General features: G+C 41.4%; 1 protein-coding gene and 1 pseudogene across 1 annotated transcript; both read left to right on the top strand.

Moving 5' to 3' along the window:
* The first annotated feature begins 4,799 nt into the window (after positions 1-4,799).
* Positions 4,800-14,620, top strand: LOC147006188 (ubiquitin carboxyl-terminal hydrolase 48-like). The gene is made up of 2 exons (XM_085842662.1): positions 4,800-7,744; positions 14,190-14,620. The coding sequence occupies exons 1-2, from the start codon at positions 4,800-4,802 to the stop codon at positions 14,431-14,433; spliced, it is 3,189 nt and encodes a 1,062-aa protein (XP_085698788.1). The 3' UTR covers positions 14,434-14,620.
* A 6,848-nt stretch (positions 14,621-21,468) lies between these two features.
* LOC147006187 (flavin-containing monooxygenase 5-like) lies at positions 21,469-49,317 on the top strand (annotated as a pseudogene).
* The last annotated feature ends 22,772 nt before the right edge of the window (positions 49,318-72,089 follow it).

Here is a 72,089-nt window from a genome sequence, read left to right as displayed (position 1 = left end):
AACTTTAATAAAGCTCAAAGCACACATTGCACCTCACACAATAATAGTGGGAGACTTCAACACAACACTTTCATCAATGAACAAATCATGGAAACAGAAACTAAACAGGGACACAGTGAAACTAACAGAGGTTATGAAACATGGATTTAACAGATATCTACAGAACATTTTATCCTGAAACAAAAGAATATACCTTCTTCTCAGCACCTCGTGGTACCTTCTCCAAAACTGCCCATGTAACTGGTCACAAAACAGGTCTCAACAAATACAAAAATATTGAAATTGTCCCATGCATCCTATCAGATCACCATGGACTAAGGCTGATCTTCAATAACAACATAAATAATAGAAAGCCAACATTCACGTGGAAACTGAACAACACTCTTCTCAATGATACCTTGGTCAAGGAAGGAATAAGGAAAGAAATTAAAGACTTTTTAGAGTTTAATGAAAATGAAGCCACAACATACCCAAACTTATGGGACATGATGAAAGCATTTCTAAGAGGGAAACTCATAGCTCTGATTGCCTCCAAGAAGAAACTAGAGAGAGCACACACTAGCAGCTTGACAACATACCTAAAAGCTCTAGAACAAAATGAAGCAAATTCACCCAAGAGGAGTAGAGGGCAGGAAATAATGAAATGCAGGAACGAATTCAAACAATTGAAAACAAGAACTATTCAGAATCAACCATATGAGGAGCTGGTTCTTTGAGAAAAACAACAAGATAGATAAACCATTAGCCAGACTCACTAGAGGGCACAGGGACAGCATCCTTATTAACAAAATCAGAAATGAAAAGGGTGACATAAGAACAGTTCCTGAAGAAATCCAAAACACCATCAGATCCTTCTACAAAAGGATATACTCAACAAAACTGGAGAACCTGGATGAAATGGACAAATTTCATTCAGACAAATACCAGGTACCAAAGTTAAATCAGGATCAAGTTAATGATTTAAACAGTCCTACATCCCCTAAAGAAATAGAAGCAGTCATTAATAGTCTCCCAACCAAAAAAAGCCCAGGACCAGATGGGTTCAGTGCAGAGTTCTATCAGACCTTCAAAGAAGATCTAATTCCAGTCCTTCACAAACTATTACACAAAATAGAAGCAGAAGGTACTCTACCCAATTCATTCTATGAAGCCACAATTACTCTGATACATAATCCACAGAAATACCCAACAAAGATAGAGAACTTCAGACCAATTTCCCTTATGAATATCCATGCAAAAATACTCAATAAAATTCTCACTAAACTAATACAAGAACACATCAAAACAATCATCCATCCTGACCAAGTAGGTTTATTCCAGGGAAGCAGGGATGGTTTAATATATAGAAATCCATCAATGTAGTCCGTTATATAAACAAACTCAAAGACAAAAACCACATGATCTTCTCCTTAGATGCTGAGAAAACATTTGACAAAATCCAACACCCATTCATGATAAAAGTCTTGGAAAGATCAGGAATTCGAGGCCCATACCTAAACATGATAAAAGCAGTAGCCAACATCAAAGTAAATGGTGAGAAGCTGGAAGCAATCCCATTAAAATCAGGGACTAGACAAGGCTGCCCACTGTCTCTATACCTATTCAACATAGTATTAGAAGTCCTAGACAGAGCAATTAGACAACAAAAGGAGATCAAGGGGATACAAATTGGAAAGGAAGAAGTCAAAATATCACTTTTTGCCAATGATATGATAGTATATATAAGTGACCCTAAAAATTCCACCAGAGAACCCCTAACCCTGATAAACAGATTCAGTGAAATAGCTGGATATAAAATTAACTCAAACAAGTCAATGGCCTTTCTGTACATAAAGAATAAACAGGCTGAGAAAGAAATTAGGGAAACAACACCCTTCTCAATAGTCACAAGTAATATAAAATACCTTGGTGTGACTCTAACTAAGGAAGTGAAAGATCTGTATGATAAGAACTTCAAGTCTCTGAAGAAAGAAATTAAAGAAGATCTCAGAAGATGGAAAGATCCCCCATGCTCATGGATTGGAAGGACCAATACAGTAAAAATGGCTATCTTGCCAAAAGCAATCTACAGATTCAAAGGAATCCCCATCGAAATTCCAACTCAATTCTTCAACGAATTAGACAGGGCAATCTACAAATTCATCTGGAATAACAAAAAACCTAGGATAGCAAAAACTCTTCTTAAGGATAAAAGAATCTCTGGTGGAATCACCATGCCTGACCTAAAGCTTTACTACAGAGCAATTGTGATAAAAAAAAATGCATGGTACTGGTATAGGGACAGACAAGTAGACCAATGGAATAGAATTGAAGACCCAGAAATTAACCCACACACCTATGGTCACTTGATCTTCAACAAGGGAGCTAAAACCATCCAGTGGAAGAAAGACAGCATTTTCATCAAATGGTGCTGGCACAACTGGTGGTTAACATGTAGAAGAATGTGAATTGATCCATTCCTATCTCCTTGTACTAAGGTCAAATCTAAGTGGATCAAGGAACTCCAAATAAAACCAGAGACACTGAAACTTATAGAGGAGAAAGTGGGGGAAAGCCTCGAAGATATGGGCACAGGGGGAAAATTCCTGAATAGAACAGTAATGGCTTGTGCTGTAAGATCGAGAATTGACAAATGGGACCTCATGAAACTGCAAAGCTTCTGCAAGGCAAAAGACACCATCAATAAGACAAAAAGGCCACCAACAGATTGGGAAAGGATCTATACCTATCCTAAATCAGATAGGGGACTAATATCCCATATATATAAAGAACTCAAGAAGGTGGACTCCAGAAAATCAAATAACCCCATTAAAAAATGGGGCTCCAGTGGACTTGCAAACTTTATATGCCCCAATATAGGGGAATGCCAGGGCCAAAAGAATGGGAATGGGTGGGTAGGGAAGTGGGGGGCGCTATGCGGGACTTTTGGGATAGCATTGGAAATGTAATTGAGGAAAATATGTAATAAAAATATTAAAAATTTAAAAAAATGGGGCTCAGAGCTAAACAAAGAATTCTCAGCTGAGGAATACCTAGCGGCTGAGAAGCACCTGAAAGAATGTTCTAAGCCTCTAATATTGGCATGGTTCCTGCTGACAAGCCAAATGAATGGTCCCTCAGAACACCGCTACACAAAGGTAAAACCCCTTCCAGGTCCAGCACATATTGCAAAATGTGTGTGTGTGTGTGTGTGTGTGTGTGTGTGTGTGTGTGTGTATGTGTCTGTGTGTGTGTGGTGGGGGATGACACTTTTTAAGATTTTAAGAGCTAGTTAGATGTATTGACTCTGCTTAGCAACCATCTTGATATATAACCACTGAGGTTGCCCCATCACCCTTGAGTAACCTAGTTAGTTGCCCCTGCAATGCTGCCCAGTTGACTCTAAACAGACAAAACCACTGTGGTGGTATGTAGAATTTTATGAGTTGATTGTGCTGTTTTGGAATACACTTCACTCTTTGGCTTTAGCATGACATAAAATGGATACATTCAAGCATGGTAACTTTTGTCTTAACTGCTATATAAATGTCATCTTCTAGCCAAAAACCACAGGGACACACTGGGCTTGCACCTGCCTGAGACTACAATGCTGTCAGTACTTCTCACAACTAAACTCTGTGAAACACAAGGTCAATCTGCAATTTCTCTTTGAACTAACATAATCTGCCTTGGCTCTTTCAAAGTTTCAAAGTAGGAACAGTTTATTCAATAAAATAACTCTGTCTTTATTCCTTTGAATAATGAACACGCTTAGCCCTTGGACACTTTTTTTCTTCCTTTCTTTATTTCATTTTCTTTTTAGAGTGAAGCTTATAGGAATATGGGATGGTTTTAGATATCTGAACACATCCATAACAACTTCATATGGGATTGTGGTGGGAAATTTATTTTTAAATACTTAGGATATTTTATATGGCCAAAATAGAATCCTGATTTTTTTTTTTAAAAAATGTAGTTTTAACTACCAGGAATGATAGAGCATGCCTGTCAGCCCAGCACTTGGAGGCAGATGCAAGAAGATTGTTTCAAGGTCTCTCAATCCATCCATTTATCAAACAATCATACCAGTTTTAAGCATGTAACTAGTTATAGAGATCAATACCTTAATTGTCAAAAACACTTCCTACTTACTTCACTGAGAATATGTTATGGTAGGTGCACTGTAGTATTTTTCTCCTGACTTTTTCTTGGTGTGTCTGAGTGTAATATATTTGTTTCACATTTATTATTCTTTCATCATATGAAAATAGGACCTAACTTATATCAGCATTTAAGCATTATTAACTTCCCATCATAACATTGAGTTTTTCCATATCAAGAGGTAGGGACATATCATCTTGGAATTATACTTCTTCTGTGGAGAGGAAGCCTTTCAACCAAATGCAGGATAACTCTCACATGAGTGGATCTCATTGCTTCATCTGGACATCAAGTGTGGTTTAAGGAGATGTGCGGGCTGACATGTTAACAGAGGAAGATTTGTGATGCTCTGTTGTCCCTTCGCTGATGAAGGGACTCCAGATACTAGGGAAGCACCAATTATACCTAATCTAGTATGCACTGAGCCTACTCCTCTTTGCCTGGGTGAAAACACAGGTGCTCGGTGTTTGGTTAGAATAATTGCCCTGACCCAGGTGTGTAAGAAAGTTTCTAAAGACATAACGCCTCGTGACGTCAGAAAGCACGGGCAAGGAGCTGGAACTCGCCCAGGCTCAAGTGAAATCCTCGATTGGACTGTGGCGTTCCGGCTGCCTCGGTTTCTGCTATTATCAGGTCCCACTCACAGTCCCGGTGGCCCTATGGTGGGCCCGTGCCCGTTCGGGCGGAGACGGAGGCGGCGCCGGAGGCCACCGGGCTCGGCGAGTGCTACCTCGGTCAAGGCCATGGCTCCGTGGTTGCAGCTGGAGAAGGCGGCCTGGCGCTGGGCGGAGATGGTGCGGCCCGAAGAGGTGTCGCAGGAGCACATCGAGACCGCTTACCGCATCTGGCTGGAGCCGTGTATCCGAGGCGTGTGCAGAAGAAACTGCAGAGGAAACCCGAATTGCTTGGTTGGCATTGGCGAGCACATTTGGTTAGGAGAGATAGATGAGAATAGTTTCCATAGCATTGATGATCCCAACTGTGAGAGGAGGAAAAAGAATTCCTTTGTGGGCTTGACTAACCTGGGAGCCACCTGTTACGTCAACACCTTTCTCCAGGTGTGGTTCCTCAATTTGGAGCTTCGGCAGGCGCTGTACTTATGCCCCAGCACCTGCAGTGATTACCCGAAGGGAGACGGGATCCATGGAGGAAAAGATTATGAGCCTCAGACAATTTGTGAGCATCTTCAGTACTTGTTTGCTTTGTTGCAAAACAGTAACAGACGATACATTGATCCTTCAGGATTTGTTAAAGCCTTGGGCTTGGATACTGGGCAGCAGCAGGATGCACAAGAGTTTTCCAAGCTCATTATGTCGCTGTTGGAAGACACTTTGTCTAAACAGAAGAACCCGGATATTCGGAATGTCGTGCAGCAGCAGTTCTGTGGAGAATATGCCTATGTGACTGTGTGCAATCAGTGTGGCCGAGAGTCTAAGCTTGTATCGAAGTTCTATGAACTGGAGTTAAACATCCAAGGCCACAAGCAGTTAACAGACTGCATTTCAGAGTTCCTGAAGGAAGAACGATTAGAAGGAGACAATCGATACTTCTGTGAAAACTGTCAGAGCAAACAGAATGCTACACGGAAAATCCGACTTCTGAGCCTCCCTTGCACTCTGAACTTGCAGCTGATGCGTTTCGTGTTTGACAGGCAAACTGGACACAAGAAGAAGCTCAATGCATACATCGGCTTCTCAGAGAGTCTAGATATGGAGCCTTATGTGGAGCACAAAGGCGGGTCCTTCGTGTACGAGCTCAGTGCCATCCTCATCCACAGAGGAGTCAGCGCCTATTCTGGCCACTACATCGCACATGTGAAAGACCCTCAGTCTGGAGAATGGTACAAGTTCAATGACGAGGACATAGAGAAGATGGAGGGCAAGAAGCTTCAGCTAGGGATTGAGGAAGATCTAGCAGAACCTTCTAAATCCCAGACCCGTAAACCCAAGTGTGGCAAAGGAACTCACTGCTCCCGAAATGCATACATGCTGGTTTATAGGCTGCAAGCCCAGGAAAAGAACCACACAATTGTTCAAGTCCCAGCCTTTCTCCAAGAGCTGGTAGATCGCGATAATTCCAAATTTGAGGAGTGGTGTGTAGAAATGGCCGAGATGCACAAGCAGAGTGTGGACAAAGGCAAAGCGAAGCACGAGGAGGTGAAGGAGCTGTACCAAAGGTTGCCTGCTGGAGCTGAGCCCTATGAGTTTGACTCTCTTGAATGGCTGCAGAAGTGGTTGGATGAGTCAACACCCACCAAACCAATTGATAATAATGCTTGCCTGTGTTCCCACGACAAGCTTCATCCTGATAAAATATCAATTATGAAGAGAATATCGGAATATGCGGCTAATATTTTCTATAGTCGATATGGAGGAGGTCCAAGACTAACTGTGAAAGCCCTTTGTAAGGACTGTGTTGTGGAACGCTGTCGTGTACTGTGCCTGAAGAATCAGCTGAATGAAGATTACAAAGCTGTCAACAATTTGCTGAAAGCGACAATGAAGGGCAGTGATGGATTTTGGGTAGGAAAGTCTTCCTTGCGTAGCTGGCGCCAGCTGGCTCTTGAACAACTAGATGAGCAAGATGGTGAGGCGGAGCAAAGCAACGGGAAGATAAACGGGAGCACCTTCAATAAAGATGACTCAAAGGAAGAAAAGAAAGAGGAGGAATTAAATTTTAATGAAGACATTCTGTGTCCTCATGGAGAGTTAAGCATATCTGAAAATGAAAGAAGGCTGGTTTCTCAGGAGGCTTGGAGCAAGCTGCAGCAGTACTTCCCAAAGGCTCCTGAGTTCCCAAGTTATAGAGAGTGCTGTTCGAAGTGCAAGATACTAGAACGAGAAGGTGAAGAAAATGAAGCCTTGCATAAGATGATAGCAAATGAGCAGAAGACCTCACTTCCAAACTTGTTCCAGGACAAAAACAGACCATGTCTCAGTAACTGGCCAGAGGACACGGATGCTCTCTATATTGTGTCGCACTTCTTTTTAGATGAATGGCGGAAATTTGTTAGAAAGCCTGCAAGGTCTGCTCCTGTGTCGTCAATTGGGAATGCTGCCCTTCTGTGTCCACATGGAGGACTCATGTTTACATTTCCTTCCCTCACCAAAGAAGACTCGAAACTTATAGCTCTCATATGGCCCAGCGAATGGCAAATGATTCAAAAGCTCTTTCTTGTGGATAAAGTAATTAAAATCACAAGAATTGAAGTGAGAGACGTGAATCCTTCTCAAACACAGTATATTTCTGAACCTAGTCTCTGTCCAGATTGCAGAGAAGGTCTGCTGTGCCAGCAGCAGAGGGACCTTCGAGAGTATACCCAAGCCACCATCTATGTCCACAAGGTTGTGGATAACAAAAAGGTGATGAAGGACTCGGCTCCCGAGTTGAATGTGAGTAGTTCTGAGACGGAAGAAGACAAGGAGGAAGCTAAGCCAGATGGGGAGAAAGACCCTGACTTCAATCAAAGCAATGGAAGTACCAAGCGACAGAAGACATCCCAACAGGGCTATGTGGCCTACCAGAAGCAGGTCGTCCAGAGGAGCACGAGACACAGGAAGTTTCGGAGTGAGAAGGCACTGTTGGTGTCTGCCAACCAGACGTTAAAAGAATTGAAGATTCAGCCACAGGATTTTGAGACTGCTGGTGAGTGGAACACAGCTTCTGCTCCAGTCCAATCACGCGGGACCCGAGACTGCTCTGGTTGGGGAGGCAGAAATCCGGCCTACATAGGGCCACAAGCCTCTTCCGGTCAGAAAAGCACCTGGGAAGCTAGGGCGCAGGGTCGGCAGACACTCGCCAGCTACCCACATCACCCGCCACAGGATCTTAAGACTTCTGGTGAGTGGAACACAGCTTCTGCTCCAATCCAATTGCGCGCGGGACCTGAGACTGCATTAGTTAGGGAAGCAGAAACCGGCCTGAATAGGGCCACAGGCCTCATCTGGCCGGATCAGCACCAGGGGAGCTAGAGCGCAGGGTCGGCTGACACTCGCCAGCTACCCACAACACCCGCCACAGGATCTTAAGACTTCTGGAGAGTGGAACACAGCTTCTGCTCCAATCCAATTGCGCGCGGGACCTGAGACTGCATTAATCAGGGAAGCAGAAAACCGGCCTGAGTAGGACCACAGGCCTCTTCCGGCTGGACCAGCACCGGGGTACCGCCAGCTACCCACAACCCCAGCCACAGGATTTTGAGACTGCTGGTGAGTGGAACACAGCTTCTGCTCCAATCTTTAAACAGTGACAACGACAACAACTAACCCCAGAGATTACCAGATGGCGAAAGGTAAACGTAATAATCTTACTAACAGAAACCAAGACCACTCACCATCATCAGAACCCAGCACTCCCACTTCGCCCAGTCCAGGGCACCCCAACACACCGGAAAAGCTAGACACGGATCTAAAAGCATATCTCCTGATGATGATAGAGGACTTCAAGAAGGACTTTAATAACACACTTAAAGAAATACAAAGGAACACTGGTAAACAGGTAGAAGACAGTAAAGAGGAAGCACAAAAATCCCTTAAAGAATTGCAGGAGAACACTGCTAAAGAGTTACAAATCCTTAAAGAAAAACAGGATAACATAATCAAACAGGTAGAAGTCCTTAATGAAAACAGGAAAACACATCCAAACAGATGATGGAAATGAACAAAACCATACTAGACCTAAAAAGGGAAGTAGACACAATAAAGAAAACCCAAAATGAGGCAACACTGGAGATAGAAACCCTAGGAAAGAAATCTGGAACCATAGATACCAGCATCAGCAACAGAATACAAGAGATGGAAGAGAGAATCTCAGGTGCAGAAGATTCCATAGAGAACATCAGCACAACAATCAAGGAAAATGTAAAATGCAAAAAGATCCTAACTCAAAACATCCAAGAAATACAGGACACAATGAGAAGACCAAACCTACGGATAATAGGAGTGGATGAGAATGAAGATTTTCAACTCAAAGGACCAGCAAACATCTTCAACAAAATTATAGAAGAAAACATCCCAAATCTAAAGAAAGAGATGCCCATGAACATACAAGAAGCCTACAGAACTCCAAATAGACTGGACCAGAAAAGAAATACCTCCCGACACATAATAATCAGAACAACAAATGCTCTAAATAAAGATAGAATACTAAAAGCAGTAAGAGAAAAAGGCCAAGTAACATATAAAGGCAAGCCTATCAGAATTACACCAGATTTTTCACCAGAGACTATGAGAGCCAGAAGATCCTGGACGGATGTTATACAGACACTAAAAGAACACAAATTCCAGCCCAGGCTACTATACCCAGCCAAACTCTCAATTAACATAGATGGAGAAACCAAAGTATTCCACGACAAAACCAAATTCACGAATTATCTCTCCACGAATCCAGCCCTTCAAAGGATAATAACAGAAAAAAACCAATACAAGGACAGGAACCACGCCCTAGAAACAACAAGAAGGTAATCCCTCAACAAACCTAAAAGAAGACAGCCACAAGAACAGAATGCCAACTTTAACAACAAAAATAACAGGAAACAACAATTACTTTTCCTTAATATCTCTTAATATCAATGGACTCAACTCCCCGATAAAAAGACATAGACTAACAAACTGGATACAAAAACAAGACCCAACATTTTGCTGCTTACAGGAAACTCATCTCAGAGAAAAAGATAGACACTACCTCAGAATGAAAGGCTGGAAAACAATTTTCCAAGCAAATGGTATGAAGAAACAAGCTGGAGTAGCCATTCTAATATCTGATAAGATTGACTTCCAACCCAAAGTCATCAAAAAAGACAGGGAGGGACACTTCATACTCATCAAAGGTAAAATCCTCCAAGAGGAACTATCAATCCTGAATATCTATTCTCCAAATACAAAGGCAGCCACATTCATTAAAGAAACTTTAGTAAATCTCAAAGCACACATTGCACCTCATACAATAATAGTGGGAGACTTCAACACACCACTTTCACCAATGGACAGATCATGGAAACAGAAACTAAACAGGGACACAGTGAAACTAACAGAAATTATGAATCAAATGGATCTGGCAGATATCTACAGAACATTCTATCCTAAAACAAAAGGATATACCTTCTTCTCAGCACCTCATGGTACCTTCTCCAAAATTGACCACATAATTGGTCACAAAACAGGCCTCAACAGATACAAAAATATTGAAATTGTCTCATGCATCCTATCAGATCACCATGGACTAAGGCTGATCTTCAATAACAAAATAAATAATAGAAAGCCAACCTTCACATGGAAACTGAACAACACTCTTCTCAATGATACCTTGGTCAAGGAAGGAATAAAGAAAGAAATTAAGGACTTTTTAGAGTTCAATGAAAATGAAGCCACAACATACCCAAACTTATGGGACGCAATGAAAGCATTTCTAAGAGGAAAACTCATAGCTCTGAGTGCCTCCAAAAGGAAACTAGAGAGAGCACACATTAACAGCTTGACAACATACCTAAAAGCACTAGAACAAAAGGAAGCAAATTCGCCCAAGAGGAGTAGACTGCAGGAAATAATCAAACTCAGGGGCGAAATCAACCAAGTGGAAACAAGAAAAACTATTCAAAGAATCAACCAATCAAGGAGCTGGTTCTTTGAGAAAATCAACAAGATAGATAAACCCTTAGCCAGACTCACTAGAGGGCACAGGGAAAGCATCCTAATTAACAAAATCAGAAATGAAAAAGGAGACATAACAACAGATCCTGAAGACATCCAAAACACCATCAGATCCTTCTACCAAAGGCTATACTCAACAAAACTGGAGAACCTGGATGAAATGGAGAAGTTCCTAGACAGATACCAGGTACCAAAGTTGAATCAAGATCAGGTTAATGATCTAAACAGCCCTATATCCCCCAAAGAAATAGAAGCAGTCATTAATAGTCTCCCAACTAAAAAAAGCCCAGGAACAGATGGGTTTAGTGCAGAGTTCTATCAGACCTTCAAAGAAGATCTAATCCCAGTTCTTCACAAACTATTCCACAAAATAGAAACAGAAGGTACTTTACCCAACTCATTCTATGAAGCCACAATTACTCTGATACCTAAACCACAAAAAGACCCAACAAAGATAGAAAACTTCAGACCAATATCCCTTATGAATATTGATGCAAAAATCCTCAATAAAGTTCTTGCTAACCGAATCCAAGAACACATCAAAACAATCATCCATCCTGACCAAGTAGGTTTCATCCCAGGGATGCAGGGATGGTTCAATATACGGAAATCCATCAACGTAATCCAGTATATAAACAAACTCAAAGACAAAAACCACATGGTCATCTCGTTAGATGCGGAAAAAGCATTTGACAAGATCCAACACCCATTCATGATAAAAGTCTTGGAAAGATCAGGAATTCAAGGCCCATACCTAAACATGGTAAAAGCAATCTACAGCAAACCAGTAGCCAACATCAAAGTAAATGGTGAGAAGCTTGAAGCAATCCCTCTAAAATCAGGGACTAGACAAGGCTGTCCACTTTCTCCATACCTATTCAACATTGTACTTGAAGTCCTAGCCAGAGCAATTCGACAACAAAAGGAGATCAAAGGGATACAAATTGGAAAAGATGAAGTTAAAATATCACTCTTTGCAGATGATATGATAGTATATATAAGTGACCCTAAAAATTCCACCAGAGAACTCCTAAGCCTGATAAACAGCTTCGGTGAAGTAGCTGGATATAAAATTAACTCAAACAAATCAATGGCCTTTCTCTACACAAAGAATAAACAGGCTGAGAAAGAAATTAGAGAAACAACACCCTTCTCAATAGTCACAAATAATGTAAAATATCTTGGCGTGACTCTAACTAAGGAAGTGAAAGATCTGTATAATAAAAACTTCAAGTCTCTGAAGAAAGAAATTATAGAAGATCTCAGAAGATGGAAAGATCTCCCATGCTCATGGATTGGCAGGATCAACATTGTAAAAATGGCTATCTTGCCAAAAGCAATCTACAGATTCAATGCAATCCCCATCAAAATCCAAATCAATTCTTCAACGAATTAGAAAGTGCAATCTGCAAATTCATCTGGAATAACAAAAAACCTAGGATAGCAAAAACTCTTCTCAAGGATAAAAGAACCTCTGGTGGAATCACCATGCCGGACCTAAAGCTCTACTACAGAGCAATTGTGATAAAAACTGCATGGTACTGGTATAGTGACAGACAAATAGACCAATGGAATAGAATTGAAGACCCAGAAATGAACCCACACACCTACGGTCACTTGATCTTCGACAAGGGAGCTAAAAACATCCAGTGGAAGAAAGACAGCATTTTCAACAAATGGTGCTGGCACAACTGGTTGTTAACATGTAGAAGAATGTGAATCGATCCATTCCTATCTCCTTGTACTAAGGTCAAGTCTAAGTGGATCAAGGAACTTCACATAAAACCAGAGACACTGAAACTTATAGAGGAGAAAGTGGGGAAAAGCCTTGAAGATATGGGCACAGGGGAAAAATTCCTGAATAGAACAGTAATGGCTTGTGCTGTAAGATCGAGAATTGACAAGTGGGACCTCATGAAACTACAAAGCTTCTGCAAGGCTAAAGACACCATCAATAAGACAAAAAAACCACCAACAGATTGGGAAAGGATCTTCACCTATCCTAAATCAGACAAGGGACTAATATCCAATATATATAAAGAACTCAAGAAGGTGGACTCCAGAAAGTCAAATAACCCCATTAAAAAATGGGGCTCAGAACTGAACAAAGAATTCTCACCTGAGGAATACTGAATGGCAGAGAAGCACCTGAAAAAATGTTCAACATCCTTAATCATCAGGGAAATGCAAATCAAAACAACCCTGAGATTCCACCTCTCACCAGTCAGAATGGCTAAGATCAAAAATTCAGGTGACAGCAGATGCTTGCGAGGATGTGGAGAAAGAGGAACACTTCTCCATTGTTGGTGGGATTGCAAGCTTGTACAACCACTCTGGAAATCAGTCTGGCGGTTCCTCAGAAAATTGGACATAGTACTACCGGAGGATCCAGCAATACCTCTCCTGGGCATATATCCAGAAGATGTCCCAACCGGTAAAAAGGACACATGCTCCACTATGTTCATAGCAGCCCTATTTATAATAGCCAGAAGCTGGAAAGAACCCAGATGTCCCTCAACAGAGGAATGGATACAGAAATTATGGTACATTTACACAATGGAGTACTACTCAGCTATTAAAAAGAATGAATTTATGAAATTCCTAGCCAAATGGATGGACCTGGAGGGCATCATCTTCAGTGAAGTAACACAATCACAAAAGAACTCACACAATATGTATTCACTGATAAGTGGATATTAGCCCAAAACTTAGGATACCCAAGATATAAGATACAATTTGCTAAACGCATGAAACTCAAGAAGAATGAAGACCAAAGTGTGGACACTGTGCACCTTCTTAGAATTGGGAACAAAACACCCAGGGAAGGAGTTACAGAGACAAAGTTCGTAGCTGTGATGAAAGGATGGACCATTTAGAGACTGCTGTATCCAGGGATCCATCCCATAATCAGCTTCTAAACGCTGACACCATTGCATACACTAGCAAGATTTTGCTGAAAGGACCCAAATATAGCTGTCTCTAGTGAGAAGATGCCGGGGCCTAGCAAACACAGGAGTAGATGTTCACAGTCAGCTATTGGATGTATCACAGGGCTCCCAATCGAGAAGCTAGAGAAAGTACCCAAGGAGCTAAAGGGATCTACAACCCTATAGTTGGAACAACATGATGAACTAACCAGTACCCCGGAGCTATTGTCTCTAGCTGCATATGTATCGATAGATGGCCTAGTCGGCCATCAATGGAAAGAGAGGCCCATTGGACTTGCAAACTTTATATGCCCCAATATAGGGGAATCCCAGGGCCAAAAGAATGGGAATGGGTGGGTAGGGAAGTGGGGGGCGCTATGGGGGACTTTTGGGATATCATTGGAAATGTAATTGAGGAAAATATGTAATAAAAATATTAAAAATTAAAAAAAAAAGACTGTACCCCAAAAAAAAAAAAAGAATTGAAGATTCAGATCATGCACGCATTTTCAGTTGCTCCATTTGACCAGAATTTATCAATTGATGGAAAGATTTTAAACGACGACTGTGCCACCCTTGGTACCCTCGGCATCATTCCTGAGTCTGTCATTTTGTTAAAGGCTGATGAACCAATTGCAGACTACGCTGCAATGGATGATGTCATGCAAGTTTGTATGCCGGAAGAGGGCTTTAAAGGTACAGGCCTGCTTGGACATTAACCTTTGACCACTCGCTGACTGACCAGGAATGACCAGAAAGGAAGACGAACTTGACATGTTAGGGCATTAAAGAAAATGTGGTTTTAAGAATGAAACTCTTACCTGGCTCTTCCAAAAGACAAAAATCCATTCAAAAGAGACTGTCCCACTTGCCTTATGTCAAATAAAGCAGATTGCACTGATGGGCATCAGAAAATAAATAAATAAATAAATAAATAAATAAATAAATAAATAAATAAATAAATAAAAGTTTCTAAAGATCAACCTGCAATTCAGTAGAGCAAGCAAGGAAGGATCTTTGCACGAGGATACACCATCCAATGGGCTGATGTGTGAAAAGAGAGGAAAGACATAGGAAATGTAACCTTCTCTCTCTCTTCTAGAGATGACAGACTTTTCTGTTCTTGCTTATGAGAATGCCAGGCTCTTTGATCTCTGGACTTCAGGACTTAAACCAGCAACTCCCTCACTTCTTGTACCTTTAGCCTCAAGCAGAAGCTTCACCTCAACTTTGCTGGTTCTGAAGGCTTACCAACACCCTGAGGAGTTCTTACCTGTCAGGAGTATATCAGTCAATTTCTCTGATACATGACTTCTACTGTATTTATATGTGTTGATAGGCTATTGATTATGAATCCCCTCCAGATAAGACTAGATAACTGAACACAATGTTTTGGAAATGTGTGCAATGGTTCATTATTGAAAACTCCTGATATGATCTATGCTCGAGATCTCCAAGGCAGGAAACTGAAGATATACATCATGAGAAGTGATTTGTAGAAATTATGTGGAAACATTTCACTTCTCTATCTGCAGTGATCACTTATGTCAAAAAATGTGGGTGGTTGTTCTGGTAGTAGGTGTGAAGATCCTGCTCTCCAGTAGGGGTGTGGGGAGACCAGATGCTTATAAAATACGATCAAAGAAGGTCAGCACTGTGGCTCCTCTGGAGGTGGAGAGGATATCCAACAGGAAGATCACCAAGAACTGGCATACAAAGGAGGGGATCAGTCTCACACTCTTTTGATAATAATCAACTTAGCCCGAGAAATCGAAAGCAGAAAAAACAACCACAAAGCAGACGTGACTCAATCCAGGGATAGGACAACACTTCCTTTGCAAAGACTGTGAGTTGGACTGCCCTTCCTCCGGCTTCAGATGTCCCCAGAGACATCAAAAGAGTTGTGGTTAGTAGAAGCAATTATTCCTTCTGTCTTTTCTCATAAACTTCTGCTTCATTTCGTTTCAACCACTCTTTGCCTCAAGTAGGAATACAGCTCCTACGTACCAGAATGAATTCCTTCCTTCCTTCCTTCCTTACTTCTTTCCTTTAAAAAAAAATTTCCAAAAGACTGACCCTTAATAAAAGAGGCAAAGCAATGTGAAATGCATAATATCGTCACGACTGAGGTAATTTTACAATAGGTTGCCTAAGGTAAGACATTTCTTGGCATAATCCATCAAAGAGCTATATATCTTACATGACTTCATATGCTTGAAATTGCTGCTACAGGTAGTTTGGAAATGATGATTATAAACTGTAAAGGGGATGCAGGGTACAATTAAAAGAACAAAGGACAAAAATGAAATACATTGACTTCCTGTTAATGGACCCATTTTGTTTAGATGTTAAAAAGAAAAGAAAAGAAAAAGGAAGGAAAGAAAAGAATGTTTGTATCTGACCAAAGGATCATGTACAAATAGATTCTAATTGTTACTTTTTCTTTTTCATAAGAGGTGATCAGGACTAACTCGCATATCAAGCAACTTGTCTAAGGTCATTAGCTATGAACTACTAAAGAAGATAAAAGCAAAGTCTGCCTTCAGAATCCTTAGACTGCCTTACAATATCACACCACTGTGGACAAATGGCTTGTCTGAATTTGTCGCTAGATTTTTCATTTTAAATACATTGTCATAGATTGAGACACAAGTAGAGCAAATGCAAATTTTATGTTCAGGAAAATACTAATGATAGTCGTAACACTCATGTGTGGTTGAGAGTCATATTCTCACTCTAATGGTTTTGTTCTCTCCATGTACACAATATTCCTGGGAAGATTCAAATCTTATTTCTCAAAATACACTGCTCCTGTGGAAGCAAAATTCCTTAGGGACATGGCATTAAAATACAAGAAAAACCAGGAGCTAGAGAAAATGAAATAATACTGCATAAAACTAGGTAGGGAATCACTAATGATTGGACAAGAATTTAATAGATACATGCTCTCCTCCCAACTATTACATTTTTCATTATAATTTTTTATGCAATGAAAATTTCCAGGTCGTCATTAAAATGCTGGGTCCTCTTTACTGAGTATGCACTGCCTTCCAGGCACTTACCTGGCTGGCAGTTATGACTTATAACCTGGATATAAATTAAGCCGTTCTATTTTCGTAGGAAGCACGGGAAGTAACAGAACTTTGTAACCAGAAAACAGCTTTTGGAAAAGCAAGATAACCTTTGTTTCTTTGCAATAGTGGCAAGTAACCAGATCCTTAACTGCAACAGAATTTTACACTATTAAAAATCCTAAGGGCTGGAGAGAAGGCTCAGCAGTTAAGAGAACTCACTGCTCTTCCTGAGGTCCTGCATGCAATGCCCAGCAACCGCATGGTGGCTCACAACCATCTGTAATGGGATCTGATGCCCTCTTCCAGTGTGTCGGAAGACAGTGGCAGTGGACTTGCTTACATAAAATAAATAAATAAATCTTTTTTAAAAAGGAAAAGAAAATGAAAATCCTATAGTCATTAAAATTAATGAACTCACTAGCTAAATATTAACTGAAAAACATCCATAGGAATAGAAATATAATTACAATATTCTTCACTTAAAAGTGGGAAGCACACTATGTAGAATATTACTTTTGTAGGTATCTATGCCTAGATAAACACATAAGCATGTTCACAAAACAACAGTCTAAACCTATGCATATCATACTAGATAAATTATTGGTGGTACATGCAATTTTGATCTTTTCTTTTAGTGATATATTTCATGGTTTTTACAAAATTAACAAGGAAGAGTTAATTGTAGGGACAAAAAGGAATAAACAACATTGCTGAGTTGATGTAAATGTTAATAGCTGTCCATAGATAGGTGACATTTGGATACTACATGGGTTTGAAGTTTAAATAGGATCAGTTGTATTTATTATGAGATTGAGTGGATTATAAACACCACTTTGAAATGAACATAGAATCTGTATTTTACAAAATGAAATAATGGATTGTATGCAGTTTTTTGAACATGCAAGTACTTAAAATTTAAGCATAGGCTGCACTGATTCTTTTCAAGTGAGGAAAAGATATTGGAGGAAAATGGACTTTAAATCAGTTGAGGGGTGTTGCCCGAAGTCTAAGATTATCCATCCAAGCTGTGTTAGAGAAGATGACTTATCCAACAACCTGAACAGGATCCTCATTTCTTTTACCTCAAGACTGTAGTGGAAGTTTCCTGAGATAATAAATTTCTCAGAGCTCACATTATGGGTGGCCACGGTTCATTTCCTACCCTTCCAGGACATAAGAAAGTGCTTCAGCAAGGGGGCATAATCCAAGGCTTGCCTTAGCTCCTAGCGTAGACATCAGAGTCTAAATCTCCCCCTTACTGAGTAGCCATGTCCCCTCCCATGAATCCTGATCAGAGTGAAGAGGGCAGGAAAACAAGATGCAAAGCCCCTGGTGTATAAAAGGTGGGAGTAAAGCTGGACCCTATCCCACCAAACCAGACTGAGATAAGGAGGACCTAGTCTTAAAAGAACTGGGCACATTCCTTGCCATGGAATCCCGTGCTATCTCTTGGAACTATTATGCATAATCACAGAGAATGTGATGTCTCCATCCTCAGGTTTTATCACCTAATTGCAGAAGAGTGTGGAGCCCAAAGACACAAGATCACTCAAAGGGATTCCTAAATGTTTAGGTGACAAAGGGACCAAATTCATTCACAGTGGCCAGGTTATGAGGTCAATAGATAAATGGCTAAAGGGGCTATAGAGCATTATTCAGTACAAGGAAGAGCAGAAATGAAGAACCTTGACTTAAGCTAGGAAGCCAGACTCAGACAAGTATTGCATGCTTTCTCTCCTGTATGGAATCTAGAAGATAAGAAGACATGGTGGAAACTTTTAGGAAAGAGGAGGGGAAATAAAAGAAAATAACAGGAGGAAATACTAACAAACTATGCCTTATGCATGTATAAATATCACAACCCATCATTTTTACAATTCATATATACTAACTAAAGAATGTCAAAGCAGAGGTAAAGGGTGGCCAGTGGTAATATTTTGCTCAGAACTAAGTCATGATGATATACTTGGATTCATAGGGAAAGAGAAGACACTTTGACAAAGGGGGTGAGGAGGAAATAATACCAAGCTAGGGAGGTCACCATATGCTTGGCAGGTCAGTGATGGCATGCAAGAGGAAGAGGGGAGCAGAGAGAAACATGGCAGAGACTGGTTCTAGGCAAGCCTGAAAATGAGATAGACACATGGATTCTGAATTAATTTTTTAACTTAGTATTATTTTGTACATGTCATAGCAGCATGTGGAGGTCAGAAGACCTCTAAAATTGTAGAGCCAGTTTCTCATTCCCCCTTTATATGGGTTCTGAGGGGAGAATTGAGGTCACTGGACTTGTCTGACAAGTTCCTTTACCCTTGGAGTCATCCTGCTAGCCCAGAGGTCTAATGAAATGAGACATAACTATGCCTTTTCGACCATTGCTCCCCATAGCATCAACACTAAGACCACCCTGAAAAAATTCATTCGACTTCATCAAATGTTGACTCAAGAGATATAGCTCATCTGAACCAGTAGGGAGGGTATGCTGGTTTCGGTTGGCTGCAGAGTATCTACAGTATCCCCATGCACCTCCTGCCAGCCCTCAGGAAGCAAGCCACTCACTTTCATTACATACATAATCTTTTAAGACAAAATTTAATGCAATATGAGAGACCTTGGATATATCTCTTTTTGAAGGAATTTTAGTGATCTGTAGTTACAAGGAATTCTGTTTCATTTACATTAGAAAACTTTTATGATTAGAGTTAAATGACTAAAAAATTTGGTGTAGGAGGAATGTCTGTGTGTGGATGTGTGTGTGTGTATGTTGTGTGTGCACACTTGTGTGTCTCTCTGTTTTAATGCCAAAGAAAATTTTATTACTATTATTATTATTATCATTATCTTATCCCACACCTCCTTGCTTATATGCCCTTATGGGGAAGCCGGAGCCTCCTTTTTTTAATTAGGTATTTTCTTTATTTAATTTTTAAATGCTAATCCAAAAGTCCCCCATCCCCTTTTCTCCCCCCTTCCCCTACCCACCCACTCCCACTTCTTGGCCCTGGTGTTCCCCCGTACTGAGACATATAAAGTTTGCAAGACCAATGGGCCTCTCTTCCAATGATGGCTTACTAGGCAATCTTCTGATACATATTCAGCTAGAGACATGAGCTCTGGGGGTACTGGTTAGTTCATATTGTTGTTCCACATATAGGGTTGCAGACCCCTTTAGCTCCTTGGGTATTTTCTCTAGCTCCTCCATTGGAGGCCCTGTGATCCATCCAATAGCTGAGTGTGAGCATCCACTTCTGTGTTTGCCAGGCCCCAGCATAGCCTCACAAGAGAAAGCTACATCAGGGTCCTTTCAGCAAAATTTTGCTAGTGTATGCAATGGTGTCAGCATTTGGAGGCTGCTTATGGGATGGATCCCCAGGTATGGCAGTCTCTAGATGGTCCATCCTTTAACCTCAGCTCAAACTTTGTCTCTGTAACTCCTTCCATGGGTGTTTTGTTCCCAATTCTAGGAAGGGGCTAAGTGTCCACACTTTGGTCTTCGTTCTTCTTGAGTTTCATGTATTTTGCAACTTGTATCTTGTATCTTGGATATTCTACGTTTCTGGGTTAATATCCACTTATCAGTGAGTACATATTATATGAGTTCCTTTGTGATTGGGTTACCTCACTCAGGATGATACCCTCCAGGTCCATCCATTTGCCTAGGAATTTCATAACTTCATTCTTTTTAATAGCTGAGTTACTCCATTGGGTAAATGTACCACATTTTCTGTATCCTTTCCTCTGTTGAGGGACATCTAGGTTCTTTCCAGCTTCTGGCTATTATAAATAAGGCTACTATGAACATGGTGGAGGATGTGTCCTTCTTACCCATTGGAACATCTTCTGGATATATGCCCAGGAGAGGTATTGCTGGATCCTCCTGTAGTACTATGACCAATTTTCTGAGGAACCGCCAGACTGATTTCCAGAGTGGCTGTACAAGCTTGCAATCCCACCAACAATGGAAGAGTGTTCCTCTTTCTCCACATCCTCGCCAGCATCTGCTGTCACCTGAGTTTTTGATCTTAGCGATTCTGACTGGTGTGAGGTGGAATCTCAGGGTTGATTTGATTTGCATTTCCCTAATGATTACGGATGCTGAACATATTTTCAGCTGCTTCTCAGCCATTCATTATTCCTCAGGTGAGAATTCTTTGTTTAGCTCTGAACCCCATTTTTAATGGGGTTATTTGATTTTCTGGAGTCCACCCTCTTGAGTTCTTTATATATATATTGGATATTAACTCCTATCTGATTTAGGATTGGTAAGGATCCTTTCCCAATCTGTTGGTGGCCTTTTTTCTTATTGATGGTGTCTTTTGCCTTACAGAAGCTTTGCACTTTTATAAGGTCCCATTTGTCGATTCTCAATCTTACAGCACAAGTTATTGCTGTTCTATTCAGGAATTTTTCATCTGTGCCCATATCTTTGACGATTTTCCCTACTTTATCCTCTATAAGTTTCACTGTCTTTGGTTTTATGGGGAGTTCCTTGATTCACTTAGTTTTGGCCTTAGTGCTTGTGTGTTTCTAATCAAGACAAAAGAAGCCATGGTATAAAAAAATCAAACTTCTATCAAACAAATGATACTGTTGCTAAAATTAGTGGGAGATCAGGCTTGCCTGTAAACTTGATTTTGCTCCTCACGGAAAACTGAAAGAACTCTTTCTTCTTCAGAGGCCATGGAAGTAAAACAGATTGCAATCATTGGTGCTGGTGTCAGTGGACTGGGAGCCATTAAGAGCTGCTTGGAGGAAGGACTTGAACCTACTTGATTTGAAAAGAGCAATGACATTGGAGGTCTGTGGAGATACAAGGTAATTTTACAGATTATATTCTCATAAAGTATGATGATACCTAGGCCTGAAAGGGAGAGAGATGCTTGCTCAAAGGAATTGGAAGCTGTAAATTGTAAATAATTTATTCTTTACAGAGTAGCATTATCTTCTCTCAGGACTAACTCAGCACTTCTCTCAAGTGCCTGATTACATGAAGAATCTTACTGCATTGTCTATTACCATTCTTATCCCTGAGGCAGGACACTTAGGAAAGCAACCTAAGAAAGCAAAGATTTATCTTGGCTCTTGGTTTTCTGTGTTTTGATGCATCACGCAGGGACTGCATGACTGACCTGAACAGCTGTGATTGGAGCATCCAGAAAGCCAAGGGAATGACTTCACTGCTGAGCTTTCTCCTCCATGCTTTTCTTCTAGACCCACCCATATCAAACAGCCCCACCCACAGGAAGACTTATGGTTAAGGTTGGTTGTCTTCTATGTAGTTTAATGTTAATATTGGTGCCCAAGATCTGATTGCCTCAGGTACAAGAGAATCCTCATATACACCAAGTGATGCTCTGTCACCTCCTGCCATAATTTAAAACTATTTGTTGAATAAAGATGTGGACAACCATAGCTGAGCAGCAGGGGTTGGTGAGGTTTCAGTTCCTGAGCTTGTGGTCTGAGGAGGACCAGGAAGGGAAGAAGAGAAATTGGAGTAAGGAGATGACGCCATGGGGTAAGTGAATAGTGATAGCATGGCCATGAGAGCAGGCCAACTGGAGTTAAGAATGTCCCAGTCAGAACATAGCAAATTATATCTCAGTTTTATTGATTGGGAAGTAGACAAAATAGCTTAGAGGGTTGATACTTGGCCAGCTCTAGTGCTTTAAAGGTGTATCATAAATATAAAAGTCATATGTCTTTTATCTGGGAACTAAATTATCTAAGGTGGGATAGAAACCACCCATTAAATATTTAACCACAAAAATGTATCTACCATATGTCTTCCCCCTAGTCAAAACCTCTCTGGATATGCCTTCACCAATAAAACCAGATAAAACCAATCCAATGAAGATGACAAGGTCATATCCTCCTTTTCAATTTTCTCATCCCGAATCCCTTTCTGTTAGCTTTTGTTTTATTTCCTGTATTGTATTAGGGTATTTAATATCTTATTTTTAGAATGTCTGAATTAATGGTGTTTTGAGTCTGTCACCATAAAAATTCTAAGAGCATCCTCATAAAAGAGTCTAATTTTTTCATTCAATGTTGTAACAGTATAGAATCGAACAGTGACACGCATTTTCCATAAAATAAAAACTCAGCCTCACGGTTCTCATCATCACTAAACCCAGTGTGCATTTTTCCTAAAATTCTGGAAGCCAAGGGTTGGTGTGCTTCCTTTAGGAGACACCTGAGAACGGAAGGCCTGGGATATACAAATCTTTAACCACCAATACATCCAAGGAGATGACAGCCTATAGCGACTACCCCATCCCTGATGATTTCCCCAACTACCTGCACAACTCAAAAATGATGGAGTATCTCAAGATGTATGCCAGGCACTTCGGGCTCATGAAACACATCCAGTTCCAGGTGAGGAGCAAATCCCCGCCTACCACCTGCACATGGGACAAGGCAAAGTCCACACACAGAGCCAGGAAGGCACTTCAACCTGCATTTAAACACCTCCCCCACCTCTTAGGATTCTCCAAGATATGTTTGTCTTTTCTACCCACCATATAAGCACTGTCCCAGCTGGAACCCAAATTCTAATCTTTGGTTCATTTTGTAAAGTAAAAATACATAGGGCCTAGAAAAATAAAACAAATGTATTTTGTGCTCTAATGAGCTGTGACATTTGGGACGTGAACGTTATAGGAACTTTATGTGCACATGACTCCTACTCACCTAGAAACCCCATGCAGAGCTACTTAAGCATAGAATTCTACAGGGGAAAGGCATAAAATGTGCTAGAGCTCAGACTTTGTTCTTTGTTTCCTAGACAAATGTGTGCAGTATAAAGAAGCGCCCTGACTTTTCATCCTCTGGTCAATGGGATATGGTAGTAGAGACCAAGGAGAAGCAGAAAACCTACATATTTGATGGGATAATGGTATGCAGTGGTCACTACACTGAGAAGTACTTTCCTTTACAAGACTTTGAAGGTATCTCTCTAATGTGTGTGTGAGAAAAAGCTTAGGATGCTACATATCTTAATGCCTCTCCTGTCATAGGCACTGGAAAACAGTGTTTATACAGAGGAGACACAGGAGGGGGCAACTAAGTTCGTAGAACAGTTAGGGGAGATCTGGCAACAGAGGTAAAGACAGAACTGAAAACCAGAGATCCTCAGAAAAGCAAGGTCTGAGACAGACTTTCATTGATGAGGAAGCAGTGGGGAAAAGCCAGTAGATAAGCAATCCTGGAGAGAGCTCAGGAATTGGCTCACACTTAGAGTGCCTAGGTTGGGAGAAGCATGTAAGAGTTAAGGGAAGAGCTTCTCTCTCTCTGTCTCTCTCTCTCTCTCTCTGTGTGTGTGTGTGTGTGTGTGTGTGTGTGTGTGTGTGTGCGTGTGTTTGTGTGTGTGTGTACATTCAGTAGAAGCAATCAACCCTGCAGAAGTGTGGAGCGATAATTGATAGGAGAAGATGGTTGAATCAGAAGCATCAGGAATAAAGACTTTAAACAGTCCATTTCAGAGATAAAGACTGAATCAAACAATGGAAGTAGGATTTGTGGAGATATTTTAGGAGTCTTTGAAACACCACCTGAATGACAAATTACGCATCATGGAATTTTATAATGTATGGCAATTATAACTTTTGAAGTTTAACTTTTCCGGAGTGACTTGAAACTACTACTATCCCATGCTTCTGATTTAGAGAGTAGTGAGTGGCCACTGGCCAGATGTTGCTGATGAGCAGCTGATATGTGAAGGACACAAAAGTTTGATGTTTCCTTTGTAAAATATTCACCACATTTAGAAAACACAGTAGGAGCACATGAAGAATCTCACCAATAACTTTACATTAACTATGTAGTAGCTTCTCAGGTTATCCTGGGTTCAAGTAAAATACAGACTTAAAATTACTACCCTTATCGGTGCTTGTGGGCTCCTGGGCTTTAAAACTGCATGTGTGGCTGGCATTAAGTTGGTTCTGAATATCACCAATACCTTGATAAGGAACTTTACAAACATGTGGGTTTCCAAAGCATTATAAAAAGTGAAGAAACTGTCTCATGTCTCTGCGTAGAATATTAGAAAATTACAGTTTCACTCTAAAGTGAAAAAGTAAAGTTAGCACACCGAGTAAATCTTAAAATGACATATTTTTATCAACTAATAAAAAAAACAAAAAAAACAAAATCCAAAAAACAACTCTGCTCTGATTTTGGTGTTGGCCATATAGTCACTGCTATTGAATGCTGGAGGGCAATAGTCTGTAATAGTGGCATAAAGTCCAAGTGCAGAAAGGGAGTAAAATAACATGAACTTCAAGCTTAGGAACGAAATCCATCGAGCAGTGTCTTCCACTTCTGCTGAGACTTGAGGGCTTGATTCTTCCTTCACAGGAATCAGCAAGTTCCAAGGCAGCTGTCTCCACACCTGGGAGTACAAACACCCGGACAACTTTGTGGGGAAGAGAGTGGCAGTGATTGGCCTTGGGAATTCAGGAGCAGATGTGGCATGCGAGATCAGCAGGGTCGCTGACCAGGTTTGGTGTCATATCCTGATTTTGCTCTTGGGTGTAAGCTTGCTACCTGCAGAGACTGTGAGTTGAGACTTCCTCTGGCTTTAGCAGGCATGTTCCCATTAGGATTGCAAGGACATGTTTCTCTGCTGACTAAATATGAGTAAGAGAACACAGAATTCCAAAGTAACAATGTTCCCAGCCCAACATGCACTGGAGTAGGGGAAGTAGCAAGCCAAGAAGAGTCAGAAACCTTAAAATTAATTACAGGTAGTTAAATGAGAAATCTCAAAATGAAATGAATATTACGGAAGATACTGGTTTCATACTGGAAATGAAGTTTAAAGAGCAATCAACATACACAAACCTGTGTATTTAAAATATACCATTGGTCTGTGTGAAGGAAAGATTCAATAGTTTCCCAAAGATTGTAAACAAATAAAAAGGGAAGGAGGAGCAACCCTTTCTCTACAGGGACTGTGGCTGATGCTTGAAGGGCATGGAAGAGCAGACATCCAAGTCAAAATTAACTTAATTCCTACTTCATAGAAGAGACACAAGATTTCCAATACTGAGCACTTAATGGAAATTAAATTATTCATGCCATGATTCTGAGATACATGAGTCACTGATCTGTGACAATGACATCACAGTATTGATTGTAACATCAATAAATAGCTTTATTTCAAAGGTCTCTGCTAGATAACACAAAATAGACCAGAATGTTTACCAAAATATATTTTTCCTTTTGTTTTTGTTGTCGTTGTTGTTTTGCACTGCAAAATTTTTGTTAAGGTTTTTCCAGTTGTAAACATGAGTAAATTCCACTGTGGATTTCTGTACTTGATTTTTCGTTTGATCCCAAATATGTTATTCACGTGCTTCTCCATCTCTTGAAAACTTCAACTGAAAGAGCTCAAATGGAATCTGAATACTAGCTTCTAACACGCAATGTAACAACCTATTGTGTTGTCGTGGGTTTTCCCTATATTTTGGCACCTTGCTCACTCCAGAAATCTAGTATAGCTGGAGCAAACATCACAAAGATATTAGGTCCCTGACAAATATTAAGTTAATTGAAATAGCTTCCAGTAAGGGGATCTTTTACATTATTGTTATAAGTCTTTATATATTTTATTCTTTTTAAAAATTGTTTTATTTATTTAAATTCCAAATGCCACCCCCTTCCATCCTCCCTCCAAAAAGTCTCCACCCCATCTCTCTCCCTTTTTCCTCTGAGAGGATACTCCCCCAGTCCCACCCCCACACCCATCTTCCCCCATCACCACCCCTACTCCCCCCCGCACCCCTACCTATCCCCAACACACACACACAGACACACACACACACACACACACATCTCCCTTCTGGGGCACCAAGTCTCTACAGGGTCAGATGCATCCTTTCCCAGTGAAGCTCAGTTTAAAGGCGGGAAAAAGAAGATGGCTAGGGGAACAAACCTATAGGGAAGTTAATTCCATTTCACTAAAAACATAAAAACAAGAAGAAAAACAAAAACAACCAAATAACAACAAAACCCTCTGAGGATCTGATTAGCAGCTAAACACTCAACAGGCAACCCCTCCTCTCTTGAAGGTTTTCCTCAGCACAAGACAAGGGGCATAAATATGGAATCGAGTTTGGGACCATGGGGATCCCATGGACACCACAGTCTTCACTTGTTATAATAGAGCTGTACAAAACTTCTGCTCCAGATACATAATCAACAGACAGATGGAGAAGAAGTTAAATGGAAGGTTTAATCATGCCAATTATGGGCTGCTGCCTCCACACAGGTAAAGTTGGGAATTTGAAGCAGACAATACTTTTGAGTGACTGGACTAGTTAAGTCAATTAATCTGTAAGCTATAGGTACATAAAAGGGAGGGACAGTGCCATTAATTTCTCATGGCAGTTGTTTTCATGGGGAATATCCAAATTATTTTCTTCCTACTGAAGGTTCTTTGTGATCCCACTGATGTAATGGCCCTCAGCCTTCCTAATGCTGTGACAGTTCCTCATGGTATGGTGGGTGACTCCCAACCAAAAAATTACTGCCATTGCTACTTTATAACTGTAATTTTGCTACTGTTATGAATCTCAATGCAAATATCTAGTATGCAGGATATCTGATATGTGACCCCTTGAAAGGGAGGTCATAACCCACAGATTGAGAACCACTGCACTGAGGCATAAGAGTTGTGCAGATGGGGAAGTGGAGGCATTAAAACCTTGACTTCTCTCAAGCACTCGGGTGCCTTGCCAGTGGAGTCTCCGGACACCCGCAACGACCCGCACAGGACTCCCCACAGGATCCTAAGACCTCTGGTGAGTGGAACACAGCGTCTGCTCCAATCCAATCGTGCGGAACCTGAGACTGCATTAACTAGGGAAGCAGGCAACCCGGCCTCTGCTGGGGCACAAGTCCCTTCCGGTCCACTGGAGTATCAGGGTGCCTTGCCAGAGGAGTCTCCAGACACCCGCAAGGACCCGCACAGGACTCCCCATGGGATCCTAAGACCTCTGGTGAGTGGAACACAACTTCTGCGAGGAGGCAGGTTCGAACATCAGATATCTGGGCACCTTCCCTGCAAGAATAGAGCTTGCCTGCAGAGAATACTCTGACCACTGAAACTAAGGAGAGAGCCAGCCTCCCAGGTCTGCTGATAGAGGCTAAGAGAGTCTCCTGAGGAACAAGCTCTAATCAGAGACAACTATAACAGCTAGCTTCAGAGACTACCAGATGGTGAAAGGCAAACGTAAGAATCCTACTAACAGAAATCAAAACCACTCACCATCATCAGAACGCAGCACTCCCACCCCACCTAGTCCTGGGCACCCCAACACAGCCGAAAATCTAGACCCAGATTTAAAAGCATATCTCATGATGATGGTAGAGGACATCAAGAAGGACTTTCATAACTCACTTAAAGAAATACAGGAGAGCACTGCTAAAGACTTACAGGTCGTTAAAGAAAATCAGGAAAACACAACCAAACTGGTAGAAGTCCTTAAAGAAAAAAAGGAAAACACAACCAAACTGGTAGAAGTCCTTAAAGTAAAACAGGAAAACACAACCAAACAGGTGATGGAAATGAACAAAACCATACTAGACCTAAAAAGGGAAGTAGACACTATAAAGAAAACCCAAAGTGAGGCAACGCTGGAGATAGAAACCCTAGGAATGAAATCTGGAAACATAGATGCAAGCATCAGAAACAGAATACAAGAGATGGAAGAGAGAATCTCAGGTGCAAAAGATTCCATAGAGAACATCGGCACAACAATCAAAGAAAATACAAAATGCAAAAGGATCCTAACTCAAAACATCCAGGAAATCCAGGACACAATGAGAAGACCAAACCTACGGATAATAGGAGTTGATGAGAATGAAGATTTTCAACTTAAAGGGCCAGCAAATATCTTCAACAAAATAATAGAAGAAAACTTCCCAATCCTAAAGAAAGAGATGCCCATGATCATACAAGAAGCCCACAGAACTCCAAATAGACTGGACCAGAAAAGAAATTCCTCCCGACACATAATAATCAGAACAACAAATGCACTAAATAAAGATAGAATATTAAAAGCAGTAAGGGAGAAAGGTCAAGTAACATATAAAGGCAGGCCTATCAGAATTACACCAGACTTTTCACCAGAGACTATGAAAGCCAGAAGAGCCTGTACAGATGTTATACAGACACTAAGAGAACACAAATGCCAGCCCAGGTTACTATACCTGGCCAAACTCTCAATTACCATAATGGAGAAACCAAAGTATTCCACGACAAAACCAAATTCACACATTATCTTTCCACGAATCCAGCCCTTCAACGGATAATAACAAAAAAAAAAAAATACAAGGACAGAAATCACGCCCTAGAAAAAGCAAGAAAGTAATCCATCAACAAACCTAAAAGAAGACTGCCACAAGAACAGAATGCCAACTCTAACAAAAAAAATAAAAGGAAGCAACAATTACTTTTCCTTAATATCTCTTAATATCAATGGACTCAATTCCACAATAAAAAGACATAGACTAACAGACTGGCTACACAAACAGGACCCACATTCTGCTGCTTACAGGAAACCCATCTCAGGGAAAAAGACAGACACTACCTCAGAGTGAAAGGCTGGAAAACAATTTTACAAGCAAATGGTCTGAAGAAACAAGCTGGAGTAGCCATTCTGATATCAAATAAAATCAACTTCCAACCCAAAGCTATCAAAAAAGACAAGAAGGGGCACTTCATACAGATCAAAGGTAAAATCCTCCAAGAGAAACTCACAATTCTGAATATCTATGCCCCAAATGCAAGGGCAGCCACATTCATGAAAGACACGTTAGTAAAGCTCAGAGCACACATTGCACCTCATACAATAATAGTGGGAGACTTCAACACACCACTTTCATCAATGGTCAGATCCTGGAAACAGAAACTAAACAGGGACACAGTGAAACTAACAGAAGTTATGAAACAAATGGACTTAACAGATATCTACAGAACATTTTATCCTAAAACAAAAGGATATACTTTCTTCTCAGCACCTCACGAGATCTTCTGCAAAATTGACCATATAATTGGTCACAAAACAGGCCTCAACAGATACAAAAATATTGAAATTGTCCCATGCATCCTATCAGACCACCATGGCCTAAGGCTGATCTTCAATAACAACATAAATAATAGAAAGCCAACATTCACGTGGAAACTGAACAACACTCTTCTCAATGATACCTTGGTCAAGGAAGGAATAAAGAAAGAAATTAAAGACTTTTTACAGTTTAATGAAAATGAAGCCACAACTTACCCAAACCTATGGGACACAATGAAAGCATTTCTAAGAGGGAAACCATAGCTCTGAGTGCCTCCAAAAAGAAACTAGAGAGAGCCCACACTAGCAGCTTGACAACACACCTAAAAGCTCTACAAAAAAAGGAAGAAAATTCACCAAAGAGGAGTAGAGGGCAGGAAATAATCAAACTCAGGGGTGAAATCAACCAAGTGGAAACAAGAAGAACTATTCAAAGAATTAACCGAACAAGGAGCTGGTTCTTTGAGAAAATCAACAAGATAGATAAACCCTTAGCTAGACTCAAGAGATGGCACAGAGACAAGATCCTAATTAACAAAATGAGAAATGAAAAGGGAAACATAACAACAGTTCCTGAAGAAATCCAAAACACCATCAGATCCTTCTATAAAAGGCTATACTCAACAAAACTTGAAAACCTGGACGAAATGGACAAATTTCTGGACAGATACCAGATACAAAAATTAAATCAGGATCAAGATAAAGAGCTAAACAGTCCCATATCCCCTAAAGAAATAGAAGCAGTCATTAATAGTCTCCCAACCAAAAAAAGGCCAGGACCAGATGGGTTTAGTGCAGAGTTCTACGAGACCTTCAAAGAAGATCTATTTCTAGTTCTGCACAAACTATTCCACAAAATAGAAGTAGAAGGAACTCTACCCAACTCATTCTATAAAGCCACAATTACTCTGATACCTAAACCACAAAAAGACCCAACAAAGATAGAAAACTTCAGACCAATATCCCTTATGAATATTGATGCAAAAATACTCAATAAAATTCTTGCTAACTGAATCCAAGAACACACTAAAGCAATCATCCATCCTGAGCAAGTAGGGATGCAGGGATGGTTTAATATACGGAAATCCATCAACGTAATCCATTATATAAACAAACTGAAAGACAAAAACCACATGATCATCTCATTAGATGCAGAAAAAGCATTCGACAAGATCCAACACCCATTCATGATAAGAACTTGGAAGGTCAGGAATTCAAGGCCCATACCTAAACATGATAAAAGCAATCTACAGCAAACCAGTAGCCAACATCAAAATAAATGGTGAGAACCTGGAAGCAATCCCACTAAAATCAGGGACTAGACAAGGCTGTCCACTCTCCCCATACCTATTCAACATTGTACTTGAAGTCCTAGCCAGAGCAATTCGACAACAAAAGTAGATCAAGGGGATACAAATTGGAAAAGATGAAGTCAAAATATCACTTTTTGCAGATGATATGGTAGTATATATAAGTGAGCCTAAAAATTCCACCAGAGAACTCCTAAACCTGATAAACACCCTCAGTGAAGTAGCTGGATATAAAATTAACTCAAACAAGTCAATGGCCTTTCTCTACACAAAGAATAAACAGGCTGAGAAAGAAATTAGGGAAACAACACCCTTCTCAATAGTCAAAATAATATAAAATATCTTGGCGTGACTCTAAGGAAGTGAAAGATCTGTATAATAAGAACTTCAAGTCTCTGAAGAAAGAAATTAAGGAAGATCTCAGAAGATGGAAAGATCTCCCATGCTCATGGATTGGCAGGATCAACATTGTAAAAATGGCTATCTTGCCAAAAGCAATCTACAGATTCAATGCAATCCCCATCAAAATACCAACTCAATTCTTCAACGAATTAAAAAGGGCAATCTCCACCTTCATCTGGAATAACAAAAAACCTAGGATAGCAAAAACTCTTCTCAAGGAGGAAAGAACCTCTGGTGGAATCACCATGCCTGACCTAAAACTTTACTACAGAGCAATTGTGATAAAAACTGCATGGTGCTGGTATAGTGACAGACAAGTAGACCAATGGAATAGAATTGAAGACCCAGAAATGAACCCACACACCTATGGTCACTTGATCTTCAACAAGGAAGCTAAAACCATCCAGTGGAAGAAAAACAGCATTTTCAACAAATGGTGCTGGCACAACTGGTTGTTATCATGTAGAAGAATGTGAATCAATCCATTCCTATCTCCTTGTACTAAGGTCAAATCTAAGTGGATCAAGGAACTTCACATAAAACCAGAGACACTGAAACTTATAGAGGAGAAATTGGGGACAGGTTAGAGTGAGGACCACAGAGGCAGACAGCTTCTGGGACAGGCGGGAGCCACAGAGCCGCTGAGGCAGCACCCTTTTGGGGCCACAGACATCCGGCACCCTCCCAGTCGGAGGACAGTGACCTGCCCTGCAGGGAGCGCCATCTTGGCTCCGGGACTCTGCCGAGCTTAGTCTCTACAGGTCAGAGTGGGGACCACGGGGGCAGACGGCTTCTGGGACAGGCAGGAGCCACAGAGCCGCTGAGGCAGCACCCTTTTGGGGCCGCAGACTTCCGGCACCCTCCCAGCCTGAGGACAGAGACCTGCCCTGCAGAGAGTGCCATCTTGGCTCCGGGACTCCGCTGAACTTAGTCTACAGGTTAGAGTGAGGACCACAGAGGCAGACAGCTTCTGGGACAGGCGGGAGCCACAGAGCCGCTGAGGCAGCACCCTTTTGGGGCCGCAGACATCTGGCACCCTCCCAGTCGGAGGACAGTGACCTGCCCTGCAGGGAACGCCATCTTGGCTCCGGGACTCCGCCGAGCTTAGTCTCTACAGGTCAGAGTGGGGACCACGGGGGCAGACGGCTTCTGGGACAGGCAGGAGCCACAGAGCCGCTGAGGCAGCACCCTTTTGGGGCCGCAGACTTCCGGCACCCTCCCAGCCTGAGGACAGAGACCTGCCCTGCAGAGAGCGCCATCTTGGCTCAGGGACTCCGCCGAACTTAGTCTACAGGTTAGAGTGAGGACCACAGAGGCAGACAGCTTCTGGGACAGGCGGGAGCCACAGAGCCGCTGAGGCAGCACCCTTTTGGGGCCGCAGACATCCGGCACCCTCCCAGTCGGAGGACAGTGACCTGCCCTGCAGGGAGCGCCATCTTGGCTCCGGGACTCTGACGAGCTTAGTCTCTACAGGTCAGAGTGGGGACCACGGGGGCAGACGGCTTCTGGGACAGGCAGGAGCCACAGAGCCGCTGAGGCAGCACCCTTTTGGGGCCGCAGACTTCCGGCACCCTCCCAGCCTGAGGACAGAGACCTGCCCTGCAGAGAGCACCATCTTGGCTCAGGGACTCCGCCGAACTTAGTCTACAGGTTAGAGTGAGGACCACAGAGGCAGACAGCTTCTGGGACAGGCGGGAGCCACAGAGCCGCTGAGGCAGCACCCTTTTGGGGCCGCAGACATCCGGCACCCTCCCAGTCGGAGGACAGTGACCTGCCCTGCAGGGAGCGCCATCTTGGCTCCGGGACTCCACCGAGCTTAGTCTCTACAGGTCAGAGTGGGGACCACGGGGGCAGACGGCTTCTGGGACAGGCAGGAGCCACAGAGCCGCTGAGGCAGCACCCTTTTGGGGCCGCAGACTTCCGGCACCCTCCCAGCCTGAGGACAGAGACCTGCCCTGCAGAGAGCGCCATCTTGGCTCAGGGACTCCGCCGAACTTAGTCTACAGGTTAGAGTGAGGACCACAGAGGCAGACAGCTTCTGGGACAGGCGGGAGCCACAGAGCCGCTGAGGCAGCACCCTTTTGGGGCCGCAGACATCCGGCACCCTCCCAGTCGGAGGACAGTGACCTGCCCTGCAGGGAGCGCCATCTTGGCTCCGGGACTCTGCCGAGCTTAGTCTCTACAGGTCAGAGTGGGGACCACGGGGGCAGACGGCTTCTGGGACAGGCAGGAGCCACAGAGCCGCTGAGGCAGCACCCTTTTGGGGCCGCAGACTTCCGGCACCCTCCCAGCCTGAGGACAGAGACCTGCCCTGCAGAGAGCGCCATCTTGGCTCAGGGACTCCGCCGAACTTAGTCTACAGGTTAGAGTGAGGACCACAGAGGCAGACAGCTTCTGGGACAGGCGGGAGCCACAGAGCCGCTGAGGCAGCACCCTTTTGGGGCCGCAGACATCCGGCACCCTCCCAGTCGGAGGACAGTGACCTGCCCTGCAGGGAGCGCCATCTTGGCTCCGGGACTCTGCCGAGCTTAGTCTCTACAGGTCAGAGTGGGGACCACGGGGGCAGACGGCTTCTGGGACAGGCAGGAGCCACAGAGCCGCTGAGGCAGCACCCTTTTGGGGCCGCAGACTTCCGGCACCCTCCCAGCCTGAGGACAGAGACCTGCCCTGCAGAGAGTGCCATCTTGGCTCCGGGACTCCGCTGAACTTAGTCTACAGGTTAGAGTGAGGACCACAGAGGCAGACAGCTTCTGGGACAGGCGGGAGCCACAGAGCCGCTGAGGCAGCACCCTTTTGGGGCCGCAGACATCCGGCACCCTCCCAGTCGGAGGACAGTGACCTGCCCTGCAGGGAACGCCATCTTGGCTCCGGGACTCCGCCGAGCTTAGTCTCTACAGGTCAGAGTGGGGACCACGGGGGCAGACGGCTTCTGGGACAGGCGGGAGCCACAGAGCTGCTGAGGCAGCACCCTTTAGGGGCCGCAGACATCCGGCACCCTCCCAGTCGGAGGACAGTGACCTGCCCTGCAGGGAGCGCCATCTTGGCTCCGGAACTCCGCCGAACTTAGTCTGTACAGGTCAGAGTGAGGACCACAGAGGCAGACAGCTTCTGGGACAGGCGGGAGCCACAGAACCGCTGAGGCAGCACCCTTTTGGGGCTGCAGACATCCGACACCCTCCCAGCCGGAGAACAGTGACCTGCCCTGCAGGGAGCGCCATCTTGGCTCCGGGACTCCGCCGAACTTAGTCTGTACAGGTCTGCTGACAGAGGATACTCAGAATCCCCAGAAGAACAACCTCTGAACAGAGACAACTATAACAACTCCAGAGATTACCAGATGGCGAGAGGTAAAGGTAAGAATCTTACTAACAGAAACCAAGACCACTCACCATCATCAGGACCCAGCACTCCCACTTCGCCCAGTCCACGGCACCCCAACACACCTGAAAACCTAGACCTGGATTTAAAAGCATATCTCATGATGATGGTAGAGGACATCAAGAAGGACTTTAAAGAACTACAGGAGAACATGGCTAAAGAGTTACAAGTCCTTAAAGAAAAACAGGAAAACACAACCAAACTGGTAGAAGTCCTTAAAGAGAAACAGGAAAACACATCCAATCAGATGATGGAAATGAACAAAACAATACTAGACCTAAAAAGGGAAGTAGACACAATAAAGAAAACCCAAAATGAGGCAACACTGGAGATAGAAACCCTAGGAAAGAAATCTGGAACCATAGATGCAAGCATCAGCAACAGAATACAAGAGATGGAAGAGAGAATCTCAGGTGCAGAAGATTCCATAGAGAACATGGGCACAACAATCAAGGAAAATGGAAAATGCAAAAAGATCCTAACTCAAAACATCCAGGAAATACAGGACACAATGAGAAGACCAAACCTACGGATAATAGGAGTGGATGAGAATGAAGATTTTCAACTCAAAGGACCAGCAAACATCTTCAACAAAATTATAGAAGAAAACATCCCAAATCTAAAGAAAGAGATGCCCATGAACATACAAGAAGCCTACAGAACTCCAAATAGGCTGGACCAGAAAAGAAATACCTCCCGACACATAATAATCAGAACAACAAATGCACTAAATAAAGATAGAATACTAAAAGCAGTAAGAGAAAAAGGCCAAGTAACATATAAAGGCAAGCCTATCAGAATTACACCAGATTTTTCACCAGAGACAATGAAAGCTAGAAGATCCTGGACAGATGTTATACAGACACTAAAAGAACACAAATTCCAGCCCAAGCTACTATACCCAGCCAAACTCTCAATTAACATAGATGGAGAAACCAAAGTATTCCACGACAAAGCCAAATTCACACATTATCTCTCCACGAATCCAGCCCTTCAAAGGATAATAACAGAAAAAAACCAATACAAGGACAGGAACCACGCCCTAGAAACAACAAGAAGGTAATCCCTCAACAAACCTAAAAGAAGACAGCCACAAGAACAGAATGCCAACTTTAACAACAAAAATAACAGGAAACAACAATTACTTTTCCTTAATATCTCTTAATATCAATGGACTCAACTCCCCGATAAAAAGACATAGACTAACAAACTGGCTACACAAACAAGACCCAACATTTTGCTGCTTACAAGAAACTCATCTCAGAGAAAAAGATAGACACTACCTCAGAATGAAAGGCTGGAAAACAATTTTCCAAGCAAATGGTCTGAAGAAACAAGCTGGAGTAGCCATTCTAATATCAGATAAGATTGACTTCCAACCCAAAGTCATCAAAAAAGACAGGGAGGGGCACTTCATACTCATCAAAGGTAAAATCCTCCAAGAGGAACTATCAATCCTGAATATCTATGCTCCAAATACAAAGGCAGCCTCATTCATTAAAGAAACTTTAGTAAATCTCAAAGCACACATTGCACCTCATACAATAATAGTGGGAGACTTCAACACACCACTTTCACCAATGGACAGATCATGGAAACAGAAACTAAACAGGGACACAGTGAAACTAACAGAAGTTATGGATCAAATAGATCTGGCAGATATCTACAGAACATTTTACCCTAAAACAAAAGGATACACCTTCTTCTCAGCACCTCATGGTACCTTCTCCAAAATTGACCACGTAATTGGGCACAAAACAGGACTCAACAGATACAAAAACATTGAAATTGTCCCATGCATCCTATCAGATCACCATGGACTAAGGCTGATCTTCAATAACAAAATAAATAATAGAAAGCCAACCTTCACGTGGAAACTGAACAACACTCTTCTCAATGATACCTTGGTCAAGGAAGGAATAAAGAAAGAAATTAAGGACTTTTTAGAGTTCAATGAAAATGAAGCCACAACATACCCAAACTTATGGGACGCAATGAAAGCATTTCTAAGAGGAAAACTCATAGCTCTGAGTGCCTACAAAAGGAAACTAGAAAGAGCACACATTAGCAGCTTGACAACACACCTAAAAGCACTAGAACAAAAGGAAGCAAATTCACCCAAGAGGAGTAGACGGCAGGAAATAATCAAACTCAGGGGTGAAATCAACCAAGTGGAAACAAGAAAAACTATTCAAAGAATCAACCAATCAAGGAGCTGGTTCTTTGAGAAAATCAACAAGATAGATAAACCCTTAGCCAGACTCACTAGAGGGCACAGGGAAAGCATCCTAATTAACAAAATCAGAAATGAAAAAGGAGACATAAAAACAGATCCTGAAGACATCCAAAACACCATCAGATCCTTCTACCAAAGGCTATACTCAACAAAACTGGAGAACCTGGATGAAATGGAGAAGTTCCTAGACAGGTACCAGGTACCAAAGTTGAATCAAGATCAGGTTAATGATCTAAACAGCCCTATATCCCCCAAAGAAATAGAAGCAGTCATTAATAGTCTCCCAACCAAAAAAAGCCCAGGACCAGATGGGTTTAGTGCAGAGTTCTATCAGACCTTCAAAGAAGATCTAATCCCAGTTCTTCACAAACTATTCCACAAAATAGAAACAGAAGGTACTCTACCCAACTCATTCTATGAAGCCACAATTACTCTGATACCTAAACCACAAAAAGACCCAACAAAGATAGAAAACTTCAGACCAATATCCCTTATGAATATTGATGCAAAAATCCTCAATAAAGTTCTTGCTAACCGAATCCAAGAACACATCAAAACAATCATCCATCCTGACCAAGTAGGTTTCATCCCAGGGATGCAGGGATGGTTCAATATACGGAAATCCATCAACGTAATCCAGTATATAAACAAACTCAAAGACAAAAACCACATGGTCATCTCGTTAGATGCGGAAAAAGCATTTGACAAGATCCAACACCCATTCATGATAAAAGTCTTGGAAAGATCAGGAATTCAAGGCCCATATCTAAACATGATAAAAGCAATCTACAGCAAACCAGTAGCCAACATCAAAGTAAATGGTCAGAAGCTTGAAGCAATCCCTCTAAAATCAGGGACTAGACAAGGCTGTCCACTTTCTCCATACCTATTCAACATTGTACTTGAAGTCCTAGCCAGAGCAATTCGACAACAAAAGGAGATCAAAGGGATACAAATTGGAAAAGATGAAGTCAAAATATCACTTTTTGCAGATGATATGATAGTATATATAAGTGACCCCAAAAATTCCACCAGAGAACTCCTAAGCCTGATAAACAGCTTCGGTGAAGTAGCTGGATATAAAATTAACTCAAACAAATCAATGGCCTTTCTCTACACAAAGAATAAACAGGCTGAGAAAGAAATTAGGGAAACAACACCCTTCTCAATAGTCACAAATAATATAAAATATCTTGGCGTGACTCTAACTAAGGAAGTGAAAGATCTGTATAATAAAAACTTCAAGTCTCTGAAGAAAGAAATTATAGAAGATCTCAGAAGATGGAAAGATCTCCCATGCTCATGGATTGGCAGGATCAACATTGTAAAAATGGCTATCTTGCCAAAAGCAATCTACAGATTCAATGCAATCCCCATCAAAATTCCAAATGAATTCTTCAACGAATTAGAAAGTGCAATCTGCAAATTCATCTGGAATAACAAAAAACCTAGGATAGCAAAAACTCTTCTCAAGGATAAAAGAACCTCTGGTGGAATCACCATGCCGGACCTAAAGCTCTACTACAGAGCAATTGTGATAAAAACTGCATGGTACTGGTATAGTGACAGACAAATAGACCAATGGAATAGAATTGAAGACCCAGAAATGAACCCACACACCTACGGTCACTTGATCTTTGACAAGGGAGCTAAAAACATCCAGTGGAAGAAAGACAGCATTTTCAACAAATGGTGCTGGCACAACTGGTTGTTAACATGTAGAAGAATGCGAATCGATCCATTCCTATCTCCTTGTACTAAGGTCAAGTCTAAGTGGATCAAGGAACTTCACATAAAACCAGAGACACTGAAACTTATAGAGGAGAAAGTGGGGAAAAGCCTTGAAGATATGGGCACAGGGGAAAAATTCCTGAATAGAACAGTAATGGCTTGTGCTGTAAGATCGAGAATTGACAAGTGGGACCTCATGAAACTACAAAGCTTCTGCAAGGCTAAAGACACCATCAATAAGACAAAAAAACCACCAACAGATTGGGAAAGGATCTTCACCTATCCTAAATCAGATAAGGGACTAATATCCAATATATATAAAGAACTCAAGAAGGTGGACTCCAGAAAGTCAAATAACCCCATTAAAAAATGGGGCTCAGAACTGAACAAAGAATTCTCGCCTGAGGAATACCGAATGGCAGAGAAACACCTGAAAAAATGTTCAACATCCTTAATCATCAGGGAAATGCAAATCAAAACAACCCTGAGATTCCACCTCACACCAGTCAGAATGGCTAAGATCAAAAATTCAGGTGACAGCAGTTGCTGGCGAGGATGTGGAGAAAGAGGAACACTCCTCCATTGTTGGTGGGATTGCAAGCTTGTACAACCACTCTGGAAATCAGTCTGGCGGTTCCTCAGAAAATTGGACATAGTACTACCGGAGGATCCAGCAATACCTCTCCTGGGCATATATCCAGAAGATGTCCCAACCGGTAAAAAGGACACATGTTCCACTATGTTCATAGCAGCCCTATTTATAATAGCCAGAAGCTGGAAAGAACCCAGATGTCCCTCAACAGAGGAATGGATACAGAAATTATGGTACATTTACACAATGGAGTACTACTCAGCTATTGAAAAGAATGAATTTATGAAATTCCTAGCCAAATGGATGGACCTGGAGGGCATCATCTTGAGTGAAGTAACACAATCACAAAAGAACTCACACAATATGTATTCACTGATAAGTGGATATTAGCCCAAAACTTAGGATACCCAAGATTTAAGATACAATTTGCTAAACGCATGAAACTCAAGAAGAATGAAGACCAAAGTGTGGACACTGTGCACCTTCTCAGAATTGGGAACAAAACACCCAGGGAAGGAGTTACAGAGACAAAGTTCGTAGCTGTGATGAAAGGATGGACCATTTAGAGACTGCCGTATCCAGGGATCCATCCCATAATCAACTTCTAAACGCTGACACCACTGCATACACTAGCAAGATTTTGCTGAAAGGACCCAAATAGAGCTGTCTCTTGTGAGACGATGCCGGGGCCTAGCAAACACAGGAGTGGATGTTCACAGTCAGCTATTGGATGTATCACAGGGCTCCCAATGGAGAAGCTAGAGTAAGTACCCAAGGAGCTAAAGGGATCTGCAACCCTATTGTTGGAACAACATGATGTACAAACTAGAACCCCGGAGCTCTTGTCTCTAGCTGCATATGTATCGAAAGATGGCCTAGTCAGCCATCAATGGAAAGAGAGGCCCATTGGACTTGCAAACTTTATATGCCCCAATATAGGGGAATGCCAGGGCCAAAAGAATGGGAATGGGTGGGTAGGGAAGTGGGGGGCGCTATGGGGGACTTTTGGGATAGTATTGGAAATGTAATTGAGGAAAATATGTAATAAAAAAAAAAAAAAGAAATTGGGGAAAAGCCTCGAAGATATGGGCAGAGGGGACAAATTCCTGAATAGAACAGCAATGGCTTGTGCTGTAAGATTGAGAATTGACAAATGGGACCTCATGAAACTGAAAAGCTTCTGCAAGGCAAAAGACACCATCAATAAGACAAAAAGACCACCAACAGACTGGGAAAGGGTCTTTACCTATCCTAAATCAGATAGGGGACTAATATCCAATATATATAAAGAACTCAAGAAGGTGCACTCCATAAAATCAAATAACCCCAATAAAATGGGGCTCAGAACTGAACAAAAAATTCTCACCTGAGGAATACCGAATGGCAGGGAAGCACCTGAAAAACTGTTCAACATCCTTAATCATCAGGGAAATGCAAATCAAATCAACCCTGAGATTCCACCTCACACCAGTCAGAATGGCTAAGATCAAAAATTCAGGTGACAGCAGATGCTGGCGAGGATGTGGAGAAAGAGGAACACTCCTCCATTGTTGGTGGGATTCCAAGTTTGTACAAACTCACTGGATATCAGTCTGGCGGTTCCTTAGAAAATTGGTCATAGTACTACCGGAGGATCCAGCAATACCTCTCCTGGGCATATATCCAGAAGATGTCCCAACCGGTAAGAAGGACACATGCTCCACTATGTTCATAGCAGCCCTATTTATAATAGCCAGAAGCTGGAAAGAACCCAGATGCCCCTCAACAGAGGAATGGATACAGAAAATGTGGTACATTTACACAATGGAGTACTACTCAGCTATTAAAAAGAATGAATTTATGAAATTCATAGCCAAATGGATGGACCTGGAGGGCATCATCCTGAGTGAGGTAACACAATCACAAAGGAACTCACACAGTATGTACTCACTGATAAGTGGATATTAGCCCAAAACTTAGGATACCCAAGATATAAGATACAGTTTGCTAAACACATGAAACTCAAGAAGAATGAAGACTGAAGTGTGGACACTATGCCCCTCCTTAGAATTGGGAACAGAACACCCATGGAAGGAGTTACAGAGGCAAAGTTTGGAGCTGTGACAAAAGGATGGACCATCTAGAGACTGCCATATCCAGAGATCCATCCCATGATCAGCATCCAAACACTGACACCATTGCATTCACTAGCAAGATTTTGCTGAAAGGACCCAGATATAGCTGTCTCTTATGAGACTATGCCGGGGCTTGGCAAACACAGAAGTGGATGCTCACAGTCAGCTAGTGAATGGATCTCAGGGCCCCCAATGGAGGAGCTGGAGAAAGTACCCAAGGAGCTGAAGGGATCCACAACCCTATGGGTGGAACAACATTATGAACTAACCAGTACCCCGGAGCTCTTGACTCTAGCTGCATATGTATCAAAAGATGGCCTAGTCGGCCATCACTCGAAAGAGAGGTCCATTGGACATGCAAACTTTATGTGCCCCAGTACAGGGGAACGCCAGGGCCAAAAAATGGGAATGGGTGGGTAGGGAAGTAGGGGGGATGGTATGGGAAACTTTTGGGATAGCATTGGAAATGTAATTGAGGAAAGATGTAATAAAAAAAACCAAACTTTGACTTCTTTGAAATTATACAAGGTCACTATGCCAAACTCTCCTGCTTTCCTACTATACTCTGTGAACTACTGCGTGTTCACTCTCTGAATTAAAACATCTGATTGTGTGCCTACCTTCTAATGCACCATCAGCCAAGACAATACATTATCCATATACAACAACTTCAAGTCCTTCAACCTCATCATCTGCACTGACTTTGTGTCCTACCCTTTTGCATGACTCCCAGCCTCAGCCAAGCTAGCCCTTACCACTGATAATTGCAATGGCTATAGACATCTTTCCAATACTCATTCTGTACTTGAGATTCCTTAGCTTGTTTGTTTTCACCTCACCCAACACCAGCCAGGCCTCAGAAGCCTACCTAGTCCTCTCATCCCATGTCTGCCTTCTCTGTTTCTTATGACTTTGTGGGCACTTTTCCTCTGCTGCTTCTGCTTCTGTTTCTGCATCTGTGTCTGCATCTTCTCTTTCTCCTCATCTTCCTTCTCTTCCTCAAGCTCCTTCTCCATTCTCCTCTCTCCCTTCCCCCTCTACCATCTTTTCCCTCCTCCACCATCTCTTCTTTCATCTTCATGAGACAGGTAAGACTTGGTATCACCCATGTATCTGCTCTTGGTCCCATTTCCTTTTAATAATAAGTAGCTCACCATATTAAATTTTCAAATCCTATGGATGGAGAGATGGCTCAGTGGGTAAGGATACCTGCTCCCAACCCTCATGACCAGAATTTGATCCCTAGAATCTACAATGATGGAAAGAGAGAACTGTCTTCCACAAGTTACTCTCTGACATCCACAAATGCACAATGGCACAAATAAATAAATAAATAAATAAATAAATAAATAAATAAATAAATATTGTTTAATTCCAGGAAAATATTCAAAAAAGTTAGAATTAATGAAAACAGAAAATCAATATTAATAGATATCTGGAAGTATGCATACATAGTTTTGTATTGAGCCAAGGTCATATGTATAACTTCGGTTCCTTTTTAGGAAGAAATTATTCAGACTCTATGAGATATGTTTAATAGTATTATATTTGTACTAATATACTGACAGGACAATGTGACTCCCTGCTACTAATTCATAACTCAAACCTAGTCACAAACATTCTCATTCAAAATTCATTCTGAAATGTTGCAGATATACATCTTAGGGCTTTAAAAATATTAGCAACTGGGGATAGCAGGATAGTTCAGCAAGTAAAAACACTTGCCACCAATCCTGAAACTGTAGCCCAGGTGGTAGTAGGAGAGAATCATTTCCACAAGTTGTCTTCTAACCTCCACATTTTCACAATCACACACGCACACACACACACATACACACACACACACACACCACTAAACAAATAAATGTAATAATTCAATACTTGAAAAATATTAATGACTAATTATTGGTGACTGATTTCTTTTTTAAATTTATTTTTATTTATATTTATTAGATATTTTCTTCATATACATTTCAAATGCTATCCTGTAAGTTCCCTATACCCTCCCAACGCCCTGCTCCCTTACCTACCCACTCCTACTTCTTGGCCCTGGCATTCCCCTGTAATGCTGCATATAAAGTTTACAAGACCAAGGGGCCTCTCTTCCTAGTGATGGCCAACTAGGCCATCTTCTGCTTCATATGCAGATACAGATGCATGCTCTTCGGGTACTGGTTAGTTCATATTATTGTTCCACCTATAGGGTTGCAGACCCCTTCAGCTCCCTGGGTGCTTTCTCTAGCTTCTCCATTAGGGGCCCTGTGTTCCATCTTATAGATGACTGTGAGCATCCACTTCTGTATTTGCAAGGCACTGGCATAGCCTTGTAGGAGACAGATATAACAGGGTCCCTTCAGCAAAATCTTTCTGGCATATGCAATAGTGTCTATCTGGGTTTGGTGGCTGATTATGGGATGAATCCCTGGGTGGGGTAGTCTCTGGATAGTCCATCCTTTCGTCTTAGCTCCAAACTTTGTCTCTGTGACTCCTTTTCATGGGTATTTTGTTCCCTATTCTAAGGAGGATGAAGTTTCCACCCATTGGTCTTCCCTCTTCTTGATTTACTTGTGTTTTGCAAATTGTATCTGGGGTGTTCTATGTTTCTGGGCTAATATCCACTTATCAGTGAGAATGATTTCTACATAGTATCAAGAGTAGATAGATACAGCAAAAATGAACATACATTTAATCCAGTCACTTGGAATAGAAAGTTATATAGACCTGAGTCATGTTAAAGAGTAGTTAAAGTGAGTTCCAGGCCATCCAGGGCTACATAGTGAGATCCTGACTCAATAAATGACTAACATACTTTATTCCTTGAAAAAATATCATTATCTAAAGGTATTTAGTATGTATTAACAAATCTTATCTGGTGTTATAACATTCTTCCAGTTCTACAATTAGAAAAGTGAAATAAAATGTTCCATGGCTTGTCCATTGTTTCTCTATGGGTAGGAGACTGAAAAAGTATCACAGTTTAGTTCCTAATTAGACAACCAGTTCTTTATTAATGATCTATATTGCCTATTGAGGATGCTGGGAAAGAGAATAAAAATTGTTGATGCTATACAGCATTTTCCATAGTTTTGCAGTTTTGCCTATGCTAATAATTTTTATTAAGAAGTTGTATACTCATCGCTTGATGCACAGAATTCTTGAGCAGCGAACAGTTTTGAGTGATGACCTGCCAAATTGCATCATTATTGGAAAAGTGAAGATAAAACCAAATGTTAAAGAGTTCACCTCAACATCGGCCATCTTTGAGGATGGAACCAAGGAGAACATAGACATTGTCATCTTTGCCACAGGCTATAAATTGTCATTCCCTTTCTTGAGTGATGCCTCAGGAGTCCTAGACAACCAGTACTCCATGTTTAAATATGTCTTCCCTCCTGAGCTAGAGAAGCCAACTCTGGCTTTCATTGGCATCCTCCAGCCAGCTGGAGCCATCCTCCCCACAAGTGAGCTCCAGAGCCGATGGGTTGTGCACATGTTCAAAGGTATGGAATTGTCTTGCCATGAATACAGTATTTCCAAATTCTCTGTGATTTAAAAGTAACACAGAGGTCTACTATTCTGTTGAGCACTCTCATTCTAATACATTGTCTAACTATTGATGTGGAAATTCCCTAAGTGAGATTTGAATATGTATCCATGGTGAAGTGGAAAGAGTGGCTCCTGCAACTTTTCTTGTGCCATTTATTTTCTGAAGTTTCAGGTGAACCCATTTGATGCTTATTCAAAGCTCTACAGAACAGCTCTATGTTTCTGTTTTCTGGATTCATTTCTCTTTGTCCTGATAAATATGTTTTCTTTGCTGACTTCCATCAAATGGATGTAATAATGACCATATGAGAAAGTAGTTACACAATTTCTTACAATGTTTATTGGGTCTTCTCTTCATATCAAATTGCCTTTTGACAAAGCAAATTTAGCCAAAGAACTATTTTAGTGTAATATACACATACAGAAGCACATACATCATGCATTGAACAATTTTCACAAATCAAATACACATACAACTATTCAACTACAAAGTAGATTAAAAACAAATGAAATAACTGTAATTCAGAAATGCACTCTTCATGCATTTCCAGCCTCACCTTTCTCCAGTGTCACCAAAGAAAACAATGCTCATTTCTGATACTTTCAGACAACTTTCACCTTTTTTCTTTGTGCAAGTGGAACCATAGATTATATGAATAATGGGGGCAGGACAGTTCAAGCAGATAGTGGAGAGATGTGGGGGAGGAAACAAGTGGGTAGAGAAAGGCCTGGCCAAAATCAAGTGTGCACAAAGAAGATAAATGGTAACCTCTTGTCTCACAACACAAGTAAAAATAGAGAAGGGGGCGGGGGGTACAACACAGTAATCTGAAGGAACTGAAGGAGGACTGCTGGGGGATAGCCACTGCATGATGTCTGGCTTCTTCCTCTTTATACAATATCATCAAGTGAATCCTTATTTTACAGTCATTTTCTTCATTTAAAACATACCACTCCATATTCTTCTCCATTCAGTCTATGCATATGGATATATATGTGTACATATATTCATACAATGTATTTTATATTAATGGCCACTTTGGATTATTATGAACACTGATGCATGGACAAGAACACACATGTGTCTCATTGAGTATGTTCCTTTTATTTGGTATATTTGTAGAAGAATAGTTGATGTTTCATAATGTATGTATAGATGTACAGTAGTAATTTAAAGTGCTACATGGACTTTCAGTTCTTCAGTTCTATTCCTTTCATGCTTTACACATTTGTGTTTGAAACTGAAAAAAAAAAAAAAAAAAAACCTCAAAGGCATTCATAGTATTTAGGGACGTTGAGTGTACATTTAAACTAAGAAAAGTTTAAACACTTTTTATCTTAAAGGAAAGCTAGGTCACCTAAGTGACATCCTGGGCATGATGGTGTAGAAATTTTCTTCCTCTGGAACTCTTTAAACATGAGGTTTTGATTATTAATTTTATAGAGGTCTGACAATTTCATTTTATTTCAAAACCATTATTTTTGTTTATGTGTGTACCTTGGTCCTTGTGTCAACCGTCAACCTTTCAATGTTTATATATTTTTTTCTCAGGACTAAAAATGTTGCCCTCAAGGAGAGCCATGATAGCCGACATGAACAGAACGATTCAAATAATTGCCAAAGAGTAAGTAGCCTAATTTTCTGTTAAAGTAAATGAAACATGTTCAGAGTGGGATATTTGATTTTGCTTTTTATATAGTTTGCAGCTAAATGAGCCCTAATATGATAATTTTAGTTCAGTGACATCATTTTTCACATGGATCTGATTGTGGAACCTAAATCTGACATTATGAGTTAAATAACCACTGAACACAAAGTCTACATGATGAGTAGAAGGTAAACTCACTGTGGAAATAAGAATAGAGTTTTTTAAAAACCTAAACCTATACCTCTCAGATATACCATTTCTCAGCATTTACCCAAAAGACTCCAGGCCAACACATCACAGAGTCAAACTGCACATTAGCATGTATTACAATCCCTAGTCACAGTAGCTAGGTTAGGGACACAATGTAGGTGTCCACAGAAATAGAGTTAAAATGTGTATTGTGTTCACAATGGAGTTTTTAGTTCTAAACAAGTATAAGGTATACCACTTGCAAGAGTATAGATATAAATGAAAAGGATGGTTGTATTGTATTTTTCCCTCATTTGTTGTCCCAGACAGTACAGATACATACAATCATATGTGTTGGTGACATGGAAATAGGAACAAAACAATCTGTGTAACTAAAGGGAACGATGGTGTGAGAGAGGAAGTGTAGGGAGATCAGGGGTGGTAAGCTCAAAATAGATCATATACTTGCATGAACGTTCCCTTAGGTAACCCTGGGTAATGTTTTAAAATTTTAAAAACAGAACAAAGAAGGGTGCATCATACCCAGAAAATAGCATCCTGCAGCCCTTCTCTTTCTCTTCTGGATGATCTGGTTTATCTTTTGGTCCTCCTTGGTATTTTCTAATCCTTATAGAGTGTGATACAAATACCCTGCTTAGGGTTGAGCACTTAACCACTGCCTGTTCTCAGACCCACGAGTCATGAACTCACCACCACCCATTACAAAGAGAAACTGTGGATCAAGGCTGAGAGTAGCAATATTTGTGTAAGAGGATAAAAACAAATATCTAGAAAGCAATTTGGAGTCACACAAGCTTAACTACACAATAGTAAAAACTCTCCTATGGCCTTGAAACTCTTCACTCATGGAGTTATGGCTGGGTGTCTAGGATGAGGCATACATTTCCTCCTGTGGAGCAGGCCTCAAATCCAATCAGAGGGTGATGGTTGCTCACATATAACTTTTGCTGCTGCGGTAACAGTGACCAAGGCTTGCCTGGTAGTTTGGAATTGCCTTTCACTAAGGTTCATTTCTGGGTAAGGTCAATGAGGCCCACTCCTCCCCTGCATCCATGAATTTGGTGATAAGAACTTTACCACTGCCTTGCATAGCCTTATTCCATTGATTTCTCACTCACTTGGCTACTTTCATTCACTTTTTATTATGTTTATCTTAAATGATACAAATTTATCTCCTCTCAACTTTGTGAAAAGTTTTTTTTTGCTTGTTTTTTTTATTTTGTTTTTATTTTCCTTAATCAAGGCACTGTCTATTTGCGTTTCTTTTATCCAGGGATAATTTAACAAGATGGTTTCTTGTTTGCCTTTTTTTTTTCTTTTTTTCTTTTTTTGAGATGGGGCTTCATTTCATAGCCTCAGCTAGCTTTGAACTCAATTCATAGCCCAGGCTGACCTTGAACTTATTTTGATTCTCTTTCCTTGGCCTCCTGAGTACTGGGACTATAAGTAGGTGTCTTGAAGAGGGGCCTTTTATTCTCAAGTATTTAAAATTTACAAAAATAGTAACATGATTACCTACCAATATCCAAAAGGAATATTGAATACAGAATTAGTATCTAGAAGATAGTTTATGTAAATTGGAATCATGAAGTAAGCAATAGAATTTCATACACTACGACTTATATATACTGCTTGGTAGTTTAATTCATTCACATGATGGAACTGGATTCTGAATCTCTAAGGGAAATCCAGATATAAGATGTCATTCCTTTTCATATATTCCTGTCACTCTTCTGAGAATGTGGGAACTTTAAAACCCTCAGAGATTCACAACATGTGTTAAGAGACCATATTGTGCCTAAGGGAGTTGAAGAAAATGTATTAAATTAAGATTTGAAACAGCAAAGAAGCAAATAAAAGCAAATTGTACTGGAAACCCAGGGATTACAGGACTGAAGTCTGATGTTTGTTGTGTTTCCATCCCCACTCCAGCTCTAAGAAAAGTCTCCAAGACCATCGCCGAGTAACATTCATCTACTGCATGGACGAAATTGCTTCTGAGATAGGTGTCAAACCCAACCTGCTCTCTCTCCTCCTCTGGGATACAAAACTGGCTAAGGAAGTGTTCTGTGGTCCTTGCACCTCCTACCAGTACCATCTACAGGGGCCAGGGAAATGGGATGGGGCTCGGGCAGCCGTCCTCACTCAGAGAGAAAGGATTCTCAAACCCCTGAGAACCCGTGTGGTCAAACAATCTCACCTCTCTCATCTGTCCTGGGTCAAAAGTGCTTGTGTTGTCATTTTTTTTCTTTATTTCCGTATTAGTTATCATGCATATCACAAGTCACTAACCTCATATTCACATAGATATTTCTGCAACTAGAGAGTAAACTATTGTTAATGAAACCATATATCTTAAGATCAGTTAAGTATAAGGGGAAACATGTTTATATACTTAATTCTAATTAGTGGATCTTGAGGTTGAAGATTATCTGTGATTTTCTGTTGGATATGGCTTTAAGTATGGTCTATATGTACTACAACCTTATGACTTCAAAGAATGGGACAATGAGTTAATTGGGGTTGTTGTAGGGAGGGGGAAGGACACGAAAATTATTGAATTGCATCGAAGCATTGTCCTACATTTAAGAGTAAGTCTTTTATTAAATACCATTTGTCAATTCTTGATCTTACAGCACAAGCCATTGGTGTTCTATTCAGGAATCTTTTTCCTGTACCCAAGCTCTTTCTTTTTTTTTTAATTTTTAATATTTTTATTACATATTTTCCTCAATTACATTTCCAATGCTATCCCAAAAGTCCCCCATAGCGCCCCCCACTTCCCTACCCACCCATTCCCATTCTTTTGGCCCTGGCATTCCCCTATATTGGGGCATATAAAGTTTGCAAGTCCAATGGGCCTCTCTTTCCAGTGATGGCCGAATAGGCCATCTTTCGATACATATGCAGCTAGAGACAAGAGCTCCGGGGTACTGGTTAGTTCATAATGTTGTTCCAACTATAGGGTTGCAGATCCCTTTAGCTCCTTGGGTACTTTCTCTAGCTTCTCGATTGGGAGCCCTGTGATACATCCAATAGCTGACTGTGAGCATCCACTTCTGTGTTTGCTAGGCCCCTGCATAGTCTCACAAGAGACAGCTATCTTTGGGTCCTTTCAGCAAAATCTTGCTAGTGTATGCAATGGTGTCCACGTTTAGAAGCTGATTATGGGATGGATCCCTGGATACGGCGGTCTCTAGATGGTCCATCCTTTCATCACAGCTCCAAGCTTTGTCTCTGTAACTCCTTCCATGAGTGTTTTGTTCCCAATTCTAAGAAGGGGCACAGTGTCCACATTTTGGTCTTCATTCTTCTTGAGTTTCATGCGTTTAGCAAATTGTATCTTATATCTTGGATATCCTAAGTTTTGGGCTAATATCCACTTATCAGTGAATACATATTGTGTGAGTTCCTTTGTGATTGTGTTACCTCACTCAAGATGATGCCCTCCAGGTCCATCCATTTGGCTAGGAATTTCATAAATTCATTCTTTTTAATAGCTGAGTAGTACTCCATTGTGTAAATGTACCATAATTTCTGTATCCATTCCTCTGTTGAGGGACATCTGGGTTCTTTCCAGCTTCTGGCTATTATAAATAGGGCTGCTATGAACATAGTGGAGCATGTGTCCTTTTAACCGGTTGGGACATCTTCTGGATATATGCCCAGGAGAGGTATTGCTGGATCCTCCGGTAGTACTATGTCCAATTTTCTGAGGAACCGCCAGACTGATTTCCAGAGTGGTTGTACAAGCTTGCAATCCCACCAACAATGGAGGAGTGTTCCTCTTTCTCCACATCCTCGCCAGCATCTGCTGTCACCTGAATTTTTGATCTTAGCCATTCTGACTGCTGTGAGGTGGAATCTCAGGGTTGTTTTGATTTGCATTTCCCTGATGATTAAGGATGTTGAACATTTTTTCAGGTGCTTCTCTGCCATTTGGTATTCTTCAGGATAAAAGAACCTCTGGTGGAATCACCATGCCGGACCTAAAGCTTTACTACAGAGCAATTGTGATAAAAACGGCGTGGTACTGGTATAGTGACAGACAAATAGACCAATGGAATAGAATTGAAGACCCAGATATGAACCCACACACCTACGGTCACTTGATCTTCGACAAGGGGGCTAAAACCATCCAGTGGAAGAAAGACAGCATTTTCAACAAATGGTGCTGGCACAACTGGTTGTTTTCATGTAGAAGAATGCGAATCGATCCATTCCTATCTCCTTGTACTAAGGTCAAGTCTAAGTGGATCAAGGAACTTCACATAAAACCAGAGACACTGAAACTTATAGAGGAGAAAGTGGGGAAAAGCCTTGAAGATATGGGCACAGGGGAAAAATTCTTGAATAGAACAGTAATGGCTTGTGCTGTAAGATCGAGAATTGACAAGTGGGACCTCATGAAACTGCAAAGCTTCTGCAAGGCTAAAGACACCATCAATAAGACAAAAAAACCACCAACAGATTGGGAAAGGATCTTTACCTATCCTAAATCAGATAGGGGACTAATATCCAATATATATAAGGAACTCAAGAAGGTGGACTCCAGAAAGTCAAATAACCCCATTAAAAAATGGGGCTCAGAACTGAACAAAGAATTCCCAAGCTCTTTCTTGTCTCCTCTGTCTCACCTTCTCTGGACAGCAGCAGATACTAAATGGCGCCATCTGCAGGTGCAGTTCTTTCTAGGTCCTCATCCTGTTCTGATGGGAATGACGAATATTAATCCCCACTGCCATCTTTAGGATATATCAGAATGTGATGCTTCTGCCTGAGACCTGATCTAAATGTGGGTCTTCGTGTAACATATCACTACAAGAAACGTATATCTGCTTGAGGAGTATCATAAAAAAAAACATAAATACCTTATCTTAAATGCTCACTCTGTGATTCCTACCTTTCTATGTCTAAATTCAGTCAATCCACAATAAGAGTTCACACTATATCTTCCTTCTGCAACAACCAAAAGCACTATGTCCCATTATCCCTGCTCTCTCTATAGAATATTTTTGTTATGAGACATGATCACTATACTGTGTGAGAGAACAATGTGCTGAGGAAAAAATAAACTAAGAGTGTCCAGGCTCTCCTTATTACTTAGATGAAGAACAAAGCTTTGATGCAAGTCAATTCTTTTCTTCTTCTTCTTAAATAATAATCTATACCAATGTAAACAAAATAGCATTATTTGTGAATAGCAATACCTCTAAGTTAAAAAGTAGATTCAACAATCTACCCTTTTATTTTATTATTCCTATATGATAATTCTATACCCCCTTTTTCTCAATCCCCTCCCTTTTATCTAAGAAAGAAAGAAGCGCAGAGAAAAGGAAAGGAAAGGAAAGGAAAGGAAAGGAAAGGAAAGGAAAGGAAAGGAAAGGAAAGGAAAGGAAAGGAAAGGAAAGGAAAGGAAAGGAAAGGAAAGGAAAGGAAAGATAGAAATCCCTGAGTCTAAGCTCCCTATTTTGTTTCCTCCCTATCCAAGACCATAATTATTTATAATCATTCCCTAAAATGACAACATAATTGATAAATGACCAAAAACATTTATTTGGGGGAGTGCAAAAGGAAACTGGAGAAATGAATTAAGTCAAAAGAAAGCTAGCTGTCAACATTCGCTGGCCAGTCTCTTGGTGTTGAGAAAGTTCAGGCTTAAGTGAAGTCCTGACTGGGTCAGTTTGTAAATCTAGATGAATTGAGATCTTCTGTGGTCAGAAGCTTTCAGGAAGCTGTGCTGGAAGCAGGTCTCTCTGGGAAACAGCATCAGAGCAGTCTAAAGCAGGCTCAAGCATCCTAGCATCCTTGATGGTCGATCTTGTCAGGGCTGCTTTCTTGGCCTTCCATTCTTCAACAAAATAAAACAAAGCAACCCAACAGAAGGAAAAGAGCACCAAGAGATGTCTCAGGAATCACAGATCTGCTCATTCACATACACATGTCACATAAAAATACTAAAAGCTGAAAATTATAATATCTACAGAGCAAACCTGGTGCAGATCCATGTAGGGCCTGGGTATGCTGCTACTGTCTCTGAGTTCATGTGAGTTTGCTCAGTTTATTTAAAGGGCCTTGTTCTCCTGGTGTCCTCCATCCCCTCTGGCTGTGATTGCCTTTTCTTCCACAGGATCCCCTGACTTTTGGAATGGGGGAGGGAATTTGATGGAGACATCACATTTAGACCTTTGTGTTCCAAGGTGTCTCTGTCTCTGGTCTGTATGTCTATTTCTCTCTGTCTCTGTCCATATATATATACCTACATGCCTAGTCTATCTCTGTGGGTCTCTGAAAACAAATGAATCAAACTTCAGTTATAAAAATGCTACCAAATTAGAAAATATCTTTTGAAAGTTCACTACAAAGTACACACAAAATATAGATGAATGTTATACATTCTATACCTCAGAATTTCATCTTCCAAGAGATAGATGGAATAAAATATCCACGTGTAGAAATATGTGTAGAACATAAACAGAGATAGAGAGTGGGAGAAATGGAGATGGGGAGACAAGGCACACAAAGCTTTACAAAATCCAGGAAATAAAACTGGAGTACAACCCTATTAAGAACAGCACAGAAGGCATGGCAATGGTCCTTTAATCTACACCAACAGGTCCCTATTTGCTTCAATTTTTCAAGCAATTAAGCTTCTAATTCCAAGATTATTTCCTTTAATGCAAACTGTTCAATCATTTCTGCCCTGACAAGCCACTCCTGCTGCTGGATTAGGGAAACATTGACATCATTTACTCTACGACAGCCATGTTGGGTTTGTGAAAACTAAGCTGAAGAAAAATGGCAACAAGACTCTGCTTTGTGGTGAGCCATCCCAAAATAATAAACCTAATCCATGAGAAAGCAAAGGGGACAACATGTACACTTATACTTCAAACATACAGAAGCTCAATTCTCTGCCAAGCCAAGGATCCAAGTTATATTTGATTTCTCTCTATCTAGGTTAGTTACTTGTGTTTTCTATTTCAGAAAAGTTTTATAAATGGTTTAGGGTGGAAATAGTCCTCAGTTATAACTCCAGAATTATCTACATCCAAGGAAGTAGTTTACACACAAGGATAGGAAAAGCAATTTCAAGAGACGGTGTTTGCTTTAAGTAGAAGAAAAGTGGGAGAAGACACAGGGAGAGAGTTTCTGTTCTTCCAAATATAGCTCACCAAAAGGGAAAGGAGAGCCTGGTGCATGGGAAAAATAACAAAGAAAATAAGATAAGTACAGCCTGGGATAAAAACTGTGGTTTTCAGGTCTCAGTGACTTGAGGAAGTCTGTGGCATCGTCTACCTTCTATAACTTCTGATGCACTTAACAGGAAGAGAATAAAGGAAAACATAAAATTGGATCATTACAAAATTGGACAACATTGCTTGTTGAAACTAAAATATGATTGTTTGAAGAGCTGTGTGCTTGGGTCTTCTCTGTTTCTTTCATGTTAATGTGTGGTATGTTAGGACTATCTTCCTATGCAACATTTTTTTTTCTGCTGTTCTGTATCACGAGTGTCAGCCAACAAAAAGGCATCTCGGTATACAACATTGTTCACATTCTCATGTTTACCTAGGATCTTGAGATGCATCACTGGGTTCCTTAACTGTAGATCTCCCTAATTTTTTTGAACATGAACCCTCTTGAGCTATAAGCTTTACTTGAAGAAAGAGGACTTTGCCAGTGTCCACAATGTTCTAGTGGGTTGTATTCTCCTTTTCATTTGATTCTGGGAATTTTCACATTTGAACTCTGATTTCTTCAGTGAACCTCTATTCATTCAGAGGTTCATTGTCCTCTCACACGTAAGACTCAGGGAACATTGCATAACAAGGGGCAGAAGATTGAAAGAGCCAGAGGCTTGGAGAAGAAGGAGAAGGAGACAGAAGGAGAAGAAGTAAGGAGAAGAAAGAAGAAGGAGGAGGTGGAAAGGGAGAGGGGTGAGAAGGAGGAAGAAGGAGAAGGAGAAGGAGAAGTAGAAGGAGATGGAGAAGGAGTAGGGGAAGGGGAAGGGGAGAAGGGAAGGGGAGAAGGGGAAAAAGGGGAAGAAGGGGAAAGGGGGGAAGAAGGGGAAGGGAGAGAAGGAGATGGAGAAGGGGAAGAGGAAGAAGGGGAAGGGGGAGATGGAGAAGGGGAAGGGAAAGGAGGAGGAGGAGAAGGGGAAGGAAGATAAAGGGGAGAAGGGGGAGAAGGGGGAGAAGGGGAAGAAGGGGAAGGGAGAGAAGGAGAAGGAGATGGAGAAGGGGAAGAGGAAGAAGGGGAAGGGGGAGAAGGAGAAGGGGAAGGGAAAGGAGGAGGAGGAGGAGAAGGAGAAGAGAAGGAGAAGGACAAGGAGAAGGAGAAGGACAAGGACAAGGAGAAGGACAAGGAGAAGGACAAGGAGAAGGACAAGGAGAAGGACAAGGAGGAGGACGAGGAGGAGGAGGAGGAGGAGGAGGAGGAGGAGGAGGAGGAGGAGGAGGAGGAGGAGGAGGAGAAGGAGAAGGAGAAGGAGAAGGAGAAGGAGAAGGAGAAGGAGAAGGAGAAGGAGAAGGAGAAGGAGAAGGAGAAGGAGAAGGAGAAGGAGAAGGAGGAGAAGGAGAAGGAGAAGAAATTCCCAAATCACTTTACCATAAAATGTAGACAATTCAGCACTGCGACAGCTCCAACTTCAAAGTCCTCAACCCTCTCTTTAAGCACTTGGCAACCCAGAGGGCCACACAACTACCCTCAAGCAAGGGAAATCAAATACACTCAGGCAAAGACTGTTGCCCTTGGCTGCTGAGCTCTGGTAAGACACTATCCAGCTGCACAGTAAGCACGCAGACATGAAATCATGTTAAAGAGGTGGGCACAAATAGAAGACAAGACCAATGACTCAGATATTAAAACCCACAAATGAAAAATTACCATTGCCCATCTCATGTGGAAGGCAGCAGCTAGCACAGTGGACATCCTCTAGTGTGGAAACCGATGCTGAGGAGGAGAAAGACCTCTATCCAACAGGGAAGAATAGGAGGCTGCTTGTTTCCACTCAACTCAGGGATTCCATAAGAAAGATGGAAGGCATCTTGGCATGCCCTATCTGGTCTAACCTGTTGGAACTTAAAGGATATATGTGACTGCTTCCCCATCAGTGGAGTTGGCTACAGATGATAACTCAGGGTAAGAGAACTGTTGCCCATTCCAACAAGGAAAGAGTACTGAATTTCATGTTTTAAAATCTTCATTTCTAAATGATTCTTTCTTTCATGAGATTTCTCTCAAAATATATAAATTACACTGATCATATTCCTTCAGCATCACCCTCTCCTGCCTGCCTCCTTTCCTGGTGTTTCTAGGGATCAGGAACCTTCTTTTGCAGGTTTAGTTTCATAGACAAAAATGACTTAAAAATGAATGCAGAAGGAAGTCCATGGTCACGTCTATCAAAGTCTAAAGGAAAAAACAACAAAGCAGAAAAAGAAATCATGAGTCCTAGCAGCTCCCAGAAAGAGGAAGAGAAAAGAAGAACAGAGAAAGCCACACTCTGAGCTGGAGATCAATCTGACAGCAACAGGATGGGAGGAGTCTCTCTACAATGAGAGTGCCAAGAGTGGCACCATGAGCATGCTTAAGATCTTGGCAAGAGTCCAAAGGAGAGATAGCGTGGGGATAAAGGAAAACCTACGTTTTCTGGGTTAGACCTCAGGAAAGAGAAATATTTAGCAGTGAATACTGGCAAACAGGTGCTTCAGGAGAGGGGCCCTGAGATGCAGAGGGCACTGTCTCACCGAGGGACAATTATTCCTCCCATCTTGGTGTGTCTCCACACATATCAGCTTTCCTGAGCAGCGGTCTTCTGGCCACATGAATAGCAGGTCCAGAAGGATTAACTCTTAAGGGGAAGAACCATATGTGTTTGAGCTCTCACGTTTCAGGCAATTTAGAGTATGATGCCTCTACCCCAAGTCAGAGCAAGAACTTGGATTGCATTCTTTTTTTTTTCCTTTAAATTTTCCTGTTTTATATTTTTCCATTTTTTTACACAGATAAAAAGGAAAAAATAAAAGCCTTAAAATCTTGGTTATTTTCCCGTTTTGTTTTGTTTTGTTTTTGCTTTTCTTGGACCAAATGCTCATTTTCCTCTAAATTTATTGACCTGTGGAACTTTTTATACAATAAAACCTTTCAAATGAAAGAGTGGGGTTTCCAAAGAAAAAGATGGATTTCTTAAAGGGTACAAAGAATGGTCAGAACAAAGGATGATGGTAAAATGGGTTCAGTCACTGATTATTTCATTATCCTTAGACTCACTCACCCTTCATCCCTCCCCAACTCCAAGCTAAAGAACAACAAGAAGGGCTAAATATTTTAAAATAATTAAAATGAAATAAAAAGTCACATTTTAAAAGGAACACTCAACTCAGGATCAGATCTCATTCTTTTGTTCAAAACTTGTGTAATAGAAAATACTAGAGAAAATTCAAGAAAAATAAAAAATGTCTTAAAATAATCATGCTACCAGGAAGCAGTGGCTTTTCCCCAGTGGGACTTAACAAACCATCATCTTGGTCCCTTTTATACCATAAGTTAAATCTCAGGGACGGGAGCGTGTGTTTTTCCTTCCCTCCTTTCTTTAAAAACTACTGTATTATCAGGAAAATAGGAGGTGGGGTCCAAAGGTGTTTATGGAAAAGAGGGTTCATCTCCAATGGCCCCAAAGCTTGCCTGTCAACCTACCAACACTTGATGCTCTTCCTTTTCTTAAACAATCCTCCTTATATTTTAATAGCGTGTGTGTGTGTGTGTGTGTGTGTGTGTGTGTGTGTGTGTGTGTGTGTGTGTTTGTGTAAAATCTGGGTATCATGTATGAAGGAAGATATAATCTAGATCTGATTTAATTTGTTTAATTAATAGATATCAACTTCTGTCCACTTTGCTACAAATAACTTGATTTTGTTCCTTATGACTAAATAAAACTCCATTGTGTACACACCACATTCCTCTTACCCGGTCATGTTTTAATGCACACTTAGTGCTGATTTTGTAACCACGCTATGATGAACATTGCCTCACTAAACGTGAATCACCAGTGTGTGTGTCCTGTGCTGATTTAGGCTGCCCTGGGTACCAGGAGCCGGGTAGCTGAATCGTGTAGTTATATAGCTCACTTTTTGATGCGGCTCCACACGGACTTCCACAGTGCTACTTTACCTTCTCATCAGCGATGGATATCACAGGGCCTCACCAGCTGTTGGTTGTTTTCTGTGACAGCAGTTCTGACAGAGATGGAGCTTTCATTTGCATTTCACTCGTGACTGATGTTGAGGGGTTTTAGTTTGTTGGTTGGTTCTCTGTCCTTCATTTTCTGAAGCGGGTCTATAGTTATATTTCTCCACATGTTAGTTGGATTACTTTATTTTTACTGATATTATCTTTTCTTATTATGTTACATATTTAGATACTAGCCCCCCCTCGGGTGTATGAAGATGCTCCCCCGTTCTGTAGGCTGACTCTTTGCTCCCTTAGTCATTTCCTTTACTTTACAGGAACTTTCCAATGTCATGCAATCCCACTGGTGAATCCTTGCAATTCTATCCTGAGACACTGAAGTTCTTGGAAAGTTCTCCTGGCCACTCTGTGTATCATGGAGTATTTTTCTCTAGCACTTTTAGAGTTTCATTGTCTTGTTTTTAGATCTGGAGTTGGGAGATGTCAGTCAGTAAAGTGCCAGAAAGACATTTTTCAAAGTTCTGCCAGCCTGTCAGACCCCTTGTAGGAGAGACTGGAGAGCAGACGTTGACAAGTAAGACAAACCTTACCCCACACTGCTGACTTCTGCTTGCCTAGTATTCAAGCCTCATCCTCATTCCATGATCCTGAAGATGGACTTGGAAGACCAATGGGCCTCTTTCTAATTTCTAAAGTGTATACATTGAATATCCATTCCTTTCTGCTTGTCACTGTTACGTGTCCCTTTCATTGGCCTACTGAGGATAAGTAGCTAGGTCTATTAAAGGCACCGGGACTCAGGTTTTTGTCCCTAACAAAGTCAGTAGCATCCCGGGTCCTGTTTTTCTACAGCATCTATTTAGCAAACTCTTTATCCAAGGCTCAGACCAATTTTCAGTTCTTTCTCTAAGCTCTGCTGAGTAAAACCACCTCTGGATTCAGGAGTCTCTGAGAAGCTCCATTTTCTGCTCTCACTGATGCCTAGCAGTTCAGGTGTTCACCAACAAGCCAGTGCCTGTGTGTATTCTGTACGAGGCTGCATGAAGACTGCATCAGAAATCAGAATAGACCATATGTAGCTTACATTCTAACAGTGGGAGATCTACACTGACCAGAATGAAAAGAGAAAGATATTAAATACAGTGTGATAAGTACTATAAATATATATTTATTTACACACACATATATATATATACATACAGATATATACATATGTATGCATACATAAATACATATATGCGCATATATGCATCAGAAAAGATAAAGCTAGAAGTGGACACATAGGATAATGCATGATACTTAGTGATATCAGGACCAACCATGCTCCAAGCTACCAACCTTTCTCTTGTGATAATGCTCTCAATGACTAGTCATTCATATTTTTCTCCCAGACAGATCCCCAACCTCAGCCCCCAAAGAACATAACTTTGTCTCCTACATCATTCAGATAATCAAAGCCATCGAGTATAAACTGACTCAAACTCCTGGCTCACCTACCCTCACAACACCCTTCCCTCCAATGTTCCTTGAGGGTCAAAAGCGACATCTCTGTGGAAGCAATGGCAGCATCCCCTCCTGCTGCTTGGAGCCCCACAGTCTTTCTCTTCTGTAATATTGTCAACCTGTGTTACTCCATTAGAAGTTCCTTCAGGCCATGAGCAGGATCAAGGTGTCATAAAATCCACTTTCCCTTTACCTTATAAATACCTGGGACTATGACTCCTCTCCCTCTTACTCCTAAAACAACCATTTGCATTCTCAGAAGCAACCTTAGTTCCAAAGGCTCAAAAACCATATATAATAAGCCTCAGGGGCTGAAAGCACAGGCCATGGGCACAGGGCAATTCACACTGAGCAGGGGGAGGGGAGATGGAATGGGGGGGAAGGTTCGGAGGGGAAATGAGGAAACGAGATAAAATTTGAAAGGTAAATAAAATATCTAATTAAAAAATAGTTATATGAAAATAAAAGAGAATTGTTCTTTGCATATCAATACCAGTGGGTGAATTATAAAGTAGCAGTAAATTAGAAATGATCCTGCTTTCTATTTCCATGATATAAATAAATAAATGAATAAATAAAAATACCAAAGCCAACTTAGGGAAGGAATGCTTAGAGGTCAGTCATTGAAATAAACCACACCATGAGATTGACGCAGGTGTCAGGTACCAAAGCAGGAACCACAGAGGAAGGCTACTTATTCCCTCACTCTCCGTGGCTTGGTCAGTCTGCCTTCTTACATCACCTGGACCACCTACCCTTGGGTATCACTCCCACAGTAATCAGCAATCAAGAAAATGACCACAGACATACATTCAGTTTGAGGGAGGCATTTCCTCAATTGAGGTTTCCTCCTTCTCTAGGTTGTGCCAAGTTCACAAAGATTAACCAGCACAGACCCTTTAGTAAAATAAGAATGGGAAATGTTAAATCCGCAATGGGAGAGTCATGGGAAAGGATAACTCATTATGTCAATAAGCTATAAAGTGTTCCAAATTTTTGTGTAAACACAGTTTTTAAGAAGACAGAAGCACTCATATGTTACTTCATCAAGAAGTCTACATGAGGGTGAGGGATGTATTTCAGCCTGCAAAGTACTTGTCAAGCATGTGCAAGGCCCTGAGTGTGATGCCCAACACTGTGTAACCCTGCCATGATGGTGGATGCCTGCAATCCCAAACACTCAGTGGTGGAAGGAGGAGGCTCAGATATTTAAGGTCACTCTCAGGTACTTAAAGGGTTTGAAGCCATTCTGGAAGACATAGGTAACATGGAACCATTTCTCGAGGGTCAGGGAAAAGTGGCTTCCTGCAAATTTCATGGTCAGAATAAAATGAAAAGGTCGGCTGTCTATAGACAAACACTAAGTAATACAAACATCTAGGTGCCTGTCTTGAAAGTTACACATATGAACAACTGTGTGGCAATCAATAGTAATAATAGTACTACAATGGTTTAAAGAAGAGAAAAGGAGAAAAGAAAAATAGTGTTCTCAGGTGAGTGGAAACTCTGGCATGTCTCCAACATTCTTCATCACACCCACCCTGCTATGGCTACGCATGAAAGAGTAACACCCAGGCTTCCTTTTAAAGCAGCTGTTCTCAACCAGCAAGTCACAACTCTTGGAGAGTTGAATGACCCTTTCACAAGGGTGGCCTAAAACCATTGGAGAAAAAAACCAGATATTTACATTATGGTTCATAATAGTAGCAAAATTACAGTTATGAAATACCAATGAAAATAATTTTACTCCCAAAACCAGTAAAATAATATAATCCATGGTAATGATGAGTATTTTCAACTTCATCTATTTCTCCTAGTGAATGCAGTGGTTAATTTAAGTTATAAACTTGTCTACAACACAGAATGACAGCTGTGAGCATTAAGAAAGTGGATGTCTGAGTGAGTCTGTAAAAGTGTGTCTGGAGGAGCTTGGTGTGAGTTAGTGGACTGAGTGTGGAAGACACACTCTCAGGAAGGATGAGTACCCTCCAGTCATCATAGCACTTAAAACAGATGGAAGGGAATCTCCCCTCTCCTCTCCCTTCCTTTCTCTCCCCTCTTCGTCCCCCTCCCCTTCTCTTTCTCCTTCTTTTTTTCTCTCTCCTTCTCCCTCTGTCAAGCTGTGCCCTTAGATAATCTAATGCTAAACTCTACATCTCTCAAACTCTATATTTAAATAAGCAGTCCTTCAGACGAGCTATCCTATGGAACAGAAAAACTATGCAGAATATTCTGCAATTATTAGACATGGGAGGAGCCATTTATTCCTAGGTATTCCCAGGACCTGAAATGATTTGTTTCATGACTGGCACAAAATAGACAACATTTTAAAAAGTCGTTTTGAAACCCCTCCCTGAAGAGTATGTTCTATTCTCTCCCAGCTCTGTCAAAACTCTGGAAACAATGTTTACCAAGTGGGCGAGACTGTTGCACATTTTACAGAGAGTGTCTTATCATGAAATCTGATAAAAGAGACAAATTTAAAGTGGGAAACAAAAGAAATTAGAAGCTGGTTAAGAGAGGAAGCAGGGCCCTTCTGGTTGGCGCCAGCACCAGGTCACCTTGGGCAGACACCCCCAAGATCCCTAGAGGACTCTCCACACGATCTTAGGACCACTGGTGAGTGAAACATAACTTCTGTTCCAATTCAATCACGCTCAGCACCTGAGACAGCATTAGGGAAGCAGAAAACCGGCCTGACCAGGGTCACAAGTCCCTTCCGGTTGGTGCCAGTACCTGGTCACCATGCATGGAGGTGGTGGACACCCCCAAGGTCCCTAGAGGACTCTCCACGCTATCTTAGGATCACTGACCAGACAGCTCCATGCTCCTCAAAGGAAACACCACTTCCAGGCACTGTAACAAGCCCAGGATCTTTGACAACAGGATCTCAGGATAAAAGGAGCTGGTCACACCACTATTTCAGGGTCTCAGAGGAACTTGACTGCCAAGAACTCTGACACACCCAGAATCTCAGGTTCACAGGAGCCCACAAGCAAAGGAACACAGAGAAATCTGGACTCTGGAGAGTCCTGAATCAACTGGGATTATAGGAAGGGCAGGCTCCAATCATATATATTTAGGACAGCAAATACTTGAGATAATCAGATGGCAGGAGACAAGCATAAGAACAGAAGCAACAGAAACCAAGGTTACTTGGCATCATCAGAACCAAACTCTCCCACCATAATAAGTCCTGGATACACCATCACACCAGAAAAGCAAGACATGGATCTAAAGTCACTTCTTAAGGTGATGATGGAGGAATTTAAGAAGTAAATACAGGAAAACACAGGTAAACAGCTAGAAGCCTTTAAAGAGGAAACACAAAAATGCCTTAGAGAGTTACAGGAAAACAATACCAAACAGGAGATGGAACTAAACAAACCATCCAGGATCTAAAAGGGAAATAGAAACAATAAGGAAAACCCAAAGGGAGCCAACTCTGGAAATGGAAACCCTAGGAAAGAAATCAGAAACCATAGATACGAGCATAAGCAACAGAATACAAGAGATGAAAGAGAGAATCTCAGGTGCAGAAGATTCCATAGAGAACATGGACACAACAATCAAAGAAAATGCAAAATGCAAAAAGATCCTAACTCAAAACATCCAGGAAATGCAGGACACAATGAGAAGACCAAACCTATGGATTATAGGAGTAGATGAGCATGATTTTCAACTTACAGGGCCAGCAAATATCTTCAACAAAATTACAGAAGAAAACTTTCCATACCTAAAGAAAGAGATGTCCATGAACATAGAAGAAGCCTACAGAACTCCAAATAGACTGGACCAGAAAAGAAAATCCTCCCGACAAATAATAATCAGAACAACAAATGCACTAAATAAAGACAAAATATTAAAAGCAGAAAGGGGAAAAGGTCAAGTAACATGTAAAGGTAGACCTATTAGAATTGGTCCATGGGACAGGTGGGAGCCACAGAGCTTCTGAGGCAACCGCCTTTTCGGGTTCCAGACATCCAGGCACCTTCTGGGCCAGAGGATACCTGTCTACCCAGCCCAGGAGGGCTTTGCCTCAGCATCAGCAGAAGCCATCTTGGTTCCAGGACTCCACTGAAAGTAGTCTACACATGTGAGAGTGTGCACTACAGAAGCTAACAGCTTCTGGGACAGGTGGGAGCCACAGAGCTTCTGAGGCAGCCCCCTTTTTGAGCTCCAAACATGCTAGCACCTTCCTGCCCAGAGGATAGGTGTCCACCCCACCCAGGAGTGCTTTGACTCAGCATTGGTGGGAGACATCTTGGTTCCGAGACTCCACCTGAAATAGTCTGCACAGGTGAGAGTGTGGAATACAGAAGCTAACAGCTTCTGTGACAGGCCAAAGCAACACAGTTTCTGGGACAGGTCCTGTTTTGGGCCTTCATCTTCGGTCAGGAGAGAGGTCAGAACACCAGATATGTGTGCACATTCCCTGTAAGAGGAGAGCTTGCCTGCAGAGAGTGCTCTGACCACTGAAACTCAGAGGAGAAAGCTAGTCTCCCAGGTCTGCTGATAGAGGCTAACAGAATCACCAGAGGAAAAATCTCTAACCAGAGACAACTATAACAACAAACTCCAGAGATTACCAGATGGTGAAAGGTAAATGTAAGAATCTTACTATCAGAAAGCAAGACAACTCACCATCATCAGAACCCAGCACTCCCACTTCACCCAGTCCAGGGCACACCAACACACCCGAAAAGTTAGACCCAGATTTAAAAGCATATCTCATGATGATGGTAGAGGACATCAAGAAGGACTTTAATAACTCACTAAAGGAAATACAGGAGAACACTGCTAAACAGGTAGAAGACATTAAAGAGGAAGCACAAAAATCCCTAAAAGAATTGCAGGAAAACACAACCAAACAGGTGAAAGAATGGAATAAAAACTTCCAAGACCTAAAAAGGGAAGTAGACACAATAAAGAAAACACAAAGTGAGGCAACCCTGGATATAGAAACCCTAGGAAAGAAATCTGGAACCAAAAATGTGAGCATCAGCAACAGAATGCAAGAGATGGAAGAGAATCTCAGGTACAGAAGATTCCATAGAGAACATCTGCACAACAATCAAAGAAAATGAAAAATGCAAAAACACCCTAACTCAAAACATCCAGGAAATCCAAGACACAATGAGAAGACCAAACCTACAGATAATAGGAGTAGATGAGAATGAAGATTTTCAATTCAAATGACCAGGAAATATCTTCAACAAAATTATAGAAGAAAACTTCCCAAACCTAAGGAAAGAGATGCTCATGAACATACAAGTAGCCTACAGAACTCCAAATAGACTGGACCAGAAAAGAAATTCCTCCTGACACATAATAATCAGAACAACAAATGCACTAAATGAGGATAGAATATTAAAAGCAGTAAGGGAAAAAGGTCAAGTAACATATAAAGGCAAGCCTATCAGAATTACACCAGATTTTTCACCAGAGAATATGAAAGCCAGACGAGCCTGGAAAAATGTTATACAGACACTAAGAGAACACAAATGCCAGTCCAGACTACTATACCCAGCCAAACTTTCAAGTCCCTTAGATGGAGAAATGAAAGTATTCCACGACAGAACCAAGTTCACAAATTATCTTTCCACTAATCCCAACCTTCAAAGGATAAAAGAAAAAACCAATATAAGGACTGAAACTATGCCCTAGAAAAAGCAAGAAGGTGATCCCTCGACAAACCTAAAATAAGGCAGCCACAAAAACAGAATGCCAACTTTAACAACAAAAATAATAGGAAGCATCAATTACTTTTCCTTAATATCTCTTAATATCAATGGATTCAACTCCCCAATAAAAAGATATAGACTAAAAGAATGGCTACAGCTCTTGGGGCCGGACCAGCAGCGGGGTAGCTAGAGCGCAGAGTCGGCTGACACCCGCCAGCTACCCACGACCCCCGCCACAGGATTTTGAGACTGCTGGTGAGTGGAACACAGCTTCTGCTCCAGTCCAATTGCGCACGGGACCTGAGACTGCATTAGTTAGGGAAGCAGAAAACCGGCCTGAGTAGGACCACAGGCCTCTTCCAGCCGGACTAGCACCGGGGTAGCTAGAGCGCAGGGTCGGCTGACACCCGCCAGCTACCCACGACCAGCGCCACAGGATTTTGAGACTGCTGGTGAGTGGAACACAGCTACTGCTCCAGTCCAATCACGCGGGACCTGAGACTGCTTTGGTTGGGGAGGCAGAAATCCGGCCTGAGTAGGGCCACAAGCCTCTTCCGGTCAGAAAAGCTCCGGGGTAGCTAGGGCGCAGGATCGGCTGACACTCGCCAGCTACCCACAACACCCGCCACAGGATCTTAAGACTTCTGGTGAGTGGAACACAGCTTCTGCTCCAATCCAATTGCGCGCAGGACCTGAGACTGCATTAGTTAGGGAAGCAGAAAACCGGCCTGAGTAGGACCACAGGCCTCTTCCGGCCGGACCAGCACCGGGGTAGCTAGAGCGCAGGATCGGCTGACACCTGCCAGCTACGCACGACCCCTGCCACAGGATTTTGAGACTGCTGGTGAGTGGAACACAGCTTCTGCTCCAATCTTTAAACAGTGACAGCGACAACAACTAACCCCAGAGATTACCAGATGGTGAAAGGTAAACGTAATAATCTTACTAACAGAAACCAAGACCACTCAACATCATCAGAACCCAGCACTCCCACTTCGCCCACTCCAGGGCACCCCAACACACCGGAAAAGCTAGACACGGATCTAAAAGCATATCTCATGATGATGGTAGAGGACTTCAAGAAGGACTTTAATAACACTGTTTACCAGTGTTCCTTTAAAGAAATACAAAGGAACACTGGTAAACAGGTAGAAGACAGTAAAGAGGAAGCACAAAAATCCCTTAAAGAATTGCAGGAGAACACTGCTAAAGAGTTACAAATCCTTAAAGAAAAACAGGATAACATAATCAAACAGGTAGAAGTCCTTACAGAAAAACAGGAAAACACATCCAAACAGATGATGGAAATGAACAAAACCATACTAGACCTAAAAAGGGAAGTAGACACAATAAAGAAAAACCCAAATGAGGCAACACTGGAGATAGAAACCCTAGGAAAGAAATCTGGAACCATAGATACATCAGCATCAGCAACAGAATACAAGAGATGGAAGAGAGAATCTCAGGTGCAGAAGATTCCATAGAGAACATCGGCACAACAATCAAGGAAAATGTAAAATGCAAAAAGATCCTAACTCAAAACATCCAAGAAATACAGGACACAATGAGAAGAACAAACCTACGGATAATAGGAGTGGATGAGAATGAAGATTTTCAACTCAAAGGACCAGCAAACATCTTCAACAACATTATAGAAGAAAACTTCCCAAATCTAAAGAAAGAGATGCCCATGAACATACAAGAAGCCTACAGAACTCCAAATAGACTGGACCAGAAAAGAAATACCTCCCGACACATAATAATCAGAACAACAAATGCTCTAAATAAAGATGGAATACTGAAAGCAGTAAGAGAAAAAGGCCAAGTAACATATAAAGGCAAGCCTATCAGAATTACACCAGATTTCTCACCAGAGACTATGAAAGCCAGAAGATCCTGGACGGATGTTATACAGGCACTAAAAGAACACAAACTCCAGCACAGGCTACTATACCCAGACAAACTCTCAATTAACATAGATGGAGAAACCAAAGTATTCCACGACAAAACCAAATTCACACATTATCTCTCCACGAATCCAGCCCTTCAAAGGATAATAACAGAAAAAAACCAATACAAGGACAGGAACCATGCCCTAGAAACAACAAGAAGGTAATCCCTCAACAAACCTAAAAGAAGACAGCCACAAGAACAGAATGCCAACTTTAACAACAAAAATAACAGGAAACAACAATTACTTTTCCTTAATATCTCTTAATATCAATGGACTCAACTCCCCGATAAAAAGACATAGACTAACAAACTGGCTACACAAACAAGACCCAACATTTTTCTGCTTACAGGAAACTCATCTCAGAGAAAAACATAGACACAACCTCAAAATGAAAGGCTGGAAAACAATTTTCCAAGCAAATGGTAGGAAGAAACAAGCTGGAGTAGCCATTCTAATATCTGATAAGATTGACTTCCAACCCAAAGTCATTAAAAAAGACAGGGAGGGACACTTCATACTCATCAAAGGTAAAATCCTCCAAGAGGAACTCTCAATCCTGAATATCTATGCTCCAAATACAAAGGCAGCCACATTCATTAAAGAAACTTTAGTAAAGCTCAAAGCACACATTGCACCTCATACAATAATAGTGGGAGACTTCAACACACCACTTTCACCAATGGACAGATCATGGAAACAGAAACTAAACAGGGACACAGTGAAACTAACAGAAATTATGAATCAAATGGATCTGGCAGATATCTACAGAACATTCTATCCTAAAACAAAAGGATATACCTTCTTCTCAGCACCTCATGGTACCTTCTCCAAAATTGACCACATAATTGGTCACAAAACAGGCCTCAACAGATACAAAAATATTGAAATGTCCCATGCATCCTATCAGATCACCATGGACTAAGGCTGATCTTCAATAACAAAATAAATAATAGAAAGCCAACCTTCACGTGGAAACTGAACAACACTCTTCTCAATGATACCTTGGTCAAGGAAGGAATAAAGAAAAAAATTAAGGACTTTTTAGAGTTCAATGAAAATGAAGCCACAACATACCCAAACTTATGGGACGCAATGAAAGCATTTCTAAGAGGAAAACTCATAGCTCTGAGTGCCTCCAAAAGGAAACTAGAAAGAGAGCACACATTAGCAGCTTGACAACACACCTAAAAGCACTAGAACAAAAGGAAGCAAATTCACCCAAGAGGAATAGACAGCAGGAAGTAATCAAACTCAGGAGCGAAATCAAGCAAGTGGAAACAAGAAGAACTATTCAAAGAATCAACCAATCAAGGAGCTGGTTCTTTGAGAAAATCAACAAGATAGATAAACCCTTAGCCAGACTCACTAGAGGGCACAGGGAAAGCATCCTAATTAACAAAATCAGAAGTGAAAAAGGAGACATAACAACAGATCCTGAAGACATCCAAAACACCATCAGATCCTTCTACCAAAGGCTATACTCAAAAAAACTGGAGAACCTGGATGAAATGGAGAAGTTCCTAAACAAATACCAGGTACCAAAGTTGAATCAAGATCAGGTTAATGATCTAAACAGCCCTATATCCCCCAAAGAAATAGAAGCAGTCATTAATAGTCTCCCAACTAAAAAAAGCCCAGGACCAGATGGGTTTAGTGCAGAGTACTATCAGACCTTCAAAGAAGATCTAATCCCAGTTCTTCACAAACTATTCCACAAAATAGAAACAGAAGGTACTCTACCCAACTCATTCTATGAAGCCACAATTACTCTGATACCTAAACCACAAAAAGACCCAACAAAGATAGAAAACTTCAGACCAATATCCCTTATGAATATTGATGCAAAAATCCTCAATAAAGTTCTTGCTAACCAAATCCAAAAACACATCAAAACAATCATCCATCCTGACAAAGTAGGATTCATCCCAGGGATGCAGGGATGGTTCAATATACGGAAATCCATCAACGTAATCCAGTATATAAACAAACTCAAAGACAAAAACCACATGGTCATCTCGTTAGATGCGGAAAAAGCATTTGACAAGATCCAACACCCATTCATGATAAAAGTCTTGGAAAGATCAGGAATTCAAGGCCCATACCTAAACATGATAAAAGCAATCTACAGCAAACCAGTAGCCAACATCAAAGTAAATGGTCAGAAGCTTGAAGCAATCCCTCTAAAATCAGGGACTAGACAAGGCTGTCCACTTTCTCCATACCTATTCAACATTGTACTTGAAGTCCTAGCCAGAGCAATTCGACAACAAAAGGAGATCAAAGGGATACAAATTGGAAAAGATGAAGTCAAAATATCACTCATTGCAGATGATATGATAGTATATATAAGTGACCCTAAAAATTCCACCAGAGAACTCCTAAGCCTGATAAACAGCTTCGGTGAAGTAGCTGGATATAAAATTAACTCAAACAAATCAATGGCCTTTCTTTACACAAAGAATAAAGAGGCTGAGAAAGAAATTAGGGAAACAACACCCTTCTCAATAGTCAAAATAATATAAAATATCTTGGCGTGACTCTAACTAAGGAAGTGAAAGATCTCTATGATAAGAACTTCAAGTCTCTGAAGAAAGAAATTAAGGAAGATCTCAGAAGATGGAAAGATCTCCCATGCTCATGGATTGGCAGGATCAACATTGTAAAAATGGCTATCTTGCCAAAAGCAATCTACAGATTCAATGCAATCCCCATCAAAATTCCAACTCAATTCTTCAACGAATTAGAAAGTGCAATCTGCAAATTCATCTGGAATAACAAAAAACCTAGGATAGCAAAAACTCTTCTCAAGGATAAAAGAACCTCTGGTGGAATCACCATGCCGGACCTAAAGCTTTACTACAGAGCAATTGTGATAAAAACTGCATGGTACTGGTATAGTGACAGACAAATAGACCAATGGAATAGAATTGAAGACCAAGAAATGAACCCACACACCTACGGTCACTTGATCTTCGACAAGGGAGCTAAAAACATCCAGTGGAAGAAAGACAGCATTTTCAACAAATGATGCTGGCACAAATGGTTGTTAACATGTAGAAGAATGTGAATCGGTCCATTCCTATCTCCTTGTACTAAGGTCAAGTCTAAGTGGATCAAGGAACTTCACATAAAACCAGAGACACTGAAACTTATAGAGGAGAAAGTGGGGAAAAGCCTTGAATATATGGGCACAGGGGAAAAATTCTTGAATAGAACAGTAATGGCTTATACTGTAAGATCGAGAATTGACAAGTGGGACCTCATGAAACTGCAAAGCTTCTGCAAGGCTAAAGACACCATCAATAAGACAAAAAAACCACCAACAGATTGGGAAAGGATCTTCACCTATCCTAAATCAGATAAGGGACTAATATCCAATATATATAAGGAACTCAAGAAAGTGGACTCCAGAAAGTCAAATAACCCCATTAAAAAATGGGGCTCAGAACTGAACAAAGAATTCTCACCTGAGGAATACCGAATGGCAGAGAAGCACCTGAAAAAATGTTCAACATCCTTAATCATCAGGGAAATGCAAATCAAAACAACCCTGAGATTCCACCTCGCATCAGTCAGAATGGCTAAGATCAAAAATTCAGGTGACAGCAGATGCTGGCGAGGATGTGGAGAAAGAGGAACACTCCTCCATTGTTGGTGGGATTGCAAGCTTGTACAACCACTCTGGAAATCAGTCTGGCGGTTCCTCAGAAAATTGGACATAGTACTACCGGAGGATCCAGCAATACCTCTCCTGGGCATATATCCAGAAGATGTCCCAACCAGTAAAAAGGACACATGCTCCACTATGTTCATAGCAGCCCTATTTATAATAGCCAGAAGCTGGAAAGAACCCAGATGTCCCTCAACAGAGGAATGGATACAGAAATTATGGTACATTTACACAATGGAGTACTACTCAGCTATTAAAAAGAATGAATTTATGAAATTCCTAGCCAAATGGATGGACCTGGAGGGCATCATCTTGAGTGAAGTAACACAATCACAAAAGTACTCACACAATATGTATCCACTGATAAGTGGATATTAGCCCAAAACATAGGATACCCAAGATATAAGATACAATTTGCTAAACGCATGAAACTCAAGAAGAATGAAGACCAAAGTGTGGACACTGTGCCCCTTCTTAGAATTGGGAACATAACACCCAGGGAAGGAGTTACAGAGACAAAGTTCGTAGCTGTGATGAAAGGATGGACCATTTAGAGACTGCCGTATCCAGGGATCCATCCCATAAGCAGCTTCTAAACGCTGACACCATTGCATACACTAGCAAGATTTTGCTGAAAGGACCCAAATATAGCTGTCTCTTGTGAGACGATGCCAGGGCCTAGCAAACACAGGAGTGGATGTTCACAGTCAGCTATTGGATGTATCACAGGGCTCCCAATGGAGAAGCTAGAGAAAGTACCTAAGGAGCTAAAGGGATCTGCAACCCTATTGTTGGAACAACATGATGTACTAACCAGAACCCCGGAGCTCTTGTCTCTAGCTGCATATGTATCGAAAGATGGCCTAGTCAGCCATCACTGGAAAGAGAGGCCCATTGGACTTGCAAACTTTATATGCCCCAATATAGGGGAATGCCAGGGCCAAAAGAATGGGAATGGGTGGGTAGGAAAGTGGGGGGCGCTATGGGGGACTTTTGGGATAGCATTGGAAATGTAACTGAGGAAAATATGTAATAAAAATATTAAAAATTATAAAAAAA

The sequence above is a fragment of the Mus caroli genome, unplaced genomic scaffold (genome assembly GCF_978045245.1).
Source record: "Mus caroli unplaced genomic scaffold, Mus_caroli_1 scaffold_1, whole genome shotgun sequence".
In the NCBI taxonomy this organism is placed as follows: domain Eukaryota; kingdom Metazoa; phylum Chordata; class Mammalia; order Rodentia; family Muridae; genus Mus; species Mus caroli.
This window is presented reverse-complemented; position numbering and strand designations above follow the sequence as displayed.

What these genes read in the sequence shown, in the direction of transcription:
- LOC147006188 (XM_085842662.1), top strand. Translation starts at nt 4,800, where the DNA reads ATGGTGGGCCCGTGCCCGTTCGGGCGGAGACGGAGGCGGCGCCGGAGG. An exon ending in GTGTCTGCCAACCAGACGTT is followed by an intron (nt 7,745 to 14,189) that starts AAAAGAATTGAA and finishes CCCAAAAAAAAA; the next exon opens with AAAAGAATTGAAGATTCAGA.